At 34.0% G+C, this 72,089-nt stretch overlaps 3 protein-coding genes and 1 long non-coding RNA gene across 4 annotated transcripts; 1 reads left to right on the forward strand and 3 right to left on the reverse strand.

The window, feature by feature from the left end:
• Positions 1–14,507: 14,507 nt before the first annotated feature.
• Positions 14,508–20,543, reverse strand: LOC114265505 (MIF4G domain-containing protein / MA3 domain-containing protein). The gene is made up of 7 exons (XM_028206317.2): positions 19,119–20,543; positions 18,786–18,975; positions 17,706–17,809; positions 17,491–17,596; positions 17,119–17,417; positions 16,225–16,530; positions 14,508–15,211 (listed from the first exon to the last, which is right to left on the reverse strand). Exons 1-7 carry the CDS (start codon positions 20,232–20,234, stop codon positions 14,846–14,848), a joined length of 2,487 nt encoding a protein of 828 aa, XP_028062118.1. The 5' UTR covers positions 20,235–20,543; the 3' UTR covers positions 14,508–14,845.
• A 4,436-nt stretch (positions 20,544–24,979) lies between these two features.
• Positions 24,980–26,480, reverse strand: LOC114265584 (serine/threonine-protein kinase UCNL). The gene has a single exon (XM_028206408.2). The coding sequence runs from the start codon at positions 26,354–26,356 to the stop codon at positions 25,151–25,153; it is 1,206 nt and encodes a 401-aa protein (XP_028062209.2). The 5' UTR covers positions 26,357–26,480; the 3' UTR covers positions 24,980–25,150.
• Positions 26,481–41,577: 15,097 nt separating this feature from the next.
• On the forward strand, positions 41,578–42,672 carry LOC145804078 (uncharacterized). Its single transcript, XR_014345671.1, has 3 exons — positions 41,578–41,822; positions 42,024–42,106; positions 42,537–42,672. It is a non-coding gene; the product is annotated as an uncharacterized LOC145804078 (long non-coding RNA).
• Positions 42,673–66,886: 24,214 nt separating this feature from the next.
• Positions 66,887–67,919, reverse strand: LOC114265506 (uncharacterized). Its single transcript, XM_028206319.2, has one exon. It carries the CDS (start codon positions 67,866–67,868, stop codon positions 67,167–67,169), a length of 702 nt encoding a protein of 233 aa, XP_028062120.2. The 5' UTR covers positions 67,869–67,919; the 3' UTR covers positions 66,887–67,166.
• Positions 67,920–72,089: the final 4,170 nt, after the last annotated feature.

A 72,089-nucleotide genomic window follows, 5' to 3' on the forward strand; every position in this document is an offset into this window, starting at 1 on the left:
TAATTTGTTTTAAATACATGTGTTCAAATTATTAATCGCTACTAATTTTTATTTTATTTTTAATTTTATAAAAAAAATTATATCCTTCTAAACTATAAGGACTTGAATAATAATATTTTTTTAATATATATATATTTTTAACAAAAGAACAAAACATGACTTTTTTTTAATTCTTACCAAACATGGTGGATTTTGTTAGATTTTTTTTTTATCTCAATTGTCAATTAAAAAATTAAAATAAAGAATAAAGATATCATTGGTTCAAATTGTTAAAAAGTTACTTTAACTAAAATAAATTAGAAAGAAACGTTATTTTTTTTATTTAAAAAAAAAAGAATTATAGATGATAATTTATTGTTCATCCAGAATTATTTTCAGATTAAATGAAAATACCATGTTAAATTTTCTTCTTACCTTTTTTTATTCAAATGCTTTTATTTTGTAAGAATTTTTTTTATTATATTTAATATTTTATTGTAATTTTTAAATTAAAAAGAATTTCTAAAAAATCATATTTAAATTACTTATGCTATTATAAAAAGTAAATTTTTTTAATATCAACTTAGTGGTAGTTTGGGAAATACTAAATATATATATATATATTTTTACTTTTTACGAAAATATGTATAGAAAAGTAAAAATGTAATGTGACCCAAAAAATATAATTAAGTATACTTTTTACTTTTTACGAAAAGATGTGTAGAAAAATAGTGATGTGATTTGATCCAAAAAAGTTAAAAAGATAAAAAAGTAAGCTAATATGGCATTTTCCAAATAACCTTTTATTCGATGATCCCTCTCTAAAAAGTGTATTTTTTAAATATTTTCTAGAAAAATCTATTGAAAATCTTAAGTATATTGCTTTTTTCTTTTATTCATTAATATTAAATCTTTAATTAATTTTATTTATTATTAAAAAAAATAAATTAGCAAATAATTTATATATTTATATATATAATTTTGTTTTGGTTGCTCAGGTTATTTAGTGTTTCTGCCCAAATCTACCCAAATTTAATTTGAAATTTTGAATTTCTACATAGGTGCTCACTTAATTAAAAACTATGTTATTCAATATTTAAAAAAATTTAAGCTCGATTCAAGTTGTTTGGGTTGAGCTCACCTAAGTTTGCAATTCTAATAAGGTGGGTTGAAAGTTAATTATATGATTAAATTTGTGACAAATTAAAAAAATAATCAATAAATTGTGATAGAATTATGGGACTTAAATTGTAAATTTCAATTTTCTTTGTTTTCATAATTTGCATACAAAAATTTAACTGTTTATATTATTTTATATAAAAATATATTATTAATTGTTTTACATGACATGCATAGCACGAGTTACCACTAATTTGATTTAAAGCAAAAGGAAAACACACATTTATGCAATGATATACATATTATATATATATATATATAAGATAGATAGATAGATAGATAGAGAGAGAGAGAGAGAGAGAGAGAGAGAAGCCTTAAATTTGGAGAATAGTGAATCATATTCAGCTAAAATTCAACTAAGGCCTCGTTTGGAAAGCGACCGGTTTAGCCAAAAAGTCACTAAAAAAGTCAAAAAACCAACAACCTATACCAAAAAGTCAAAGATTCTATTTTTTCTCTACTTTTTGCACATCTTTTCGTAAAAAGCCAAAAAGTCATCCCAAACATATTACTTTTTTTTACATCATATTTTAGCCAAAAAGTTACTAAAAAAACCTTTTCTCAAACGAGGCCTAAGAATTAAAAAAGGAGATTGAATTATTCAACTACAATAATGAAATTACAAGTCAGCCCTTGTGTGAATATGTATGAATATATATATATATATTTATATAGCAATCAATCGAGGAGAAATGAAAAATTCAATATATACCAAGATAAGAATTTGGATTGGTGCATGATAGATAAATAAATATATAGAAAATGATACGTAGATATACAAATGAGATATTTTTATGAATGAATATATACATATATGCAGATGTAGATATAGTTGTAGATGTACATGTAGAGAGAAAGAAAGAGTAGTCTTAAATTTAGAGAATTAGTGAATCATATTCAGCTCAAATTCAAATAAGAATTAAAAAAGGAGATTGAATCATTCAACTACAACAGTGGAATTACAAGTCAGCTCTTGTGTAGATGCATATGTATGAATATATATATATATATATATATGTAGCAATCAATTGAGGAGAAATGGAAAATTCAATATATACCAAGACAAGAATTGGGTTTGGTACATGTTAGATAAATAAATATATAGAAAATAATATGCATATATACAAATAAGATATTTTTATGAATGAATATATACATATACATATACATAGATGTAGATGTAGATGTAGAGAGAGAGAGAGAGATAGTAACCTTAAATTTGGAGAATTAGTAAATCTTATTGAGCTCAAATTCAACTAAGCACTAAAAAAGGAGATTGAATTATTCAACTGCAACAGTGGAATTACAAGTTAGCCCTTGTGTGAATGCATATGTATGAATATATATATATATATATATATCGCAATCGATCGAGGAGAAATGGAAAAATCAATATATACCAAGATAAGAATTGGGTTTGGTGCATGATAGATGAATAAATATATAGAAAATGATATGCAAATATACAAATGAGATATTTTTATGAATGAATATATACATATATATATATACAGATGTAGATGTAGATGTAGATGTAGATTGAGAGAGAGAGAGCGAGAGAGACAGAGACGAATCACGGAATTGGTGTCGTTATTTTGGGGAGGTGGGTTTGGTTGCGAGAGAGACGGTAGATGGTGTACCGACTGGTCCTGTTACTGAGAGAGAGTGTGAGTGATCTTCACTTTCCTGAAAAAGCTGAAGTTGGGGTTTTTACGGGTGTTGGGTCGGGTTTTTTTGAGTCAATTTATGATTTTTGATTTTTGAAAAGTTATTTTGGATTATTTGGTTAAATTTATTTCAAACAGTTTCTGATTCTAACAACTTATTTTAAGTCAAAAAAACTGATATGCAAATATACAATAAGATATTTTTATGAATGAATATATACATATATACTGATGTAGATATAGATGCAGAGAGAGAGAGAGAGTAGCCTTAAATTCAGAGAATTAGTGAATGATATTCAGCTCAAATTCAACTAAGAATTAACAAAACAGATAAAATTATTCAACTACAACAGTAGAATTACAAGTCAGTCCTTGTGTAAATGCATATATTTGTAGCAATCAATCGAGGAGAAACGGGAAATTCAATATATACCAAGATAAGAATTAGGTTTGGTGCATGATAAATAAATAAATACATAGAAAATGATATGCAGATATATAAATAAGGTATTTTTATGAATGAATATGCCAAATAAATGAGTCGAGCAAAGGTGGGTTTAGGCCAAGCCAAAGCTACTCTGAGTCGTTGTCTAGAATCGCACAACCAAGCTAAGAGGATGGCCAAATGTTGCTTGGGCTAAGGACCAAACTCAGTCAAATTATGGCCACGCCTCCAACCGAGCTTAGGAATTGAACGAGATTCGTCTGAAATAAACCGGGGTGAACCGAGCTAAAGAACAGTTAAGGTCGACAATCCCGACCGAGCTAGTTACATTGGCCACACACTAAGGCCAAGCGGGGTTAACTTCGGCAAGTTGATTGTAACAACCCTCATACTGATTACTGATTAATGACTGATTGATTACCGATTACTGCTAAACGGAACTGATAATGACTGATAACTGACTGATAATTGAACTGATTAAAGTACTGAACTGACTGACCGAACTTTAAACTGAATTAAATGAATACATCTGTTTGAATTGCATTCTATCTGTTTGACTGTATGATTATCTGTTCATGCTTATATGTTTAGACTGCTAATTGAAGGCCTTATCGGCGGCCGAATCCGGAATCGATTGATGTTTAATGATCCTTAGAATTAATGTGATTTTATAGTATAATTATCTGAAAACTGATTAGGTATGATTAAATTAGATTAAATTAAGCTAATTAAAGAGTTGGACTTAATTACCGTTTTGACCTTGAGTGGGCCACTACCTCTATACCTTGAGCTCATTATACTTGAGCCAAGAACATTTCATCAGCCATTTCTCATTGTGCCTAGCCGACCTTAGAGAGAGAGAGACTTGAGGAGTTGATTTCATCTCAATTTTGCTTGTAGAATTGCTTGGTAATTGAAGAAATTGTTGAAGTGATTGCATATTGAGCTCCCTTCTTGAACTACAAGACTAAAGGTAGCTCCATTGTCTTCTTGTCCATGTTTTGTGTTGATTGTTGCATGATTCATGCTTCATTGTAGAACTAAGTCATGTTTTGGTTCATTGTGGTTGAATTGAAGCTCAATCTTTGCATGCATGTACATATATTGAAGTTTTGAGGTTGTGGTTCATCATACCTCACATGCATGTCCATCTTTTGGTCATACTCCATGAGTTCATCTTGGTTTTGACGGCTTGAGCTCTTTTGAAACAGCATTAAAGCTTTGAAAATGATTTAAGATCATGCATGTCATGTTTGAAGATTGTTCTTGAAAATGATTTGAAATTGGTTTGAAATTGGGTTTGAATTAAACACCCTTGGGCTTTGATTTCTCAAATTGCGCTTTGAAACATGATATCCTATGTGTTTTTAAATGTTTTCCAGAAAATGGGCCCAAGAGGATTGGTTTTGATGCTTTTGAGCTTGGTTTTGGACCTGGAGCTCGAATCTGGGATTTCCAGATTTCAGTCGTCCGCTCGAGCGGGGGAAGTGCCGCTCGAGCGGGAAAATCGAGCTTCCAGCATCTTGCACTGTTTTACAGTCCGCTCGAGCGGAGTATTGGGCGCTCGAGCGGAGTCATGTCTCAAGCTCGAGCGGGCGTCAAGCGGGGATTTCACCCATCCAGTACTTTTACAGTACGCTCGAGCGGGAAAGTTTGCGCTCGAGCGTGTACCTTTGTTTGCCTGTACGCTCGAGCGGGGAAACCTGAGCTCGAGCGGGACTCTGTTTTTCTGAAAATCCTGAAAATGCTTTTAAATGTGCATTTTTGCATCCTCATCCCATCCTAGGCATTCTTAGGCCTAGTTTAAGGCATTTAGATGAGGATATCGTTGTAGAACACACCAAGGCAAATTAGGGATTAAGTTATGATATTGCCCAACTGTGTAGCTTAGTGTGTGTTCAACCTGTGAACTGTGTAGGGTTGGCAACTGGGGAGACACGCTCTAGCATACTGTAGCCCAGAACTCTGTGAGTAACAATTGTGTAAAGATATGTTCAACTGATTATCTTTTGAATACTGAACTGAACTGTTTACTGAACTGGTATTATTTACTGAATGAATGTATGTCCTTTATTTCTGAACTGTACTGTGGCATCCTTAGTACCTACTGTTTACTGTTACTGTTACTGCGACAGAATTCTCTGTCGGTTCCCTCGTGGAACCACTACTGTTTACTGACTGATGGCCATCATTACTGTTCGGTCTTTTAAGACCTACTGTTACTGTTATGCTAATGGATGTACCACATATGACTGTTTACTGTACTGAACAACTGAAATACTGGTTGAATTGAACTGTTTTCATTACTGTAAGGACATTCATTCTAAACCCCTTTACGCATTATGTTATTCACTGGGCTTTAGCTCACTGCTCATATATATATGTAGGTGTACAGGCACCAGATCGGAGCTAGGAGCGTCAGGGTAACTCCAGTTTTGTCAAGCCAGCCTTTGTGCCTCACTGCGAGGTTCCGAGTTGCCATGCTATGGCTTGGGGGTGTTTTGTTTGTTTTTCCCCCGCCTGTCTCCATACTGTCTGACTGTTCTGTATAGACTGACTGTTACCGTACCGTTATCAAGGGATTAGGTCCCTGTACTGTGTGATTGTAAATTTTGTATAGACCGTACTGTTTTGTACAGACGGAATGCTTTCTGTACTGTTTATGTATGAATGCATGAAAAATCTTTTTGGCATACAGACTGTCACAGCTCATTGGACATTGTTTAATTACTGTATTGGCTTCCGCCAGGCCCTGTACTCTGTTTTACTGTATTACTGTTAAGCAGGCCTTCGGTAATCTCGGATTACTGGCCGGTTACGGTACTAAACCCATAGGGCCGGGTTTGGGTCGTGACATTGATCTGGCCTAACTGAATTAGAAGTAACTAGCTGAACGCCTCAGATCTAGACTGGCTGGGAACAATGCGGGGCAGATCAATAGGAATTGCTACGTTGCCCAATTAGGATGCAAAAAAGAGAACCCGTTGTCCATACGCGTCATGTAAAAACCTAAATTTTTAGACAACTAATTAATTTGTTAATAATAATATTAAGTCAATTAATAATGATTATTAAATTATAATGTTAATAGCATCATGATTAATACTAATATCAAACTCCTTTAAATAAATTTATTTATCTATCTATGATTAAGTTTATGTATCAAGTTTGGCATCTTCTAAAAAATCCAAAAAGTCAAAAAGTCACTATCTTATTTAAGTCACATCATCTCATTTAAGTCACATCACCTCTCTAATACATCACTTCAAATCCAATCCAAATCTAACCCATATTTCATAAAAAGTCAAAAAGTACACTTATTTAGTCTTCCCAAACTTAACCCTAGTTGTGGAAACTAAATGAGTTAAACAGATAATAACTAAGTTCGTCAGAGAATAGTAGAGAGCAAACATCTAGTAAATAAGTTATATATACATTGATTTTATTTTTGTACGCATAAAAGAAAAATGAAATCAGATTTTTTTGGGCAAAGGATTTGGCCACCTTTCTTCTCAGGGAGGCTGCAGGAGGCATGCTAAGGCATACATACAAACACACTCAAGGCCTATACCTTGTAGGTAATGTTTCCCAAGTCAAGAAGAAGAAAATAAATTATAAAAAATAAAAATAAAAAATGGGTCTACCTCCAAACTCCTACAAATATAACACTATTTCAACCATTCTATTGCTACACACACGGCTGAACAAGGGAAAACAAAAGAAGAGAAAATAAAGAAAAGAGAAAGAGGGGAGTGGGTGCTTGGTGGTCACTATTTTGAAACTAATCTTGAAAATAGTTTGCAAAAACTCTTGAAATAAGAATACATTACCTCTATCCTCCCTTAGATATTCTTAACTGAATTTATATATTAAATATATGCAAATGTATGCATTGTTAATATACACATAGCAAGAATAACTCAACGCATGTTTACATTTTGATAAAATGAGAATTTCATGATTATATGATTTCTATTCCTTCTTGGCAGCATAAATTAGATGGTTTAGCTACTGATTTTATCTTCTTATGTGTTCAAATATTTTCCATTGTTTGAAATAATCTTGCATGAGGGTAAAATGAGGTAAGGTTAGTTCACTTTTACTTGAAACTTATATTTTCTTCACTGTTTCAGATTTTATCGGATGAAAAATGCTCTAATAAATTGAAAAGAACTTGTGTATGTTTGTATTGGGAGTATATATAGGTGTTCTATACACGTGTAGATTTTTTTAAAAATCATTGGACACCATTTCCTTACCGAAGTAAATATTTGTCCTAAGTGTTGCTTACAATAAAGTAGAAACAGTGACTTCAAACAAGTCCCATTTTTTCTGCAAATGGTATTTTTATGCACGACCATTTGGGATAGTTAGATATAAGAGTTATCTTTCATTTTCCGCCAATTTCACAAAAAATGGATAAGTCTAAGAGGAGAAATTGCAGTTTTACTAAAATGCAACATGATCTGTCCAATTTTCTTAGCAAATTTATTTGACCATCTTCCATTGGTTTTCAGTCTTCAAGCTCCTCTGTAAATATGTTCTAAACTCAAATATCTAGCAATCCATTCTGACTATACCTCTTTTTCATATCGTTTGAGGCCCCTTTTTATTTTTCAAACACAGATCACCTGTGTTGGAAGTTGCTGTAGCTCACTGTCCCAGAAACCAATTATTTTCCAAATTTTATTTCTCTATTTTAAAATCTTTTTAGCCCTGGTATTCTTCTCAAAATATTTTCCTAACACAATGAACTAGCACCAGTTAAAATATTGTAATAATGAACTTCGTTTGGTATGGGTTTCATTATTTTTAGTCCAATAATTCAGTGCTAAAAATAAGAAGTGTGGAGAAGTCTAAGAAATTTTGTGATGACTCCTAAGACATTTCTATAATATTCTTTTTGGTTGCTATACATGGTGGTGTCATGCTATAAAAATTTTATGTCCCTGTGGTTTTCAAACTAAAATTTGCACATGTATCAAAATGTGAATTTGACGAAGTAAAGAAACGAACTTGAACCGATGCATTACAAGTTAAAAGTGATGGGGTGAGCTTGGTTTAGAGTGTTGCGCGAATGAGTTACGAACCCTAACATGGCACTGGAAAGTATTTTGGCTCTTATCAGTATAGGCGATATAAGGTTGGTAGTGCAAGCATCACAACATAGACCGTTCTCTTGGAACAGACCGTGATGTCACGACTTAGGTACGTAACCCTGGTACGTGGACATAATTGATAGTAATAGCAAATAACATTTGAATATTTGACCAAAGGGAGTCGGAATTGCTCGTGACTATTGCTTAACAGTTGAGTAGAAATGCTGCTTCGTGGGAAGTTACTTAAACTTACCTGATAAACTAAAGCTATGAGAATTTAAAAGAAAAGTTGGCATTTTCCTTATAATGAATTATTGCTTCCACTTGCCATTGTTCTTATTATCTATTGTTATTATTTCAACTGATATCATTCATGTTATGCTTATTAAACACTGCTTGTTACTCTGTTACTACATAGTATTCATTATTTGTGAGTATTATTATTGGAGTGAGTATTTTCGGGTTGTAATATCTTATTGAGCTCGTCGCTCATTGGTATTCCCGTTGCCTTGGCATTTTATGTCAGGTACCGAAGAAATGAAAGGAAACACCGAGGTCTTGGAAGGCGACGTTCCGCCTTGGTTAGTTTGAAGTGTGCCCAAGTCCCATGAACCCTTTTTCTTGAGTTATCTAGTTTTTCTCTAATTTTCTTTTTATATTTGTCTTTTTCTTTCATGAATGTACTAAGACTAAGCTTTAAGTTTGATCGGAGTTGTAATTTAAGAACTTTTAATTTATGTTTTGTTAATTAATGGATGATGGCAAACTTGGTAGCAACAATAATTAGAACTTTTTAATTAAGAAAATTAATTTTAAGTTTTAAATCTTATTATGATGTCTTCAAATTTTGGGGCGTCACACGTCAATATTGTTTGGCTGTTTTGTTAATGCTGTTTGGCAGTATTAATCCACACACGTGTCAGGTAAAGAGAAGATAGTACATCCACGCATCCAAGAAAGGACGAGTAAAGTAGTGCGCGCACAAACTATATAAACCCTATGGCGCCTCCATGCAACATGTTTGAAACTTTCCTCACACAAAATGACATTTGCTTTTGTCTTTCTTCTCTCTCTAAGGGTGCTAACTTGACTGTCAGGGGGATTTTTTGGCAACACACCTGCCGAGTAGCTCACAGTCGTCGTGTTTTTAGGTTAAACGACATCACTCGGAGTAACGCGAGGCTTGGATAAGAGAAGAATGAAATGGAGAAATATTTGAGTCCCATACAATTGGCGCCGTCTGTGGGAATTCTGACATATGAAAACCTTGTCTTCCAAGCTTTTTTGATCACTTTCCATGGCGAACAATGACGACATTTCGAAGTCCGTTGTCGACGACATTACGCCAGAGTCAGTCCGGCAGCGTGTTGACTTGTCTGCCGTTCCAACGATAGCTGGTTTGGAGACCTTCACGTAAGGGCCCCTTAGAGACACGCAAGACAAACGCATAAAGAGTTCTGGGAACTTATTGAGCCCAGAAGGGCGCCGTCGACGGCGAGAGTCACACACTCAGCACCTAGAGAGCAAGCTGAGGGACCAAGACGCCATCATTAGAAAGATAACAATGGAAACGAAGGCCATAAAGTGCCAGTTAAAGGGAACGTGTGTTGCTGGAGTGGGAAACCACAGTGAGCGCGCCTAGGGGTGTAATTTTGGCCCGTGGCCCGCGGGCGGCCCGAGGTGGGCCCGACCCGTTAAGACCTGAGCCCAAGCCCAACCCGATGCCTTGGGCTAGGGCTTGGGCCATCGTTTTGAAGCCCGACCCGGCTCGTGGCCAGGTCCATTGGCTTGCTCAAGGCCCGTCCAAAAGCCCGACCCGAGGCCCGGCCCACTCGATGCCCATTTTTTTTTAATGAAAAATAATAAAATTTTGGTGGGAAAAATTTTAAAAAATTGTTTAGGCCCGCTCAAAGCTCGAGACCAAGTCTAAGCCCATGGGCTCGGCCTGAGGCCAAGCCCATTAGCCCTCTCAAAGCCCGAATATCCCTGGGCCTGGGCTAGGGCCTGGCTTTCTGGCCCCTGGGCGGCGCGGCGCGGCCCAGTCCGATTATTTGGCCAGAGCCCGCAAGGCCCGACATGGGCCGGGCTGGGCCACAATTACACCCATGCGCCCAATCCCACCATTTTGGTAGTCGAATTAGGCGGTCAACTCCTTCACTTGATGACTCAGTTGTGCCGGTGGATGTTTTGTTGGTTTGTTTTACCAAGGTTGTCTATAAAACTAGTGCACATAGTCATGGTTTTGTGTGTACAACAAAAGGAGTGTTTCTTATGAAAGTGTTTCATTAATCTCACCAAAATTACACATAATAGGGAGAGGATTTGGTGTCAATGTTGTGTGTGATACACAACGATGACTATTGTGCAATTCGTAAGACTTATTCTAAGTCCTATTTTAATAATATATATTGTTCAAATTTTAAAAAATATCAAAAATAATATATTTATAATATATAGAGTTAATCGGATATTATTTTTTTTATCAAATCACATTATATAACATGTCTCTTTTCACAATGAATGCAAATCCATTTAAAAGGTAGTAATTTATAAGAATGTTTTGTCTCTAACTAGTTAATAAAATTTAAAATAATTATACATTCTGTACACCTTGTAAAATAATACGAAAAGTTTGTCCAATGAAAATTGAAAGGGGACACTACTGTTCAAAAGAAAAGGAAGGAAGGAAGGAAGGAGAGAGAGAGAGAGAGAGAGAGAGGCATCTGTCCAATGAAGTAGAAAGGGTGCACTCAACTATACACCTGGAGAGAGAAATAGAAGCATCTTATCATGTAATGTCTACGATGAATTGGTTAGTTTCTTGAGGTCTCTTCTTGAGGTCTCTTTTGGAAAAATAGTTTTAATAAAAATAAAATAAAATTAATCTATATTAAATTATATTATTACTCTATTTTTATATATATATATATTTTTTAAAATTAAAAAATTAAATTTTAACAAATTTTCCAAAAGCAACCTAGTCTTCAAAACTCCCACACTTGCTGTCTTTTTTGGAATTTTGGGAAAGTAGCTTCTTATCCACCTTTTAGTTTTTTATTCATTTTGTGTTACATCATCTCTCACATTTTTTATTCATAAAAAAATAAAATAGACTAAAAAAATTAAAAAATCAACTTTTTATCAATTTTTCAAAACACTCCTTTATATGAGCATGGCTAACATGACAGGGCTGTGATCATCACAGCATGATCATGGCCATCAATCTAAAATCTTGTGGTGGGCTTGATGATCAAGGTTTTTACCACGTTGAACTCCAAATTTTAACCATGGTGGTTATTTTAGTTTTTAGTAATAATAGGGACTTCACAAAACATAATATTCACAATTTCCACAATGATATGAATTATTCATATCACTGTCAAACATAATTTTTTAAAAAAATTTAAACAAATTAATAATTAATACATCAATAAAAATCATAAAAATCCTCCTTTATGGAGTGCCAAACATTTTCCTTTACGCTGTGTTTGGTTGGGGAATTTGGGAAGAGAAATGGAAAGGGAAATGGAAATGAAAGGAAAAGGAGAAAGAATTAATAGAATTCCAAATTCCAACTATATTTGATTGTGTTGGTTATAAAATAGAATTGATGTCCTAAAAAGTATCATATTTCTTTATTTATTTCTCACCCCTTTTCTTTTCCCATATATTTTTTATTATGACCAAACATAAATAAAATTACATTTCTCATTTCTTTTTCAAATCTCACCTCAAAAACTCCAACCACACACCGCATTAGTCTTTCACTCCTCCTCGTGCTTTCGTACTCCCAAAATATATTTTTATAAATTGATGATGGTGACAATAGTGTCGTATTGTAGTAGGTGATGGCATCAAGAATACAGCTGTTTTGTAGGCTTTTGAAATTTGTAACCAAGTTCTCCAACCTTTTTCTATAGTAGTTGGGATGTTACGTCTTGTGAGTACGTGTATATATATAACAACAATGATTCATCCCACTAAAAACATCATCATTAATAGTATTAATGTATTAAAAAAGTTAAAAAAAATAAAATAAAATACAACTTCAAGACCAAAACATCACATCATTAATGGCAGGACCCACTGCCACCTAATTAGTAAGAGCACTAATTAGTGCTCCCAAACATTTTTCTATATATAATGGGGGCAGCATGTCTCCAATTCTTAATCAAATTGAACGGTACTATTTAGTGTTATGAATCTCGTTTTAATAATTAAATTGTTTAATATATAAAATTTATTGAATATTATATGTTTGTAAAAAATTATATTAATCGAATATTGATAGTTATCTTATTTTATCAATTTTTTATTAATCGTTAATTTGTTCACCGTCTATTTTTTTATACAAAACTAATTTGATCACATAGCTATCAATATCAAATCAATATATTTTTTACAGACATATAATACTCGACTAGTTCTACACATTGAACGATTTAAATTATCAAAACAAGATTCATGATGGGCTCCTATAAGCCGAATAACTTTGTCCAGTCCAATTAAAAACCGGAGGCAAGGTGCTTCCATATATGATTTGTTTGTATTTAGAGTGCGCTTAAATTAAGAATTTGAAAAGGAATTTGTCAAAGGTAGAGATGGGAAGAGAATAATATATATATATATATATATATATATAAAAGGATTCATGTAGTTACGTGTGGAGAAGAAGGACTCAGGTAATCGATCTCATTTGATGGAACTTAAGACTTGATTTGATTATATAAATATATATATATATATATATCATGAAACTACATTTTCACCATCTATGCTCACTCCTTTTTTATTTATTTTTTCAAAAATAAAAACGTTACCAAGCAAGTCCGAAATTTTGAAAGCCAAAAATAGTTACCAAATGCATTGTCATATTTAATTTTCAAAAATAATAAATAAATAAATAAATATGTTGCCCTTTTAAGAAGTAGTGGATTACAATCCCCTTTTTCCAAGGTTGCAATAACTGTAATTAGTGGTGGCTAAAGGACAAACTTGTTGAAAGAGATTGAGAGGTAAAGACTATATCAAAGGTCCATCCCCACCATCCAAATCATATCCTTAATGAGGCCAGGGAAGGTAAATGAATGAACCCTAAACCATTCCTTGCATTAAAAGCATTTATGTTTTACGTTTATGCAGTTTTCAGGCAAGCTCATTTTGAACTGTGTAGGACTGCAATTGGAGGCTCAATTACAAGTGAACCAAATATATGAGCTAATCAAATAGTATCATCATCATCATCAATCTTTCCAGATAGCCCGCCTAAAACAACCAGATTCAAAGACGTCCATTTAATAACCAAGCAAGGTTAAATTGGGCATAGACTGGACAATTCAACTCGACCAACTAAGATTAAATTGGGTATAGTTTGAACAAATGAATCCGATCAACTCGTTTACATTATTCAACAATTTTTTTCCAATGGGATGGTGGTGGTGGGAAGGCAGTGGCAACATCGGTGGGGTGGCAATGATGGTGGTAAAGCATAGGCAATCTCTCTCTCTCTCTCTCTCTCTCCATATTTGGTTCTTGTAGCTTTCACATTAATGCCATGGCATCTTTAACACTTTTGTCTGGTAATTTTGATGATGCATCATCGTACATTTGGCAATAGGAAAAGGATGCGTGCTGTTTGGATGATGATGTATGACTCTACAAATGGAACAATGAACATTAAATGGAATAGGATGAGTTTAGTTGGACAATGAAGCGAACTTCAAACAATAATATGGAGGAAGATTGCAAGAATTAACGTAAGCCTTGTGCATTCATTCGATGTAGAAGAATACAAATATGTCCTCATCTCAACCACCTATCTTGTATAACCAACCATTTCAAAAGCACAAGATATGTAGATCACTAAAATGGGCAGTTTGAAAACACAGGATAATTCATACAATACAAAGATGAGTAGACAGATACTCATGTTCATTGCACAGGATTCTGTTATTCCAAACCTCTTTTCTACCGCATGATAAATCTCTCGGGTTCTAACTAAATCTCACGGGTTCTGATAGCGTGTCAGAAAGGGCAACAGAAAATCTGAATAGAGGATCCAATCTCCATATTTGTCTTCATTCACGTTAGTTGTTAATAAAAGAAGAATGACATTCTTTCTAACTAACCTCATGTGGCTTGACAAGCAAATAGGCATTCAATTTTTACCATCTCTAATCAACAATAACCCCCAACCTCCACCTTTTCCGGCGATAGAAGAGTTTACACTTGAATCTAAAATAAATCTGAAGACACTACTAACAAAAGACAAACCAAAACTGCAAAGCATGGTACACGAATTTCAAAATATACAAAAGATTGAGGTAACAAAGCATTACAGTAAAACTAGACTATAGAGTTTCGCCCAATCTGATTGACACAATATTCTACAAAGTAAGAACCAAACACCACAAACACCAGCTTCATCTGAGTGAAGGCATGAACTTTTCAATTGGCCTTTGTATTGGAGATGTTCCTCAGCCTCGCCTCCTCCGCTTCCTGTGTCTGTCATCACTTTCACTTTCACTTTCACTTCCACTTTCATCGTCCGAGATTGAGGACCCTGAATCTGCCTCAGAACTTGAAGCATCAGAATCATCAGAACCAGAATTCTCAGATTCAGACACGGGTTTCTGTTGTTGCATAATAAGACGCGGCATGTTCTTCAAGTACTCTCGCAAGTTCTCGGTAATGCCACCAAGCCCGATAGATGTGAAGAAATTGATGGCAAACCGTGTGTTCTTGGGATTATCCTTTGGGAAAATAGATTCAAAGGAGTCCTGCATAGTGGGATCAGAAAGCCGCTCATTCAACAAGCGAATTCCAAGGTGCTCCGACAATTCCTGCAACACAAACACACAAAGGTAAAATTAGCAGTCGGCTTCTGGAGACAAAATTCAAAGGAAATCTCCCTCTGGGATTTGCACCAAAGCCTACACTACAGGAATGGATTACATGGAGGTGGAAACATCCAGGAAAGAAAAGAAAAAGGGCAAACCATACAACTAACAATTTTAAGGGTAAATTACACTGACTGTCCTGAGGTTTGGAGAAAAAACAGTGAGCCCCACAAATTTGGCATAATTATATTGGAATCCCTTGAAGTTTTAATTCACACAACACTTTACCCATTTTTCATCAGTAATTCATTAGCCATACCATTAAAAAAAGGTAAACTACAAACACACCTCCTGAAATTTACTTAAATTACAAATTACCCCTGCGATTTTAGAAATTACATTATGCCCTCTAAGATTTCTAATTTCATAACAAATAGGTCATCTTACTAATAAATCAAGTTAATTAACAGTTTTTAATAATATTAAAATTTTATTTCAATTAATAATTCAGATAATTTTATTATTGTATAGGTGAACAGTTAGAAATTTCATTTTTTCAATTAATTCTGTTAAACAAAAAATTCTGACAGGGAGTTATTTGTCATTTTTCAAATTACAGGGGACAATTCGAATTTTAAGCAAACCTCAGATGGTGTATTTGTAATTTACCTTTAAAAAAATAATGTTTTCATATCTTTTACACTGAAATGTTATATTTTACCTTATTTATCTTTATATCTTCACACCATATGTATTAATTCTAGTCCCTTTAGCCATAAGAAAAGGGAGGTCAATGTAATTATGCTAAAATTGAGGGGTTGTTGTATTTTCTCCAAACCTCAAGTGAGGTCTGTGTAGTTTACCCTAATTTTCAAGAAAAAATCTCACGTATAAAATCACATCCATAGGGAGGGTCAGCAGCATTATCATTTATTACCTTACTAAAATAACTGTAGGTAAACAATTTTTAGGCCCAAAGGAAACAAAATAATCTTGAAGGTGTACTATTTAGTTACCTGAAAGAGAATCTTAATGAAAATACGGGAAGATGAGGTAGTGTCCTCTTCAGTTAATCGTATATAAGCTAAAACGTGCCAAGGAAGAGCAAATGTGCCAAGTAAATGGGCAAAAAACTTGGCGACATTACGCAGCTTATTTGTCTCAAGGCGATGGATCATAGAGTACTGTTGCACAAAGCATTTCTCAAAATTTTCCTGGTGGATCTTGTTGATCATGCAGAACCGCTGACCCAAAAGGCCATAATACCGCAGATAAGTTCTCTCTTGACTGCAGCATTCCAACAGCATGATGCACAGTTCCATCTGCATAAGCCAGATTAAGACCTCAGTAAGTGTCCATACCGTTAAAACTTGTTGTAGGTTAACAAAATGATCAGCTAATTATGCAAGATTGTGTCATCTTAATTAGTTCTTCATGTTGCTTATTTCCATGTACATAAACAAAATGTATGGTCATATACAAAGGACAACAAAGAGGATAAAGAAAGAAATAGAAGAGAATGCGAATAGTGAGATGACTATCTTCCTAGTATGCATTTTGTATGTAACAAGAAGAAGCACATTATTTACCTCAAAACAACTACACATATTCAAAAACCCCCCATGTCAATGCGTAAATATCACACGAGTAACTAGTTTAGTGCATTTAAAAAAAACAAACATTTTAGTCCAGCCCACCCATCAAAAGGAAATATTTACCACCATACAATTGACTTAAATCATGTAAGAGATTATATCATGTGGTCATCAATGCACACCTAGGCAACCAACAAGAATATCAACTAGGTATTTTCAGCACCGGGAACACGCATGAATCGATGCTTAAAATATGAATCTAGCATTGCTTTAATTATATGATAAAAACTTTGAGGGATCACTTATATTACTTACCTCCTGACCTGGCTCTAGTTTAATTTTCAATAGTTTGTGGCCAGCTTCCTCAAAATCAACACTAGACATAATTGTTAGATAAATTGTCCTCCGAAGGTTTACAAGATTCGTCTCTGTCTCATCTTTTATTTCCATCTTCTCTTCATCCTCTTCATCAGATTCTTCATCATCCTCATCATCTGAGCCTGCATCTGAATCTGCATCTGCATCATCCTCGGACTCCTCACCGAGTATAGTCTTTTTCACTTCTTCATAGCGCTTCTCATTCTCCAAGAACTGTGGATCCGGCTTGAAAATATCTGGATGTGGGCAATAACAAGCATTAGAATGATATATAACCAAAGTTAAAACGGATAAAGGATATACATATACCTAAAGCAATCTCTGAGTCTATTTCCTCTTCCTGAAGAGAGATTTCATGAGTTAGCTGATCTTCTTGCTCAACAAGATCCAACTCTGGACGAACAGCTGGATATCCCTACATATGTACATAGACATGAAGCAGTTTAGGTTAAGACCATTCTTCACTGCTAAATACTCACAGAAACTAATCTACTAATAATCTACAAAAACAAATAAGACCGCACCTGAAACTTGGCTTTTCTTATTGCAAATAAACCTTCAATCAGAAATTGAACTCTTTTGTCAATTTCTCCTTCATGGAGAATCCCACGAAAACGCTCAAATATACCTGTACACATTAGAAAAAATTAAGACAATAATAACCACAAGAGACACCATAAGGAATAGGAATGTATATGAGTCTGCCAGCATGACAGTATGTGTACGGTTACTAGTGGAAGCATATGTTCAAGGGGAAAAAGTGAAAAGACAAGACATCCTTTCCTATGAAACAATACAGCAGATGGAATCTAACTAGAAGAACCGCCCAAAGAGAGGAAATGCTCATAAAGGATAGATGAGACTTCAAAACTCTCCAATATATCATCCTGTACTTTGAACTATACTGTAGTCTCCTTTCATGATAAAATTCAAATATCTAAAACCCTAATAGGAGAGTTAGCCTAACAACCAAAACGTAAAAATCCCCATTAGATTCTTTATAAACAAGAATCCTAAAATGAATCTCAAAATAGCAAAAAAAAATGACTCACGTGGTCCACCCCATCTAAATGGAACACTTGGGCTTGATTTAGTTGGAGATCACATTAAGATTTTGGTTTGATTGAGAAACAACCAACCACATTGACTGGAGCACTAAGAATGTGTTAAATCTTTATTTTAACCATGAATCCATGATTATGAGATTAATTTGGGTGTGTAGAGTTTAATTTAAGGTAAAGCAAAATTTAGAAACCAGAACCTAAATGGCCAGAGTAAAGTTTACATACAGATAGTAATAACAATAATGGGGTGTATGGTGGTGGGAAGATATGATTTCACAAATGTCTTTACAGCAAACATTAACACTCTAAGTGACTTAATATATGTTTTCGTGCCACCGAATAATCTCATTGCTTTTGAATGTAAAACAAAGCTACGCCTTTACACCAAAAGGAAGGGAAAAAGCTTTTTTACATGAGTCTAACAATGGAAAACAAGTAAAACGAAATAATTAACAGTTGATAACAACATAATGCAAAACAAAGAATCCGTAATTTAAACCAGACTGCACTATCAACATCTAATGCTAAGCAAAAGCTCACCGTGCAAGCCTCGGGGACAAAGGTCTTGAAGTATTGACCCACATTCTGTCACGAAACCCACTGCCACCTCCACACTGTCATCAGTAGGTTTGTCCAACAAGAGCGTTAGTAGCTCCAAAGCCACAAGCTCATGAACCACTTGCTGGTTCACAAGATGTGCTATGAATTTAACAGCTGCTAATAATTGGGGCTGTCAACAGGAAAACACCAACAAAGCATAAAAATGAGATGCAAAACAAAGTTAAACAATTTGTTAAACTAATAGAAAGAACAGCAATACAAAAAAAAATAAAAATAAAATAAAATAAAATAAAATTAGAGTGTTTCCGCAACCTTGTCATTGCGTTTGTAAGCTCGTTTGAGCTGCAAAATTATCCTCCTCAACAAAAGCTCACCCACTTCTGGGAACTTAGTATTCACCACAGCAACCAATGCAGCAAACACGTCTGTGAAACCTGGAGATGCCATTTGAGACTTCATACATGACCGACAAAAGAGACCCCTCCCGCGGATCAAATTCTCAGCGAAAAGCTCGGGAATTATGTTCTTAATGTTGATTGCATTCACTTTATTGACCAGTCCATTTATACTCTTCCTCAGAGCATCCCATGTTAACCGCTGGTACTCAACACTGCTCTTATCCTCCACCTCTTTCATCATCCTAGCTAGCTTGAATGGTGGGATGTATACTCCCCCACTCCTCCCCAAATTCGCCCCGTCTCCATTCAAGTTTCCTCCTTGCAATGCTGCCGGTGGCACATCTCCCTCCTTCTTCTTCTCCCTCAAACTCCAATTATCTTCTCGACCCCCATTGCCATCCTTCTCTCTCCTGTGTTTTCTATTGCCATCATCACCATCCCTTTCATCGCTCCGTCCTTGTTCCAATCTCTTGCGCTGGCCTTCCTTATCATCCTCATTCAAATCCCGACGCGAATGCTGGGACTTACCTTTGTAATCCTCCTCAGCTTTCCTCCTCCTTCTATGCCCATTTTCATCACCACTATCATCACGCCCACTCCTCCTCCGCCTCCTCTCCCTCTCCGAATGCCGGTCCTTTCCTCTATACTCCTCATCTCTCTCTCTATCCCGCTTACCCCTTTCTCTCTCTACCTTCCCATCCTCTTCTTCGTCTGAGCCCTTTTCGTACCTATCGTTTCTCTCTCTATCGTAACCGTTCTGATACCTATCATTTATCTCTATAACTCGGTTACCTCTTTCTCTCTCTACTCTCCCCTCGTTTCCACTCGATTCCCTTCGATCTCGTCGTTTGCCATCTCTAACCCTAATTTGCCCCTCCTCCTCATCCGAATCCGATGATTTGTTATCGTCTTCTTTGGTTCGATGCTCGCGACGACGACTGTTCGATTGCGAATTCTTCCTGTCACTGTAACGACGACGATCATCTTCTTCGGCTTCATCACTCGATTCGGTTCTGCCTTTGCGAGTCATGCTTGTGTAAAACCCTAATTGACTCTCGAACCCACTATGTAAAGATCAGAAACTGCCAATTCTCTTCTGCTATACTCGAAGTTTACAAACCCTAACACAGAGAGAGAGAGAGAGATGAGGGGGAGGGGGGGTTCTCACCGCACCGAAAAATAACTCCAATATAACGCACCAACCATTGGGCTAGGTTCATATAGCCTACAACAATGAATTGGACTGGTATCACCTGAGAAAAGCCCAATATTGGCCCAGAATGAAGACAGCTAAGGCAGCTTCTTGAGCCTCAAAATTTTGAAACAAAAACAGGGCCCAATTAATTTAAGCCCTTATACTATACATAGGCCGAAAGAGGGTCCAATCATAAGTAGATTTATGTAAGTTTAATTACGCTCCGTTTGTTATTTTCTAATAGTAAACATTTTTTACAAAAAAAAAAAGACTTTTTCAGAATTTTTTCTTCTAATGTTTGGTGGTGGTGGTGGTGGTGGAACAAAGGAAGTGGTATAGTGGTGGGTGACGGCAACAGTGATAGCCACAGTGGTCGTGGTGATGGTGGTTTAGTGGTGAAGATGGGAGTGGTAATGGTAGTGTGGTGATATTTATAAAATTTTAGTTTAGAAAACGTTTTCTTCCTTTTAGAAATAGAAAACATTTTTTGCCTAAACAGACTTATTTTTCATTGACCAAGTAAAATGTTTTCATTGACTTTTGTTTTCCATAACACCAAATACCAGAAAATATGAAAAATATTTTTCAAAAAATATTTTATGCTTAAACAAATGGAACATTAATGACTAGCGATTGGCACACTTGATATTCAAACAAGTAAAAATAAAATTAAATACTTATTATATATCGTATATCACTTAAATGGTAAAAACTTTCTTTTATTAACTTAAGATCCAAGGTTTAAGTCTTATTTATTTTATCTATCTAGTTTTTTTAAAACAAAAAAATAATGACATGTGATATAAAGAGAAACAAACAAAGATTTTGACACTAGATTTTTCATTCATTTAATATAATGGTTATATGTTTTTCAATTAAAGATGTGAGAAAAATATTACTCGAGTAATACTTTATAACAGTTTGTTTACTTTTTATTTGATATTTTAATTTTAAATTTTGTTTGGTTTTTTTCTCTTATGAGTTTGTGCTACGTTTCGCTTTATTCTTCACAAATTATAATTCAGTTTGTTTATTTTCATTCTTCAAAACATATTTTTCAGAAAAATTTTACTTTCTTATTTTTCGTATTTTTTTGTTTTTATTGAATTTTTTTAATATTTTAAGCAATTTTTTACTTTTTAGACACACTTAACATAAATACATTTAAAAAGTGAAAAAATGTAAAAAAAATCTTTTAAAAATTCACTAAATACCAAAAATACAAAAAAAATACAAGAACTCAGTACATTTTTTATATTTTTATGTATTTATTAATTTTTAAAATATTTTTTCATAAATTTTTTACTTTTTAGATACATCTAAGTAAGGTGCATCTCAAAAAGTAAAAAAAAATGTTTAAAATTTTAAAAATATTCATTAAAAACAAAAAAATACGAAAATCAAAACACTCAGTTTTCAAAAAACTTAATTCAGAAAATTCAATCCAAATACACTGATTACTGTTTGGATTACACATTTAAATAAAAAATAGAAATAATATATATATTTTTTATTTCCCTCACTTTTTCTTTTTCAAAAGGTACGTGCCAGTACAGTCTCTAAAAAACCAAGCTAGTTAAACTTTTTTAGATCTACATTCTCTTAAAAAACCAAAGCTAGTTAGCTTTTCTAGATCTATGCAACTCCAAAGCTAGTAAATTTTTTCTCTGTTAACATACAATCATGTAGTTGTTGAAGCCCAGTCAATTTAATTTTTCGTAAGATTGAGGCATAGTTTGGGAAGTTGGTTTTGGTGGGTTAGGGGTTAAAATAGTCAAAAAAAAATAAAATAGGCTATTTTAGTTACAAAAAATAAAACATCAAATCTAACCCATAATTATTAAATTCCTCTCTCACAAAAAAAATTAAAAAAGTCAAAAAGTCCTTCCCAAATCAGGCTTTTTAGCCCCAGGCTAAAATAGCCAAAAATTCAAAAAACCAACCCACTTCCCAAACGGAGGCTGAGCAACTTGACAAGTTCTCCAATTTGTATGGTTTAAATAATCAAAATAGATTCATGATAGATCTAAAACAATGTAAATTAGACCTTATAAGAGCAACTCTAATGTTAATCTTTATTTTTCATTAGCTAAAGTATAAAATAGGTAAATTTTTAATTTTACCTAATTAATTTTTATCTATCTGTTCAAACGCTACTCTTTATTTGACATATGTATCCACACAAATTAGGGGTGAGCATGATCCGGATTGGACCGGATTGGGATAAAACCAGGACCAATCCGTTATTTACGGTTCCTAAAAAATTGGAACCAATCCAATCCGTTTAAATCATGGAACCAATCCGAACCAATCCATTTAAATACGGATTGGATCGGTTTAGGACCACGGATTCACATAATTAAATAACAAAAATATATATATAACACTTGAATTTCATAAAAATATAAACATAGCGCTATATTAGTTCCATAATAGAATATGTTTTTCTATAATAACGACATACTGTTCTAGAATTTAAACAACCATAAGATGGTTTCACCATAAGTATTTAGACCATTGCAAATTAAAACTTAAAACTAACAAACAAAAGTAATAAAAGAAGATATTATACGATTTTAGGTTTGAGTTTAGATTTTACATAGAATAAGAAAAGATACTATGGGGGAGGATGTATAATAAAAATATAGACTATTTGTATACGGTTCGGATCGGTTCCAATCCGGAACGGTGGGATTCAATCCGGAACCAATCCGTGAACTACGGATTTTTAATTATTCAATCCGGAACCGAACCACGGATTCAAAAAACCAATCCAAACCTATCGGATTGGACTGGACTGGATCGGATTACGGATTTCACGGATTCCTTGCTCAGCCCTAACACAAATTAGTATAAAAAATCTTCAAATACTCTCCAAATATAGCTAGTCTACAAAAAACTTGTTAAAAGAACTATAGTACTAATTAGCCTGTTGAAATAAGTAAAATAATATAAAACTAACTACAATAATTAATAAATCTCTTTTAAAAATGCTCTAATTCAAAATTTAGACTAAGGCCAAGTTTGGCCACAAATGAAAAAGTGCACTTATTTCATCTTTTTATCTTTTTTAGGTCACATCAATCAACATCTCCTCTCTACTTTTTTTACACATAATACAAAAAAAAAATCAAAAAATACACTTATTTAGTCTTTCCAAACTAGGCCTAAAAGGAACCCTAAACTTTATAGTAACCCTATCAAAATAGATTATTTTCTTTCCCCCTTTTCCAACTCTACCTATATTCTCTTCACTTTGTAAACAAAATGTTTATAAGGAAACGACCTTAGCTAAAGTTAAAAGTTAGGCAACAAGTAGAAAACTATACTTAGCCCCCGCAATTTGAGAACAATTTGTCTAGTAATCATGGAAGGCACAGCTTTTAATTTATTAAAAAATACAAATAAAAAATATGATTGAGAATTTGAGATGAGTGGACCCATCTTTGTTCTCAAAACCAGGAGACTAGTGGGACCATTTTGGGTAATTTAACATTGTTTAGCCACACCCACACGTGAAGACATCTATGGCCTGTTTGTCTCAACTTTAATCAATTTTTTTTTAATTTATTTTTATCTAATAAATTATAAATAACAATTATACCAAATAATCTAACATTAAATTTTCAAAATTAAAAAGATTATTAGTATTTCAAATAAATTATACTAAACAGTCCCGTAATGCAGTGTCTTAAATTTAAAACTGCAGATGTTGGGGTCCATTTGGTTTGATGCATTATTACTAGTGATAATTAAATAATTAATTAATATTATTATTTTGTGATTGAACTGAAATTTTTTCTAGTACAATCCAGTCAGGTCTATAGTGTCCATAATTTATTTTGTCTATTTTTTAAAGTTTGTGGGAAGATTATTAAAAAAAAAAAATTAAATCAATTTAATAATCGAATCATAGAATTTGATCAAATTTATTTATAAAAAAAAAATTAATGTCAAGTATGATATTAAAAGTAAGTCCTACACTTCTTTGAACACTATAATAATAAAATTATATAATTATAGTTTCAAATCATTTTTTTTTTTTCTCTAATGAATAAACATGCCCACTAACCCCTAAAAAAATAAGTAGAGTTGATGATTGAAACCCGCCGTACAGGCCGGACTGGATCATCCCTCCCACCCAAGATATTTGTTTTTATTTTAAAATATTTGCCAAATACTTGGTGCAAATTGTTGTTTATGTACCAAAATAATTAAATAAATTTTATAAAAAAAAAAAATTAAATAGCCAAACAACAATGATAGAGATCTTCAATTTTGGAGCTCCCATAACTCCAAAAATGATCTATACCACTAATGATATAAGCCTCACATATATACATGAATGACGTGAATTACTTTGAGAGTTGTGAAGATCCAAAGTATTGGCAAATCCGCCATAAACAGTTAACAAAAATGATTTGAACTCCCACAGGAGAGGCACTCCCATGACCTCCTCTGGCTATGACTGATTAGTTTTAGTTGTTTTTTTTTTTTTTTTCTCCTCCTCCTCCAATCACCAGCCGCACGTGTGTGGGGGTGGTGATTGGAGGAGTATCAATCACTTCTCAACGGTAAAATAGCAACAAATTTATTGATATTATTAAACTTATTTAAAAAAAATACTAATGGAAATTTTTTCACAATTACATCTCTAACAAACTATTTTGAACTAAACCCCATTTTTAACCTTCGGCCATTAATTTATGTACACCGATTTAAATGTGTAAAAATAAAATATTACATGGCCATTAGAACTCCGTAAATGAAATATTACTTAGACGCTCTTCTAATGATAGTGGAGATGACGGAAATGAGGTCAATACTGCTAATCTTTCAAAATATTCTCTCACATTAAATCCATTGGCCGTTAACTTTGCCGTTAGATAATCTTCTCCGTCTTCTTCTCGTGATGGCAAGAACGGTGTCCGTACAACCTCCGTTAATAAGTCCCACTTTACTCCACGAAAGAATTCGTGATGTTTGATCTCGGACGCGCCGTTAGAGAAGCCCATTCGCTTGATAGGATCCTTCTGTAACAGCCGTCCGATCAAATCCGTCAATGCTGACCTTTTCCCAGTGAACTCCGGTGATTTCATAACGACGTTGTGAAACGTTTCTTTTCGATTCTTTCCCTTAAACGGCGTCTTCCCATACATCATTTCGTACGCTAGTATTCCTAGGGCCCACCAATCGACGGCGAACTCGTGCCCCTCGCCGGAAACCATCTCCGGCGACACGTACTCGTCCGTACCCACAAACGAATTCGACCTCTCCCCTCTCTCAAAACTCATTTTCCGGCGACTCACCGGCGAAACACGAGCACTTTTTGCTTTCTTCAACGCCGAACCAGCCGGAAACTTCACCGGAACGAACCGGGCCAGATTCCGGCGGTGTTTACGGCGAGGTTTCTCATCCGGGTCGACCATAATTGGATTCGCAATTCTGGGTCCGAGGCTACGAGAGAGATCAAAGTCGGTTAGAGTTATATGACCCGACTGTTGAATCAAGACGTTCTCGGGTTTGAGGTCTCGGTAGACGATCCCCATGCTATGGAGGTGGTCGAGAGCGCAGATGATCTCAGCCAGGTAGAACCGGATGACCGCCGGAGAGAACACGTGGTCGGTCTGACGGTATCGGAGAACATTGAGATCGCCACCGTGGCAGTACGGTACTGCCCAACCCAGAAATTCCGGAGTCTCGAAAGATCCGAGTAAATTGGGGAGAAATGGGTGGGTGGGTTTGCTTAAACGGGTCAGGACGGAGAGCTCCCAGCGGGCACGGCGGTCAGCGGCGTGGAGAGAGCATTTCTCGACGACTTTGAGAGCGAACGGGCAGCGGGCAGACGGGTCGAGTGACTGGTCGTGGACAAGAAAGACCGTGCCCATGGCTCCTTTTCCGAGGACTTTGATGGCTCTGAGATTGTCCAGGTCTAATTCCGGCGAAAATGGCTCCATTTTAGAGAGAGAGAGAGAGAGAGAGTATGGGAAAGAAAGAGTGGTGGTGTTGAGGTTTTTTAGTTTGGATTATATACTTTTAAGCTATTTTTGTTTGTTTCCCAGGAAAATAGTGTTTTGTGTACAGATGATAGATACAGGTGCATGTATGTCTATATCATGTAGTATCATTACTGGAGGAGGTGGGACCTTTTCTTTTATTATTATTATTATTATTATTAGAAGTAGAATAGAAGTGATTTGTAATGAGAAAATTAATAATGAAATAATTGTTAGTAAAAAAATTAAATAAAAGTGTATTTATTTTGATAATAATTGTTTGTGTAGGGATTTTTAAATTATTTTTATATAAAATAATAAAATAAATAAAAAAAATACAAAAATATTAAACATTAATGTTCATAAAAAAAATGTTCAACATATAAAAAAATTTAAAAATATATATATAGAAAAAATAAAAATAAAAATAAATAAAACAAATAAAATTATCATTTTTATTTAACAAAAAATACAGTTCAAAAAAAATGTCTAGCATATAAAAAAAATTAAAAAAAAATCCGACAAACTATTTTTCTAATAACAAATCCCAAGCCTCCATCTTAAAATCCGCCCAAAGGCCTATATTATATTAGGAGTCATCTTTTCATCTCTCAAAACAAACATAACATACAATGGGTCTCGCCTCCATTTCAATCTGAATCCCAACTCTAACTCCCTAAACAAACAGGGCCATAAGGTATTAATTATTTATGTTTGGTTATTGAAGAATATGAGACATATAATAAATAGTAATTGATAAATAAATACAATCACGTAATACTTCGGGAGTATCTAAAATTTTTTCTGTCTTTTCGGGAATTTTGTTAGTGTACAATTCAATTATTAAATGGGGGGAATTATGAGTGAAAATATAAAATTATTTTAAAATATATATATAATAATTTTAATTATTATTATTTGTAATGTTTATCACTTTTTTATAAATATTTTTTTTATGTGTTTCCACTTGAATGTAATTGTCCCTTATTAAACTAGTAAAAATTATTAATTTATATTTATTACGATTAAATTTTATGTTTACATACTTATGTGATAAAATATGATCATATACTTGCATTTGTTAGAGAACCTTCAATGTAGAATCAAATATTTCATTAAATTTGAGTACAAAATTAATAATAAAAATTGATTTTATACTGTTCACTCTAATACTAAAATTAAAATTTTATCAAATTTTTTCACATCTCTGGTTGTTTAGGAGGATATCTGGGTGAATGTCTTGAAAGTCATCTAGACATGAACAAAAAAAACTGTCAAATAGCCTTAGGTGGACATCTGGCCCAACAGTAACAATTTAAATTTGATGAAGGATCAAACATCTCTACATTTGATGAAATATCTGCTTCTCTCTCCGTTTGATATCACTTTGGTGAAAACGTTGGAACTCATTTTTTAAAATTGTTTGATCAAATTTGAATTTGATGACATATTTGAGTAAATGTTGGAGATGATCTTACTTATCATAATTAATAGGGAGAGTTACGAGCCGATTCTATGGACCGGTCTTATTACCCAGCAGGTCCTACTTAAAAAAATTAAACAGTGTTTTTCATTTTTACCCCTAGACTCAACATTGCAAATTTATCACCGGTTTAAATAAATTTATCACTGGTTTAAATAGATTTATCACTGACTTGAATCCATTTGAACTGAAGAGAAGCCCATATGCCGATCAAGAAGTTAGCCTTGGCGCAGACGAAAGCGGAGAGGAGAGCGAGAGGAAGGGAATTGAAGGTGGAGATGAGAAAGAAGGTGGAGCTGAATAAGGCGATCTGAGCGGAGATGGGGAATAACCAGACGACGAAGAAAGAATCGGGCTTGAAGTCGAGGGAATCAAGGATGTAAGCAACCATGAGTCCCAATGTCAAGGCAACGACGACAGGCGTGCTGCTAAGGTCGAGGAGGAAGGCAGCGCAGGGTACTAGGGCGACAGCGATCCTAGCGTTGTGGGCAAACGAAGAAGTCTCTCCCAAACTCGCTTTTACATCACTGCCGATGCCGACACCGAACTACCATCACCGAGCGGTGACAACGATTCTTGATTCTCTTTCCGATGCAGTGACAACGATTTGCAACTGTGGAACAAATCTATATTCAAATGTGAATCGAAGGTCAATTAGAGATCAATTGAAGCTCAACCCAATCAGTTCAGAGCTTAATCGATGCTCAACCAATTCAAAGATGGGTTCAATGATATGGGTTTCCATGTTCATGGTTCAATGATTTGGGTTTTCATCTCCAGATCTGAGTATAAAAACATGAGGGTAAAAACGGAATAAAAAAAATGTTCAGGACCTATAGGTGAAAGTGTCTCCATTAAAAGACCTGTTGGGTAATAATCCTTGAAAATAGGGCTGGCCTGTAAAAATTACTAATTAATATTGGTAGTTGGTTGGTCCATAAGGGCCCGTTTGTTTTTAGACTTAGGTTTGATAGGATTGCCAGGGTAAGAATTGTTAGTAAGGAAATTGTTGGTGATGAGACTAAGAAAAATTGTATTTATTTGATGACCACCAAACTAACAATTATGATAGAATTAATTATATGAAATTCTATAAATACTCTTAAGACTCGTTTATTTTCAGATGTAAAATAAAGGGGATTGTTAGTGAGGGAATTAAGAAAAAAATGTGTTTATTTGATAACCAATAGATTAGTAATAGTTCATGTTTATTTTGAGAGATAGGAGTGAGATTAACCATGTAAAATTTCACAAATATTCTTTGCATTATTATCAAATTTAGGCTTATACCAACTAAAGAATAAATAAATTTTTACTCAATGTTATTCTTTTTCTTTTTACTTTTTTTTAAATATTAAAAAATCCAACTATCAAAACTTTTTTACTCAATGTTTTTTTTTTTTTTTAATTTTAATATTAATGAATCCAACTATCAATAAATTTTTACTCAATGTTATTCTCTCTTTTTATTTATTTATTTGCAAATATTAAAGAATCCAACTATCAATCAAATTTTACTCAATTATTTGTGTTTAATATTGCATGAGTCATATTATGAGTCTCATTCCAAGTATTATAACAAATTTAACAATAAACACAAGAGCAAAATAGTCAATTAACTCATAGTCCCAAGGAATTCATTTTTGAATACCACCTCCCTTAGGCCCTAGTCCACTATCCGAGGCCTTTCATAGTCCTGAGAGACTATGAATCTCGAGGTCCATTTTGAAAACAAACATGATAATTGTTATCCCCGCTTCATTATTAGTCCAACCTTGACACCTACCTCTCAAAACAAACAGGCTCTTAGTATTTTTTATATATTTTAATATTAAAAATTATATTTCATATATATATATATTGGATACTATATATTTTTTATATAATTTTTTTTGTTATAATTTTTTTATTATATTTTAATATTAAAAATTATTATGCTAGGAATTTAAACCGGGGTAATATCATCATTTAACATGTAATGCCTAGGCTTTATTTCCTATTACTATCTCCCCGACCTCACTTATAAACCCACAGGCCCCGTTTGTTTTCAGAGGTAAAATTGAGGAGATTCATAGTGAGAGGATTAATAGGGGATTAATAGTGAGAGGATTGTTAGTGAGGGGATTGATAGTGAGGGGATTAAGTAAAATTGCGTTTGTTTTGATGATAGTTGTTAGTGTAGGAATTGTTAAATTATTTTTATATAAAATAATAAAATAAATAAACAAATATAAAAAATTAAACATTAATGTTTAAAAAAAAATTCCCAACATGTAAAAAAGAAAAAAAATTATAATCCCCTCGCTATTTTTCCAATACCACCTCCACCTCCACCTCTACCTCCTCCATCTCAATCCCCCTTTCAACCTCCATCTTAATCTCCCTTTCAACCTCCATCTTAATCCCCTCTTTCATCTTAATCCCTTCCCCAACTCTATAAACAAACATAATACTAAATAACCTCATTTCCATCCTAATCTCCTCCCATCTATTACACTCCAAAACAAACGGGGCCATAGTAGAGAGTCTTATCGTATTGTGTGGGGACTATTGTCATGTTTGTTTCGTGATTTAAGTGGTCAGATTAGACTATCATGGCTATAGGTCTCACCCACAGTATATTTGATAGTGAAATAGGAGGGCAGATTGATAATCCAAGGAGCTTAGTAATCCTCCTCAGTATGAGGATTAGCTTGGCTGAGTTTTGGACGAGATTTGAAAAATAGTGAGAAGATTACGTCTATTTTATATAAATATTTTATTTTATTTTATTTTACCAATTGCACTTATTTGTTTTAATATTTATTTTAATTTTTTCAATATAAAAATAATTTATTTATTTATTTTATATAAAAAATAATTTAATAATCCCATCACTAACCATCTTCCATATTGTCATCAAAACAAACATATTTTTTCTTAATTTCCTCACTAATAATCCCCACATTAACAATATCTTCACTAACCATCATCTCGCTAATAATCACATCCAATCTAATCAGCCAAACAAACGTAGCCTATGAGTCCAATGCTATAATTTGAAAACAAATATGATATCAGCAAACTCAACACACCAGTAGTTACTAGGTCCATCTTCGAAAACAAATCACTCTGTTTGGTTTCAGTTTTTAAAATTCACTTTTTAGAAAATTTTACTTTTTCGTTTTTTGTATTTTATATTTTTACCAAATTTTTTTAATATTTTAAGCAAATTTTTTAATTTTTAGACACGCCTAATATAAATACAATAAAAAAGGTATAATATTTGTGAAAAAAATATTAAAAAAAATCACTTAATACCAAAAATACAAAAAAAGAAAAAAGAAAATTCAATAGATTTTTCATATTTTTGTGTATTTATTAGTTTTTTAAAATATTTTTTCACAAATATTTTACTATTTAGATATATCTAAATGAGGTGTATCTAAATAAGTAAAACAATTGCTTAAAATTTTAAAAAAATTCACTAAAAACAAAAAAAATATGAAAAATAAAAAATTTAATTTTCAAAAAACTGAAACCAAACACACTGAATAAGACCCCAGGGTTGTTTGGAAATAAAAATAATAAAAATAATCATAAACCTTTAACGTGATATATAATATTTAATGATATTGAATGCGAGCTCATATTCTCACCTTCAAATACACTTCTTTCTTTATTCTTATTATACCAAATTACATTAATATTTTTTTTTTATAAAATTTTGCACATATATCTCAATTGTCCTTTATTAAAAAAGATTAATGTAAACTATATATAATAAAAATAAAAAATAGAGTGTAGAATAAAGTGAAGTGGGAATAAATAAGAATTGTCATTTTAATCTTATTCGTGGGAACCGTCTTGAATGTGACAGATTTTTCCCACCCTGACACTTTTGTGAGGACGAGAGTGGATTATGTTTTGGTCATCACAACGAGATTAGGGTGGGGACGAGTATCGCATTTTTTGATTCAATCTCGACCTAATATAATTAATAATATATAAATAAATTATATATGTATATATGTATAATAATTAGATATAAGAAAAAAAATATTAAAAATCTATAGTTCTGTTTAAATATAAATAAATAATAATTTTAAAAATCTCACTATTTATATAGATAAAAATAAAAAAAAATATTTAATGCGCTAAAAATTTAAATTATTTTTATTTGTTTAATTATTTAAAATATAATTGGATATCGAAAGATATTGAGTATCCACAAATATCTACGAGAGCAGAAATATGAGACGGGGGTAGAAGCAATCGACAAGAACAAAACAAGGAATGACGAACCCGTCTTCAACCCGCCCAAAGTGGAAATAATGGTTCCCTACTGAATATGTGCGTGTGTATATTTTATATAGAGAGCCACACGTTGAGTTTGGTGTGGTTAAGGTACGGTGCGTGCGGTTATGAAAGGGAAACACTTGTGTGGAGGGTTAATAATTAGGAAAAATTGTATTTGTGCATGAATGATTTAAAATAGTAAGAAAAATGATTTACAAATTTAGTGTTGTGTAAAAAAAATAATTAATTAATAATTAAAAAATATATAAAAGAGATAATTGCTTTAAATATTTTAATTAATTATACTATCATTAAATTTAAAAAATGAGTCTAATTTTTAAACTTAAATAACAATGCTATATCTCATATCATAATTTTTATTTGCACTAGATACAAACTAACTTACATTTTAACGAAATTTATAATAATAGTACTATACAAATAGAAAAATATTAAAAATAACTCTTAGGATTATTGTTAGTATTAAAAAAAATATGTAAAATGTGTATTAAAAATTATCTTAAAAGTGTTTTAATTTATGTAAAATATGTATTGAGATTATAAATATTTTGTCATTTTATATTTCTTATTGACAGTCATTAATAGGACCCAAATGATATTGTCACATTATTTTGATATTAAAGTGATGTTTGGGAAGACTTAAATAAATGCACTTTTTGTCTTTTTACGAAAAGATGTGTAAAAAAGTAGAAAAGTGATGTAATAGAAAAAAGATAAAAAGATGAATTATATTTGAAGTGGGTAAAAATTGATCAAGTCTTGGTGCTAGGCCCAATGCGATACTCACTCCAAGGTGGAGCTAGGTCAGACCTCAGCCCTATTGCCAACACTTGCTCCGATGCAAGACAATCATAGGAGCTCGGCCCAATGTACGAATGTCACTCCAAAATGGGCCGAGCAGCACGTTGAACCTCCTGGACGGACAGACAACCACTCCGAAGTGGGATGAGCAACATGTTGGACCTCTTGGACGGACAGCCAACCACTCTGAAGTGGGTTGAGCAACATGTTGGACCTCCTGGTTGGACAACCGTCCTAGAGCAGACCAACTTAGAGAAGACCAATTCACTGAAGATCTTTCTTGGGCTCACAAGAGACAAACAACTCTGCTCCTCTCCCTCTGTATGAATAGAACGTGGAGACATGGAGGTGCAGAGGGACAAGGTGCATATATGACAAACCTGTGTCTGAATGGCAGGCGGAGTGGTCGTCCTCTTCCAATGAGAGATGTCCGCTAATGAGACAAACAAAACAAACCTGCACCCGAGTATCAGGCGGAGTGGTCGTCCTCCTCCAATAGGAGACGACTACGAATAAGACACGTTGGACAGATGGCGGAGAGAGAAGGACTTGAACGACAAACAACCTTCTCCTATAAAAGGTGAATACTATTCACTCTGAAGGGATCCGAAATCCACACACTTAACACATATACACTCTTTGTATTCTCTCTTCTCTCTTCTTCCTCTCCCTGAGTCCCTGACTTTACCATCGGAGGGGTTTCTGACCAAACCCCGGTCGGGCAGCCTCACTGTTTGTTACTCTGTGCAGATCTTTAATTCCCAAAGCACATTGTTCATCCACGAAGTTCAACCATTCTTCATAGTGCGAAAATCACCCCCGCACAATATTGAAGTTGCCAAACTTGGCCTAAGGTTTGATTTGGCATCTTCAAAAAAAATGAAAAAGTTAAAAAGTCACTATCCTATTTAAGTCACGTCATCCTATTTAAGTCACAACACCTCTCTATCACATCACTTCAAATCTAACCCATATTTCATAAAAAGTAAAAAGTGTACTTATTTAGGACATTTTAAAATTTATAAAAAATTTTTTTGTAAGAATATTATCATTATTTAATTGTAATTATTTAAAATTATTTCCATAAAATCCAATTTTTATTTATAAAAGGCATGAGAGAGTGCTTGCAGAAGAGACAAAAGATGGGTTGTATACAAAGTTATCACATGGCCCTTCCATAATCAAATGGAGTTGTGGGCAGCGGTGGGTATGTGAACGGGTTATGATTCTTCTATTTCTATGAAAATAGTGTGTTTTGTTTAAGTTTTTTGAATTAAATTTTTTAAAATTTAAGTTTTTTTATTTTTGTATTTTTTTTAGTGATTATTTTTAAAATTTCAATATTTTTTTTTATTTTTTTAGATGTACCTTATTTGTATGTATCTAAAAAGTAAAAAATTTGTGAAAAAATATTTTAAAAAATTAATAAATACATAAAAATATAAAAAATGTATTGAATTCTTGTATTTTTTTTATAGTTTTGGTATTTAGTGAATTTTTAAAAGATTTTTTTTACAATTTTTTTTTTTTACTTTTTAGGTGTATTTATGTTAAGTGTGTCTAAAAAGTAAAAAAATTGTTTAAAATATTAAAAAAAAATTCAGTAAAAAAAAATATGAAAAATAAAAAAGTAAATTTTTCTGAAAAGTATTTTTGAAAACATGAAACCAAGCAAGCACATTTGTTAAAAAATTTTAAAAATATATATTATTTTATACATAGAATGGCCCATACAACATATATATATATATATATATATATTCTTCTTCTTCTATCTTGAATTGTCTTTCTATTTTATACCAAAAAAAACTTCATTATCTTATTAGAAATTACTTCTATGGTATTTTATTTTATTATATATATATATATATATAATTAATATATATCATATTATACGTACATGTATATTTTGTGTATATGATAAAAAAATGATTAATTACCAAAAAGTCCTATCTACATATTTGGTGGTAGTTTAGGTCCTGTCAAAAAAATTTTGAACCATTAAGTCCCATTTATAGGTAAAAAGACGTTTTGCCATTTAATTCCAAAATTGAGAATGTTCTCAATTTTTAAAACTGAGAATGTTCTCAATTTATAATTATCAAAACTAAGAAATTTCTCAATTTTTTTATGATTAAAATTCAGAATATTATAAACTGAGAATGTTCTCAATTTCAAATTAGAATTCAGAAGAAAAATGTAGTCGAGTACATAGGGTTACAATTTCAGATCTGGTGAACTTTGACTTGGAAGGTTGCAATTTGGGGTTCGATTCGAGACCCCTCCTTAACAACCACTGCATTAGGCTTCACATTCTTTGTCTGAAGCAATCTCCTGTTTCCATCGCTGACCCATGATGGGAACCCATCTTCGGATAACAACCTCTAACACCAATCGAATCACTGCTGCCTTTAACAATGGCAATCTCTACATTCGCCAACCTAAGCTCATCACTTCCTCCTCTGAACACCAATCTCAAACCACTCCCACTCTTCCACCTCCTCATCCGCCTCTGCTACAACCTTGAGAGAGCGGCGTGAAAACTCCAAAGAAGTCGGTGAAGTCACCGCCGTCACAGCCTCAGAAGAGCGATATTCGAGGCAGCGATAAGTCAAAGCAGATGGAAGGAAATGAGAAGTGCTTTGAATCAAAGTAGATGGATGCGAGAAATGAGATTTCAGAGAGATGAAGGCAGTGGCGGAGGAGAAAGGCGCTAATGTGGTGGCCAGAGATGGAAAGAGAAGAAGTGATGAACATGTAAATGAAGATTCTGAAGGACCCCAACTTATCGAAGGAGTTATGGAGATTAAAAATTAATGAGACTTGAAGGAGCAATTAATTTTATTTAGGATTTAATGGATTATAAGTTCACAAAATGGGACTTGTATGTAAATGTCCCATAATTTTTTTTTTTTTAACCCTCCGATAATGAAATTTTGATACCGTCTCGGGCATGCCTGTTGGGATGAAGTCATAGGCTTGTTAGAATGTCATTACCTTCCCATTCCATATACAATTTTTATTTTTATTTTCAATCTCTCTCTCCTTTTATTTAATTATTAAACATTAATATTATTAAATTTTTTAAAGCTATTGGGTTTTGTCTTTGGTTTATATATATAATATTATTTCAATATTTAAAGTAAGAATGTGTATTGCACCATATGGTTGAGAGTTAGTGATCTGATCAAGGTGTTTGTTGGCAAATCTAAGAACTCCATCAAATGAATATAGACCTTTGTTTTGTATATATAATTAGTGGCTATGCATATTGAGAGGGAGATTTATAATCTGGCTTTGGGCCGTGGTAGAAATCGGACAAGATAGGGCCGAGCATGTTTGGGCCGAGCTAACTTGGGCCTGTTTAGAGTGGGTTTTGCCCAATCGAGGCTCGGGTCCCCTGTTCAGGCCGAGCTAACTTAGACTTCCCCGGAGTTGGTCTTGCTCGGTCGAGGCCTAGACTCGAGGTTTAAGTCCCATGTTTGGACCGAGCTAATTTGGCCGGGATGATCGTTGGCTACCCCGGGTTCCATGGTTCGCACTTTCAGCTCGGTGGGAAAGGCCTTCTGTTTACTGGCTCGACCGATCTTGAACTCAGCTCTGCCAGAATGCTACTGAGCTCGGTTGTTATGGAGCTCGGCAAGTGAAACACTCGGACTCGTTACGCAGTATGGTCGTGTAAGGCCGAGGTGATGCCACCGGGCTGCCGAGTTCCCACTAATGTTGTCTGACGGTTTGGTTAGGTGGTGTTCGCCGGATTTGTACTGACAGATGGGAGTGCAGCTCCACGTGTCAAGAGACTAATGGGTGTAGAGTTGAGCGCAGAAAGTATATAAGCATAACTGCACCCCCCATGCTGGGGATGAGAGATCATTTGGTGAGAAACCCTCATTGTGCTATATCTCTCTCTTCCTCTCTCTTCCAGAGTGTGTGCTAACTTGACCGTCAGATGGGTTTTCCGGCAACACACCGCTGGGCAGCTCACCGCCGTTGTGCTCGCAGGTCGATCGGATAGACAAGGAGCTTGGATGAAAGGAGTACGGACAGCGACGAACATTTCCTCCCCGTACAATTGGTGCCGTCTGTGGGAAGGTTTAACAGACAAAACCTTGTCTTCCAAGCTCATCCAATCACTTTCAATGACGAACAACGATGAAATATCGTTGGCTGCCATTGACGGTGTTACCTCGGAATCAGCTAGACGAAGAGATGAACTCCCCGCCGTTCAAAACATGGCGGACCTGGAGACTTCCCTAGGAGGACATTCAAGAGATGCGCGAGATAAGCGCGCTAGAAATTTCGGTCATTCACGGAGCCCAAACGGACACCGGCGGCGAAGAGAATCGCACGCTAGACGTTTGAAGCACAAGTTAAGGGACCAAGACACTGTCATCCAGAGAATAGCGGCAGAAATGGAAGCTCTCAAACGCTAAGTCAAAGGGAAGGGTGTTGATGGAGTGGGAGACCACAGTGAGCGCACCCAACCCCACCATTCAGGCAGCCAAAGCCAGCAGCGCACTCCCTCTCTTTCTATCAGCAGAAGCTATAGGGGTGGAGACCTAGACACGCTTGCAGAGAAGTCTAGCACGTAAAATAATACCTACCATCCCTCACGCCCGGCGACCACTACGAGATATTCTAACTCCATCCGTTCAAAGGACTTGAGGGATGTCCTGAAGGAGCGAGCTCGCCGACGGGAGGCCGAAAGGGTGCCGGCACTCCAGCAGCTATCTTACGGGGGTCACGCTAGTGAAGAGGTCATAATACTGCCACCCCGCCCAGCCGTGCCTGTCCCTCTAGACATAGATTTGGCAAGGCTAAACGCCACCCCCTTTTCCCTTGAGATAGAAACCACATCGCTCCCGGTGGGCTTTCACCAGCCCAAGTTTACGCTTTATGATAGAAAGACTGATCCGTACATACATGTAAGCCACTTCCGGCAGGTTATGGCCAGACATAGGCGCAATGACGCTCTTATGTACCTTATTTTTCCGTCAAGTTTGGGCAAATTGGGCTTGAAATGGTTTGAAAGGCTGCTGGAGGAAAGCATCGAAAGGTGGCAGCAGTTGGTGGAAGCATTCGTGACTTGTTTCAAACTACTACCAAAACACCAAAGGAAATGGACCACCTTCTCAGTGTCAAGATGGAGTCGAGTGACACTCTCAAGGCATACAACTCCAGGTACTGGGAAACCTTCAACGAGATTCTAGATTGCCCTATCAACCTGGAAATCACCCAATATAAGCGCAATCTCCCAGTCGGACATAGGCTACAAGACTCGTTTACCATGAACCAGCAGACATCCATAAGGCAACTAATGCAGGGCATCAATGAGCACATCCGAATAGAGAATGATGTGGCGGCATCCACCACGAAGACAACTCTGGTGGTAACAGACAAGAGGTCGGTTGACAAAGTATATGCGGTCGGACAAGAGCCTAACCGTCCAAATGATCGCGCCGGGGAATCTAACCGTGGACCAAATCATCGAAACCGGGGTAGGGGTCATCGAAATGATCGAGCAGAATACCTCCATGATGACGCAACTAATGTTAACAGAAGGTTGAACGCTTGGACGGGCATCACCACGGTCTTTAAGATTCCAATCTATCGCATACTTAGTGAAATCCGTAACGAGGATTACGTCCAGTTTCCTGCTAAGTTAGGTGATGCGTAAAAGAGCTTCAATCCGCGGTACCGCTGCACATATCATAGGGAGCGAGGACACCGAACAGAGGACTGTTTGCCTTTGAAGCAACACTTGGAAAAGTTAGTCGCCGCCGATCACTTAGACCTTCACATTGATGGGGGCGTCAAAGCCGCGCATCCTACCCCGGCTGATCCGAATGGTTTGGATGACTTAGAAGCGCCCCCTCAAGGAGTGGTCAATGTGATCCACGGCATAGTGGAGCCGATGCGTGTGTGCGAGCTCCGAGGAATGATCAAAAAGGCGGAACTTATGAAGGAAGTTTTGTTAGTCTAGCCCGCGGTCAAAAAGGGCAAGACCGAGGAGAAAGACGTGATTAGTTTCTCCACAAGGGACCTAGAACGCATTCAAACGCCACACAACGACGCCCTAGTGGTCACCCTTCGCGTCAGAGAGTTCGATGTCAAGCATATCTTGATTGACCAGGGAAGCTCGGTTGAGATTATGTACTACGATGCGTTCAAGCAACTCAAACTCCGGGTTACAGACTTGGCTCCGGCAACTTCGCCAATAGTTGGTTTCAATTAGCAACCGGAGTGGCCTATGGGAAAGATAATTTTACCGATCAAAGCTGGATCCGTGGTCAAGCAGGTGGAGTTTTGGGTATTGAAGGTGCCGTCTACGTATAATCTGATCCTCGGTAGGGGATGGCTTCACACTATGCAGGCTGTAGTGTCGACCTACCACCAGGTTATGAGATTCCCTTCGGCTATGGTGGAAATTGAGGAAATTTGGGACGATCAAGTCATGTCGAAGCAATGCTTCGTGGCAGTGAACGGGAGCCAGGCTACCAAAGGCTTCGTCCAAATGATTGAAGGATCGGAAGGCTAGGGAGTCCTTGAAGATGTGGGCGCCAAGGCTGAGGATAAGGCTGTTGAAGTGTTGGTGGAAGTGCGGATCGACACCGAAAGTCCAAACAAATTCTTTTTGCTAGGGTCAATCCTTACCGCCCAAGAAAGAACTGAGATGGTAGATTTCTTGATGGCGAATATCGAAGTCTTCGTCTGGACGCCGTACGACATGGATGGCGTTGACCCAAGCTTTATTTGCCACCAACTCAATGTCTTCCCGAATGTACGCCCTGTCATTCAAAGAACAAGGAGATCGGCTCTTCATCATGCTGAGGTAGTCGCGGAGAAGGTAAGGAACTTGCTTGAAGCACGGGCTATTCAGGAAGTGCACTACCTTCGGTGGATTTCAAACATGGTCGCAGTACCCAAGAAGAATGGGAAGTGTTGAGTTTACGTTGACTACAAGACCGTCAACCGAGCTTGCCCTAAAGACAACTTTCTTCTGCCCAGAATAGACCAGCTGGTAGATCTAACGATTGCACATAACAGGCTCAGTTTCTTGGATGCCTACCGTAGTTATCATCAGATTGCCATGCATGGCCCCGACCGTGTGATAACCTCTTTCACCACTCCAAGGGGACTCTTCTACTATCGAGTCATACCTTTTGGTTTGAAGAACGCCGGGGCAACTTTTCAAAGGATGGTGACCAAAATGTTCGTTCCTCTGCTAGGCCAGACGATAGAGGCTTATATCGATGACATGGTTATCAAAAGCAGGCATCAGGTAGACCACTTGTCCGACCTAGCTGAGATGTTCGCCATTCTCAAACAGCACAAGCTATGCCTGAATGCGTCTAAGTGTGCCTTCGGCGTGGGATTCGGGAAATTCCTAGGCTTCCTAGTCACAAACTGAGGCATCGAGGCAGACCCCACACAAATCAAAGCTATACAAGAATTAAAGCAGCCCAACTCGACGAAGGACGTGCAGCATCTGGCCGGAATGGCCGCCGCACTTAACCAATTCATAAGTCGGTCATCAGATCGCTGCTGCCCTTTCTTTCGAGCCCCTGAAATCCAAGTTTTCATGGGACGAGGAATGTGATAGGGCTTTGGTCGAGCTCAAGGCGTATCTGTCTTCTGCTCCATTATTGGTGACACCCAAGCCCAGCAAAAAACTCTTCCTTTATCTGACCGTTTCTCAGCATGCAGTTAGCGCAGTGCTTATCCGCTCAGAAGGTATCCAGCATTTCCCCATCTTCTATGTGAGCAAAACCTTGCTACTAGCAGAGTCGAGGTATTTGTCGCTGGAAAAACTTGCTTTGGCGTTGATGATGGCCTCTAGGAAATTGGACCACTATTTTCATGCTCATACAATCGTCGTGTTGACCGAGTTCCCCCTCAAAGCCCTGTTTGAGCAGGCGGATTTCTTCGGTCGAATCCTCAAGTGGGCGGTCGAATTGGGACAATTCGACGTCAAGTTCTAACCCCGAACTGCCATAAAAGCGCAGATATTGGCCGATTTTGTCGTTGAATTCTCGCTTGAAATTCATCCAGTATGCCCAGTGGATCTTGCCACGGTAGCCGAGGAGGCGAACGCAAGCTCAACAGAAATTGCACAGCAAGGCGATGTTGAAGACGCGAAATTTGCGCACCCCGCCACAGAACCTCCAACCGGCATAGTACTGCAGCCCAGCGATGCGACGCCAGACTTGGGCATAACAGACCAAACTGTTAGGTCCGGTGTCGCATCGCTAAAGGGGGATGAAATGGAACCGAATAGCAGCCAACCAGAAATCGAACAGCCGAGCGACCGTGATCCCATCTAGGGCTGGGCATAGGGTTATCCGACCCGCCCAACCCGCCCAACCCTACCCTACCCGCAGACTTTTGGGCGGTTTCGCAAACATGTTAGGGTAGGGTGCGGTTTGGATTATGGCTGAATTTCGGGTTGCGGGCGGGTTGCGGGTTTGAACCGCACCCGCCCAACCCGCCCGCTTACACAGATTTTTTTTTTTTTTTTTTTTTAAATGTGTGAATTCTGAACCGTTGATTTTCATCTTTATTCTACAAACAAAGGTAAAAAAAAAAACCCTAACAATTCATTGTCATCTCATCTCACACATTTGCGCAGCTGGAGCTTGGAGGAGAGAGTTGAGCTCCTTCTCTCATCTCATATCAGTCTCTCTCTCGTTTTTCATCGTCGATCGACCTCTGGTCTGTCTGCTCATCCTTAACTTTGCTTCCTCATCGCCGATCGATCTCTGCTTTCTCATCGCAACTCTGTGCGTGCGCAGCTTCACTTCGAATCTCACTCTCTTCGTGTTTCGCAAGATCGACTCTGCTCAGGTAAGACTCGGTCTCTGTTTTTTTTTTTTTTTTCTTCTTTGAATTTGTTGATGTTGAATCTGTTTTTTTGAATCTGTTTTTTTGATTCACAGGTAAGCTTCACTTCGACTCAGCTTCACTTCGAATCTGTTTTTTTTTTTTTTTTTTTTGAATTCGTTGATGTTGAATCTGTTTTCTTGAATCTATTTTTTTGATTCATAGGTAAGCTTCACTTGGACTCTGCTTCACTTCGAAGGCACACTATGATCACTGCTCTTCTCACTTCACATACTCAACTTAAATAGGTAAATCAATGAGAAAACATTTGCATGTTAGAAGGTGCTAAAAATAGTGGAACAGGGTAATAATGTAGTTAGTAAGAAGAGATGTAAATGCTCATGTTTCATCTGAAAGAAGAAAAAAAAAAAAAAAAAGAGAAAAAGAGAAAAAATTATTGTTAGGATGAAGTGGCAGAGGAAACTACTTTAGTTTAAATTTCAAAAAATCAGTGCTGTATTTAATGGTCTTGGACTCTGCAATTAGATTGATTATAAATTCCCAAATTAATTTACTTTGTTTTTTTAGCTACAGAAGCTGGCTTATGTGTTCTTGCAGTGAATTTAACTTTATTTTTTTAGCTACTGATCTGCTGGTTTATTTATATATGTGATTCTGCATCACTTCATTGTTGATCATTCTGTAAGCTCTTTTAAATGTGTTTCATTGTTTTGTTAGGAGGGTCTTAGTAATGGAATATATTGATGGAATCCCAATTCTAAAGCTTGGAGATGAAATAGCTAAAAGAGGCATAAATCCTGGCGGTAAGATCGCAGCTGCGGCAAAGAGGTAAGCCCATTGATTACCTCAGAGAGTATGAAGTCCTTTTCTGCCAATTTTTTTCTTATCATAATCCCCATTTTTATGCAAAAAGTTCATATCATCTACTTTAAATCCATAACTTACTAGCTTATATCTTAATTTCTTCTTTTAAGCTGTAAGACATTTTGGGCAGTTTTAATATGTTATTGTAGACGTGTGAGAGAGGTATTCAAACATTGGTTGTTGAAACTTCACATGACAGCCAATCTAATAACTGGTTGGCAGTCCAATGTAGTATAAAAATGATAACATAGTAATCAAAATGATGATATATTTAAAAAAGTTTGAGAATCCCACCATGTTTAGTTTCTTGTGATTCCAGCATTTTGCTCTTAAAAAGTATTTTAATGTAATTAACAAAACAAATGCATGGAATTAGAATTGGAATTAAAAAAAAAAAAGGTTTAAAAATAAATTTTTGAAAAAAAAGTTCAATCCGCAAACCGCCCGCAACCGCCCGCATATCCGCGAACCCTATCCGCACAAACCGCAAACCGCATTGCGGGCGGTTGCGGGTTGACTTTTCCCCAAACCGCATACATGCGGGCGGGTCCAAACCGAACCGCAAACCGTCCCAAACCGAACCGCGGACACCCCTAATCCCATCAACCTTCAAGCTGCCCAGGACCCATCAGAGTGTTGGAAGCTCTTTGTCGGTGAAATGTGGAAACTTTTTGTAGATGGAGCCTCAAATCGTCACGGTGTCAGGCTCGGTATAGTTTTGATCTCGCCAGATGGTTTGACCATCGAGCACTCTATCACCCTCAGATTTCCTGCGTCAAATAACGCGGTTGAGTAGGAGGTGCTATTGGCCGGGCTCAAGAGCACGCTTTAGTTGCGCGCCTCCGAGCTGATAGTTTACAGTGACTCCCAACTTGTTGTCAACCAAGTGTTCGGGGTCTACGAAGCCAAAGACAACAGAATGGCTAAGTACCAAGCTCTCGTAAGAGAACACATCAAGTGATTCCAAGCCATAAGGGTCCAACAAATTGGTCGTGAAGAAAACGGCCGTGCGGATGAATTAGCCGACCTAGCTTCTATGGTCGACATAATATCTCCCAACCCTCTCCTAATTGAGTTTTTTCCAAGGCCTAGTATTGAGGAACCCAAGCAGACAGAAGTACTCTGCACCGAGCTTGGCCCTTCTTGGATGGACCCTATTATCCTCTTCCTAAAAAAACGGACCATTCCGACCGATAAAAAGGAAGCGCATAAAGTCTGGGTGAAGTCAGAGTGGTTTTAGCTCTCTCTATCTGGTGCTTTATACAAGAAGTCATTCACCGGTCCTTACTTCAAGTGTGTGCACCCAAACAACGTGAATGCATTCCTGTACGAGATTCATGAAGGCATATGCGGAAGTCACATTGGGAGAAGATCTTTGGCTTATCGAACTATCTCGCAAGGATATTGGTGGCCGTGCATGCAAGCGGACGCTCAAAAATATGTGAGAAAATGTGAGAAGTGCCAGAAGTTTGCCCACCAAATTCACCAGCCGGTCAGAGAACTTCTCCTTCTCACAAGCCCTTGGTCTTTTGCGATGTGGGGTCTAGACATAGTGAGACCACTCTCAACGGCACTAGGCAACCGGAAGTTCTTCATTGCGGCTACGGATTACTTCACCAAATGGGTAGGAGCTGAGCCCTTAGCTGCTATCAAGGAGAAAGATGTCAAACGGTTTGTCTGGCAGAATGTGATAACGCGATTTGGCATCTCCAAGATTCTGATTTCTAAAATGGCACCCAATTTGATGGGCGCTTATTTAGAGAATTTTGTGAGGAATTGAAGATCAAATTCTACAACTCCACTCCGGCTTACCCGCAGTCCAACGGCCAAGCCGAAGCATCAAACAAGACCATTCTTGTTGGGTTGAAGAAAAGACTTGAGAAACCCAAAGGAAAATGGGCCGAGGAACTCCCAATTGTCCTTTGGGCATATCGGACGACCCCGAGGCGATCTACCGAGAAAACTCCTTTTGCCTTGGCATACAGCATTGAGGCGGTCATCCCATTGGAAATCGACATGTCCACCATCCACAGTGAAAATTTTGAGCCCGAGATGAACTCTGAGGCAGTCGCCCTGGAATTGAACCTAGCTGAAGAGCGCCGAGAAAAAGCTTTGATCCACGTGGCCGCATACCAACAAGAATTGTCCAGGAAATACAACAAAACCCTGCACCCCAGACCGTTTAAAGTGGGTGACTGAGTTTTAAGAAAGGTCATGGGCAACACACTGGTGTCGGGCGAAGGCAAGCTAGGGGCAAACTGGAAAGGGCCTTACAAGATAACCGGTCTGGCGGGCAAGGGGGCATACCACTTGGAAGATTTTGAAGGAAAAAACATACCCCGGCCATGAAATGCGGCCAACCTCAAACCGTACTATTTTTAGTATTTGACGTTCTTATGTAATTTTTTGTAGAAGGACTTGCTCTCCCTGTACTTCTGAATGTAATACTCTTTTTGTCAATATAATAAAAGTGACTTATGTTTACTGAAGCATTTTGTTATTTTCGATGCCTACTTTGAGATTTTACCGGAGATGTTTTACTCCGGTTGAATGAGTTGATGATTTACTCAACTCTGTGGTTTCAACCCAGATGTTTTATTCCGGTTAAATGAGTTGATGATTTACTAAACTCTGTGGTTTCAACCGAGATGTTTTACTCCGGTTGAATGAGTTGATGATTCATTCAACTCTGTGGTTTCAACTAAGACGTTTTACTCTGGTTGAATGAGTTGATGATTCACTTAACTCTGTGGTTTCAACTGAGACGTTTTACTCTGGTTGAATGAGTTGATGATTCACTTAACTCTGTAGTTTCAACCGAGAAGTTTTACTCCGGTTAAATGAGTTGATGATTTACTCAATTCTGTGGTTTCAACCGTGATGTCTTACTCCGGTTGAATGAGTTAATGATTTACTCAAGGTTTTAGTGTCACGACCCAAACCCGTCCCTATAGATTTAGCATCGTAACCGGCCAGTAATCGATGGATTACCGAAGGCCTCTGAACAGATAAGCATATAATAAGGGGCTAGTGGAAGCAAATACATAAATATAGTTGTCCAATGAGCTGTGCTGACTTATATGAAACAGAATATTTAAAACTTTATATACAGAGTCAAAAGTCAATCATACATTATACCCCCACACATTAAAGTATCTGAAGTACAGCCAACAGAATTAAAACAATTTATACATATACATAGAACCAACAAAACTTGAACTCAGGACACCTCGGGAACCTCCACGTGAGGCATAATGGTTGGCTGACAACAGGACACAGATCCAGACAAAAGCCTTCAGACTTGAACTCCAGAATTCTCACCTATACATATATATATACAAATAGTGAGCTACAACCCACTGAATAACATTAAGGTAAAGGGGTTAGTGAACGAAATCCGAGCATATCATATGCGAAAAACAGATCATAGCATAATCATCCTCATATCAAAACATAATAATGCATCCCATAGAACACATCACAGAACGTCTTCCGACTAGAGTAATCGGTTCCGAATACCGATTAAACACATATCACCACAATGAAGTGGCTAACGAGATCTCGTAATTACTTGTATGTCATGGACCCGCATTTTCATGCCGTCCTCTATGACTTGGGACTATCTATGGATGCCATAATAGATTTCAAACTTGGGATGTTTGTTCACGTAAAATAGATATCATATCAGAAATCATAGTTTATCACATTTCATTTGGAACATAATTCATATGAACGTATCTTTACGATAATATTACTCACAGTGGTTCCAGTAAGCGGTTAATCAATCTTCAGACGTTGACCTACAAACACAAAGGGACATAACACAAGCATGTCTTATCATTACATATTCAAGTGGCCATTAAGGCTTAGCTTACTTTACATTGGTTCTTATTCTTTCTTATCACATTGCCTAAAACACACACACTTACAGTCTCGGAACTTAGTACATTCTTTACTTAAGGGTGGTTTGGCATCCCCTAAATAATCCATCTTTTTATCTTTTTTTCATCACATCACCTCTCTACTTTTCTGCACATCTTTTCGTAAAAAAACAAAAAGTACACTTATTTAGGTCATCCCAAACAACCTCTTAGTATGTTTCTAATCCATAACCTCATTATCAAAGCTTAATTAGGTCTTAGGAATGCCTAAGATGCAATGAGGGTGCCAAAGTTGGAACACTTAGGCGAATTTTCTGAAAATAAGGTCTACGCTCGAACGTGGATTACCCCGCTCGAGCGAATATGCAAACAAAGAAGCTTCGCTCGAGCGTGGACTTCCCCGCTCGAGCGGACTGCAAACTTATGAAAAAGTGTTGGATGCATGAAATTCACGCTCGACAGGCGCTTGATCCCCACTCGAGCGTGTGACACAGACCCTCGCTCGAGCGGACTGTAAAACGTATGAAAGTGTTGGAAACACGCATTTCACGCTTGAGCGTCACTCCCCTTGCTCGAGCGTGAGTCCAAAATCTGGAAATTCCAAATTGAACCTTCAAGCTAAAAATCAACTTTAAATGTACCAAATTCGATTCTTATGGGCTAATTTTTTGGAAAACACTTGTAAACTCATAGTATGATATGTTTCAAAGATCAATTTGAGAAATCAAAGCCCAAAGGTAGTTCAATTGAACACAATTTTCAAATAAACTTCAAGAACATGAAGAACAATGCAAATTCAACACATGCATGGGTTCCTTGGAATTCCAATGTTCTAAAACAAGATCAAATGCAAGATTTAACTTCAAAACATGGTGAGTTCATGGACTATAACAAAAATGTGGACATGCATGCAAGAATTTCTATGAAAACAACCTCAAATTTCATGATATACACATGCATGCAATCTTTAAGCTTCAATTCAACAATCTAAACCAAAACTTGACATCAATCTCAAAACTTCCAAGAACCATGCAAGAACTAACTTGATTTCACAATTAGAAGGATGAAATCCTTACCTAGGTTCCTCAATTACAAGAATGGAAGCTTAATCATGCAAATTTCCTCCAACTCTCTTAATCTCCAAGCCAAAATAAGATGAAATCACTCTATCTCCTTTCTCTCTCTCTCTAGTCGGTTAGGCTCAAGAAATGGGCTGATGAAATAATATAAAATCAAGTCTCAAAGTGTTGTAGAGATAGGCCACTAAGTGGCAAAAGGGTAAATAAGTCTAACTCATGTGATTTAACACTATTTAATCTAATTTAATCATACCAAATCACATTTCAATTAAATATACCATAAAATCACATAAATTCTAATTAGCATAAAACATTAATCAATTTCAGATTCGGCCGCCGATAAGGCCTTCAATTTTCAGTTCGAAACTTAAAACACGAACAGATAATTCAATAACGAACAGATAGAAGGTCAAATATCATGCAATTTACATACTAACCCCATAATTCATTTGATCCACTCAATTAGCATCATTAAATACGGATTAGTGGCTAATTACAGATAGGGGTCGTTACATTTAGCCAAGATGCTTTGTCCCGGTTAAAGGGTTGGTGATTTGCCCAACTCAAAAGATTTAACCGATGTGCTTTACCCCGGCTAAAGTAGTTGACGTTTTGCTTAAGGGTTCCTGCCGAGATGATGAAACACAGTCCAACAAGCAGTGCAATAGTTAACGAAATCAAAACTTTTCATTGATATGAAACTGAATTACATAAGGTGGGCAGGCAGCCCAGTTACATTCTTAAAAGAAAAAAAAAGAAAACTAAACTAAGAGGGAAAGGTCAGCGAAGTCAGCCCTTGTTGCAACTGCCTTCAGGTCTACCATAGTTGTGGTTTCTTGGACGCCGGTCTCCACCTGGCCGGCTTGCTTTGGGCGGTTTTCTCCCTCGGCTTCGTCCTTGCTTTCCTCCTCGGCCTCAGCCTGCAATGCACTGAAGACGTCGTTGGCGTATGGCACCATGTACGTCGGCAAAAAGACAGCTGGGGGAGAGGCAAACATGTCGGTTCTAGATCCTTGGCCGAGCTATTCGCAAGCAGCCTTCCAATCGGACTTGAAGAATATGTCCTTGGTGGCCTTGACTTGCTTGGTGTAGCTTTCTTCGGCCTCTTTGAAACCTGCGTTGTTGGCCTCGTCCACTTGATCCTTCCTTGATTGTTTCAACGCTTCCAGCTCGGCCCGGAGAGCGTCCCTTTCTTTCTCGGCGGCTCCAAGTTGGCCGAGCAATTTGGAGTTGTCTGTGTTTGCAATCTGCAAAGAAGCTTTTGACTGTCCTAGCTCGGTCTGCAGATGCTCGACCTGGCTGGCAGCGCCGATCGCCTTTTGCCGGAGTTTGTGAATCCGTTCCATTACAAGGTGTTGTTTTTGGATGGCCTGCAAGAAGAGAGTTTGATTAGAGAAAGGGAACCGAGCAAACACTTGGAAAAATTCAAATAAAACATGCAAAATTCTTACCCGAGTCATAGTCTTGACCAAGGACTTCACGAGCCGGGTGTCGGGCACGTGGTTGCTGCCGGTCATATCGCTCGGCAGGAGCAGGGCTTTTGTTAGGTCAAAGGCGAGGAGATGCTCTTTATCTTCTTTGACCAAAGCACTGGCTAGGATCTCTTTTTCCCGGTGTTTCAATTGAGGCTTCCAGAGACGTGTTGGCTCAGTTGTGGCCGCGGGTTGCTCGGTGCTCAGCTCCGCAACAAGCTCGGCTGAGGGATTGATGGTCTGGGCTGCACCACGGCAGTTGACGCCAACGCAACCACGGCCTCGCTTGTTTGACCGGCAGCAGCTGCGCGAGACGGGATGCTCGACAGCTCGGTGGATGTGGCGATGATGAGGTTCTTGATGCGGCTTCGCTTGGCTATTTCCTCTTCCTCGGTTAGCCAGATTAGTGGCACGTCCGGTAGTATTGGATCAGGAGGTAGAGACGGCGCTCGGAGGAAGTTTGTTACTCTACTTCGGCGAGGAGCGGAGTACCTGTAGGTTGGTACGTAGCCGAGAAGTTTGTGGCAATCCTGGTTACGGTACCGCAATACGGTTCTGATGGCTGCTTCGTTAGGATTATGGTAGTTGGCTTGCAAAGCTTCGATGGCTGCAATGAGGAAAAGAAGAAAAGGCATTAGTACAGAACAGTGAAGGAAAATAATTTAACCGAGCAGTGAGCACAGCTTACATGTCAAACCGAAGTTCTTGCTGATGTACCAGCCGGGCACATCGGCTGTTTCATAGTTTCCAGACACCTAGAAAAAGTCGTCGTCGTGCATATCTTTATCTGGGGTGCCGGTTACTATCTTCTCCTTGCTTGGTCTGATCTTTAGGTAGTAGTTAAGTCCATTGCCTGTATGCCCGAGGGTGTACTGGCGGAGTATCTCAGCTAATCCTAGGTTGATTCCTAGCCGGTTGTTTAGCTCAGCTATCCCATTAATTATTCTATAGGTGTTGGTTAAGACTTGTGTTGGTGCTAGCCCGGTGCGCCTCAGGAACTCGCACAATAGAGGATTGACCGGGAAGTGAAGGCCGCTTTCGATAATGGACAGCACGGTGAAAGGGCACTGGTCCAGTCTGCCCAAGTGTCCTTGGCACCGAGCTCGAGATGCACGTTAGCGGGGACGCTGTATTCTTCTCGGAATACGGCTAATGCGACCGGCATGTCGACCAGGAAGCGATAGCGCCCCATGTGTAGTCGGCTGGTTTTAGTACGGCTGTGTTGGTTTGGCAAAAACTCTCGTTTGATGGCTGCTCGGTCTTTGAGAACCTCAGTGTTGGTGCGTGGTCCCTTTGGACTCTGCAGTAAAAGGAGTGCAAGTGTAAGTGGGAGTACGGTCGGGCAAAACGTGTTTGACTTTAGCTCGGTCACATGGTGTGCCATTTTATTTCAGTCACAGAGGTAAACCAGAAGCTCGGCCACTTAAGCAGACCATATTTTAGCCCGGTCGAGCGGTCCAACACTCCGTTACCTCGGTTTCTACATGATTTTTGTAAACTCGCAACTTGCTCGATTTCGGTGCTTTTTGGGATCAAAAGAAGACCTAGAGCCCGGTCTGTCCCAGATCCTCGCGTATTCATCACTGAGGTTGAAGAACAGTAAAGAGAGCGGGGGCAAAGGAGGTTTTTGGGGAGCTCTATCCTAAAACCTATGGCTTTATGCCCTAAAATGTAAAATACCAAATGAAAAAGCAATAAAGAGATTCGAAGAACTTACCAGAATGAGGGCGACAGTCGAATCTTTGAGCTCGAAGTCAGTCCAAGGCTAGAAAGGTGTTTGATAGAGAGGAGGGCACTGCAGCGTCAAGTCGTCTGGAGCGAAGTAGAGACAGTAGGAAGAAAATGCAGGGGGAAGTGGCGTGTTTATAGGAGAAAAAAACCGCCTAAATTTGAATATGAAGAGACGGTTGGGTTGGCTGCTCGAGGCCAATAAATGATCGACGCGTGTCCCTATTGACGGCGGCGTCAGTATTGAAGAGACAAGAAGGCGAGTTGAGGCGTTGACCAAGCAAATCAAGAAACCGAGCATAGGGATTAGCACGGTTAACGTCTTGCGAACTAAGAATCGAGGGAGAATCTACCCCGGTCGGATCATGTAATCCCAGTCACGCTTGCGCGGACAGAATTAAGGGGCAATTGAGAGGGAGATTTATAATCTGGCTTTGGGCCGTGGTAGAAACTAGACAGGATAGGGCTGAGCATGTTTGGGCCGAGCTAACTTGGGCCTGTTCAGAGTGGGTTTTGCCTGGTCGAGGCTCGGGTCCCCTGTTCAGGCTGATCTAACTTGGACTTCCCCGGAGTTGGTCTTGCTCGGTCGAGGCCCAGGCTCGAGGTCCAGGTCCCATGTTTGGACCGAGCTAATTTGGCCGAGATGATCGTTGGCTACCCTGGGTTCCATGGTTCGCACGTTTAGCTCGGCGGGAAAGGCTTTCTGTTTACCGGCTCGATTGATCTTAAACTCGGCTCTGCCAGAATGCTACTGAGCTCGATTGTTATGGAGCTCGGTAGGTGGAGCACTCGGACTGGTTATGCAGCACGGTCGTGTGAGGCCGAGGTGATGTCACCGGGCTGCCGAGTTCCCGCTAATGTTGTCTAACGGTTTGGTTAGGTGGTGTTCGCTGGATTTGTGCTGACAGATGGGAGAGCAGCTCCACGTGTCAAGAGACTGATGGGTGCAGAGTTGAGCGCAGAAAGTATATAAGCATGACTGCACCCCTCATGCTGGGGATGAGAGATCATTTGGTGAGAAACCCTCATTGTGCTATATCTCTCTTTTCTTCTCTCTCCCTGAGTGTGTGCTAACTTGGCCGTCGGATGGGTTTTCCGGCAACACACCACCGGGCAGCTCACCGCCGTTGTACTTGCAGGTTGATCGGATAGACAAGGAGCTTGGACGAAAGGAGTACGGACAGCGACGAACATTTCCTCCCCGTACACATATGATTGAAAAATGAGAAGGTGAATAATTAAAATTTTAAAGATTTGAATAATTTTTTTATAGTGACAGATTTTAAACTATCATAGATATTTCTGGAATAGAAAATTTGCAATACCTACACACCATCTCTAGGGTTTCACTTTATATTTAACTTCTATTTGGGAACTTGGTTAAAAGTTAAAAATTAACTTAGGCCATATTATCTCTCTATTTTTTACATATTTTTTTATAAAATACCAAAAAAAATGAAAAAAACTAACTTTTGACTAACTTTCCAAAACAACTATTAGTATAAATGTGTGAAAGCATTCTTTTTCTTGGCACTTTTTTTATATACTTAAAATCTATATTTATAATTTTATTTAAAAGTTAATAGATAATCCAGATTTGTTCTAAATGTAAATTCAAATTTAACCATACATGATTCTTTGACACTTGACGTTATTGATTTATAAAGGCTACATAGTACTCCAATAATAATGGTTTCAAAATAAACCATGTGAATCTTGTCATGTTGTAGGCTAAATGAGTACATATCGCTTCTCCTTCTTTTTATATATATATATATATATATATGTAATAAACCTTACAAAATAAAATTATGTCAATATAGTAGTATGCTGCAAAATAGTTGGTTAAGGAAGTTTAAATGTGGTTAGTTCCATGTTAATTTAGTTTAGTTGGAATTAAGTGTGATTAGGTACATAGTGCGAGTAGATCAAGCACTTAATGATATTACTTACTAAACGGCATAAAAGAAAAAGAAAGAGCTATTCGTACATAAAATTTACACAGAATTTGAACTAGAATGAAGTGATATATGACATTTTTGTAATTAATGTTCATTTTGATAGCTGTCATGTTAAACAAATTTTTTGAATATTTTTTTATTATTCGTATAATATTATTCAAAAAAGAATAGAGTGATGCTTGAACTCATTTTTGCATCTATTCCTCTTCCTTGTGAATTTTATGATAGATATTTGATTCCCATATTGGCTCTCCATTAATCCTTTATATATTTCTTTAGAAAGGTCATTTGATTTTTATCTATCTTTAGAGATTTTCCTAAATATATTTGTTCTATCTCATTATGAAATGTTACAAAACAAATGACCAAAAGGTAAGGGTATTATAACTATTTTTTATTACAACACCACCTTAACAATCTTATTTTTGATTGCAAATTTCTCATGGATGCTGGGGATTCAAGCAATTAATCATATTTATCAAGAAGCTAATCAAAGTGTGGATATTATAGCTAAGTTGGGTTCTTCTACAGTATGGAGTTTACAATTTTTCCATTTTGCTCCCTCGATTGTTGTAAACTAGTTGCATGATGATGCTAATGGGGGCGTTGTACCCTTGTACCCTAGACTCGTGTACTCGTAATTTTATTTATATATGCTCCTTTCCACCCAAAAAAAAAAGAAAAGAGTAGGGGTATAAAACTCCCCAAAGCACCAGATGATGGTTTCTACACTAAACAACTATTTAGCTTGTGAGTTGTCCATTTCAATCGTTTGGTCTCTTCCAATTGTAATTTCTCTCAACCTATCGATGTATCAGCAAATTTGGAAACAATTTCTGTCATTTTCTCTAATATATTATAAACAGTTTGATTTGGTCGGCCCAGTAGAAAAAGAGAAACTCTATTGCAATGTTTTGAAATTTAGATTTGTGGAGGAAAAAAAATCTTAAAGGGGAAAAGTAAGGTTTTTTTATTTTTTATTTTTGATAAATTATTCTATTTGGCCCATCTAGTTTGAGAAAAGATTTATTTTGACTCTGTTTTCTCAATTCCTTAATTTAAATTTTACACTTTCAATTTTGTTCTAATGTAGTCATTCCGTTAGTTGATGTTAACATTTTGGATAGAAAACAATATGAGCAAAACTAGATGAACTAAAATGGAATTCAAAAAAACTTATAGGGACCATTGGTATAATTTATTCAATTTTCTTTCTTTTGGGGTATTTGCTAAAATTCTCTGGTGAATTGCACATGATTTTTTTTATTCAAAATTTTAGGAGCAACTGATGGAGGGACATAATTGAAACTATGAGATTTAATATAGCTTTGAAACTTGTTGACTCTCAAGTTGGATCATACAGCTTTGTTCTATGGCCCTATTTGGTAGAACTGTAGGTAAGTGATTATAGATTATGACTTAATATATTGGCGCTATTTGAGAAACAAGGTTCAGGTTAATATAGACCCAAATTAAAAATAAGTCAAAAAGCCCCACTGTTCAACCCTTTTTATTAAAAAAAAAAAATAGGTTCAGCTGCCAGACAGTGTAGGCACAGCCTACACTGTCACATTGACAAATTGTTACATCACTTGGTAAATTATGATTTTGCCCCTTTACATCAATTTAAAAAATTGTAATTTTAGGGACAAATTTGTCATTTTAACTTCAAATATCATTTCAACACATTTTTTAATACAACAACTCAAATAAAAATCCATCTCATCTTTCCAAACACAAAAACTAAAATAATTTACTAAAATAGTCAAAAAGCCAAAAGGCCTCTAAAATAGTCACTTCTCAAACGAGGTCATTATAGATTATAGCTTTAAATATAAGTTGTTAACTTGTTTGGTGTAACTGTGGAATTATGAATTTAATCAACAGTTGAATAAGCTATAAAATAGCTTTTTGCTGTGTAATGTCCTTTTTTCCATTTTTTTTTCTTTATTTTATTTTATTTTCTCCTTATTTTATTTTCTCTTCTTTCTTTTTTATTTTTTCTTCTCTTAATTGTTTTTTATTCTCTTCTTTCCTTATTTCTTTTTTTTTCTTTTCTTTTCTTTTCTTCTCTTATTTTTTTTTCATTTTATTTTATTTTCTTTAGTTTATAGTTTATTTTTTTCAAATTAGAAGTGGTGCATGCATGGTGAGATTACAATTTTGAAAAATGCTGAAATACCAATTAAAATTTTCAAATTATATTCATTTTAATTTATAAATATATGAATATTAATTGATATTTTTTTAATTTATTAAAAATTGTTACAAATACCAATTAATATTTTTTAATTTATTATTACAAAATTGTTACAAAATATACCAATTTATTAATATTTTAAAATTTAATTTATTATAAATTAATGGCTTAATTAGTATCAATTAATATAAAATTTATTTCATTAATGGCTTAAAATGCTTTTCTTCTTCTTCTTCTTCTTATTATTATTTTATTAAAAAAACACTGAAAACCCTAGTCGTCGTTCCATCAGTAATCCAGCAAAGGCAAATGCTCTGGCAGTCCCTTCTTTTCCTCTCATTCCTCGCCACCGTTCCATCGCAGACACGGAACAACGTCAAAGAGAGAGAGAGCTCTGGTTCACCGGATAGGTAGCTTTACAGAGATCACTTCTCCATCGATCGCGATGGGGGACGACGATCTGCCGCGATTTGCTGCGAAGAGAGAGAGAGAGAGAGAGAGAGAGAGAGAAAGAGTTAGCTCTAGTTCACTTGCAAAACCCTAGCTGACAACCCCCGAGAGAGAGAGAGAGAGAGAGAGAGCTAGTTCAAGAAATCACCGTCGGAAATCGCCTCCCAAGCTTTCTCTCTTTGAAGAAGTGAACAGTGTTTGGTTGTAGGTTTATATATTGGTTTTTGTGGTAATAGTTGAAGTTAATGAGGGGCATTTAAGTAATTTTGCCCCTCCCTTCCCAGCTTGCCACTTAAGTTGAATCGGTTAAGCACTCCCACGGCCACTTCAAGAAAAAGCTAATTTTTGACTTACTGAAAGTTATAATTTGTATTATTAAGTTACACCAAACACAATAAAACAGTTTAAATTAAGGTAAAAGCTGAAATAAGTTGGAAAAAAACTCTACCAAACAGACACTATATGTTGTAAGATGCATCTGATAGGGACATCAAGAACCCTAATTGCTCAATCACATGTTGCATTCAAGTTTGATTTGAACAATTCACAAACATGGAGCAAATTGCAGGTCCCTACTCTGTTGCAATATTATTTCAATATATTGAAATTCCACATAATTTATTTGATTTAATAAAATAAAAAATACTCCCAATTTATTATTGTGTATGGACATAACACTTGAGGTTTGAATCCACAATTTTAAAATTAATAAACTGAGTTTTAACCACTGAATCAATAGTGACTAATGTAGTTTATTTGATTTAATTTAATGTTTCAAAAAATATCTGATTGTTAATGTGCTATGTTACTTTTTTTTTAGTAAAAAAAAATTGTGTTTGTATTTTAAATTTGTAGAGAAATTTGTGAATTTGCAAATCAATTATAAATATATATATTTTTTCTACAAATCTCTTCACTTTAATTCTCTCTATAAATTTAAAATTCAAGCGAACATTAATAATACTCTCGATAGCATTTAAACCTCAGTTTGTATATAAGGATATGAGGGGGCTTTGCCTTTACAACCCCAACCAACTCACCAGGAACTTGGATTCATGGTTGAGTGCGAAATAATTTTGAAAAAATTAAAAAAATAAAATAAAAAATGAAATACAAAACCAAGCCCATTAAAGTGAAAAATAACTTATAGTTTGGCTTTGTAGAAAGGCATTTGAGCAACCAAGAATTATGTGGGTTGTTGTAGGCCATGTTCTTGTGTCTTGGGTTAGGGGTATTGTGGTGGTCACTTCTCATAATTACTTGAGATTAATCAATGTTATCAAGAAAATTTGATATGAAAGAGAGAGAGAGAGAGAGAGAGAGAGAGAGAGCACCACAAGGTCTTAGAGGTATATGCTTCTCCTATACAAAAAATCAACTCTTTGGAAAAGGATCCTTCTATTTAAAATCCCATTATATCCCAACTTTAGGTAACATAATAAGATCTTTCACTATTGTCTTTCTAACTATCTTTTGAGCCTAAGTGGAACATAATTACCCTACCAAGAATCTTTGAAACCATAAGGTAGTGTTTGGTTACAATAAAATGAAATGATTATTTTGATGATTTTGTTTGTAATATATTCTTAATCATTTTCAATGAATCAAACATAAAGAAGTAATTTTTTTTTATATATTTTGATAAAATAATCATTTTATTTCACTTTTTTTTTATTTAAATTTTATTTCACTTTCATTTCAATGAATCAAACACTACTTACAAAGTACTTTTTCAAATTTCATAGCCATCATTTGATGGGAGAAAATGTAAATCTTCCAACAAAGTTCACAGGTAAGAAAAAATTGCTAACTGTGTTGCTCCACCATCTTGCCAAAGTTGGGAACATTATGTACTTCATAAAGAAAAAGCTATGTATACTTTGATGATGACCTCTGGTCGGCCATGATTCCACCAATAAAATAAACTCCTTTTTTATGAATTTGAAAATGCACAATAGTTTTACTTTTTTTAATTTCTTAATAATTATTTTTTACTTTTACTTATTAAAGTTATTTTTAAGAACTTGATATACTATAAACAGAAATTACACAAAATATCGAGACATAAATTTACAAAAATGAAAAAAATCATATAAATAGTCTTCTAAACTGCATCACGCAATGGCGATATCATCATATTTTATATTAGGAATCACAATAATATTAAATTAATGAGAGATAATACTTTTCACTTAATCCATTTGTAATTTTTTATTAGTTGATATAATATCACTCTTACACTAATATTTTTTTATATATAACTTTTGTGTTAATGTTCAACTTTTTCCTAATGCTTGAATCCACTTTCATATCTTTGCATTTCATGATGGTAAGTGTTTGTGCATATTGCTGACACCACTTAAGGCTGGCAAAAGTGTAGAATTTTGCTTTTGCTTTTTAATTTTTTGAAAAAGATAGGATTTGTTTTTTTAAATTTTATACATGTAATTATTGACCTTTTTATTGTCAACATATTGATGATGGATGAATTATGCCATAAAATCATTGAGAACAAATTACAAGTAATCTCTATTGTTTGGGAATAATGTATAGGCATATTTATCAGCTTATTACGAATGCTATTCAGCATGTTTGGTTAGAGTTTTTCAAAAACTCTTTTTAGAAAATTTTACTTTCTTATTTTTTAAATTTTTTTATTTTTACTGATTTTTTCAATATTTTAAGTAATTTTTTTTTTTACTTTTTAGACACACTTAACATAAATATACCTAAAAAATAAAAAAAAATGTGAAAAAAACCTTTTAAAAATTCACTAAATACCAAAAATATAAAAAAAATACGAGAATTCCGTACATATTTTGTATTTTTATGTATTTATTAATTTTTTAAAATATTTTTTCACAATTTTTTTACTCTTTAGATACATCTAAGTAAGATGCATCTAAAAAAGTAAAAAAATATTTAAAATTTTAAAAATATTCACTAAAAACAAAAAAACACGAAAACTAAAAACTCAATTTTTAAAAAATTTAATCCAAAAAATTCAAACCAAACACACTGATTAATTAGTATACTCAATGAGAACAAATTACAAGCAATCTCTATTTTTATTTTTTGTGACACGATAAGATATTAATAAATTAATTTAATTAGATTATTATAAAAAACTCGACGCTACTCTATTGAGTGAGTGATTGATCAATTAGTTATTTTTGTATATGATTATTTCTCCTTTCTTTTAAAAATTCTGTGTTGTACTGAATTATTTATTTATTTCTCCTCTTTTATTTATTTTTTTAATTCTAAGGATATGTCTTTTAAATTTATTTTATTTTATTTTTTTTGGACCGATATGGGTATGTCTTTTAAAAGCTTGAAACACATAAAAAGAATAAGAAAAAAAGAAAAAGTAATGCCATATATAATTCATTTTCAAAATAAGATAAGAAATAATATTATAGGTAGCATTTTCAAAATTAAAAAAGAAAAGAATGTCATACATGTGAAGTGGGCTGAATCACTCTCTCAATGGGCTTAAAAAGCCCATGCCTCTTTCATTAAAGTCCATTGGACTTATGTTCTAGTACTGCCCTACTTGTTATGAACCATGAAATAAAAGTGGCCTAGCCCAGTGTGAAAAAGAACAGGCTTTGAGGTCATCATCAAACTGAAAGTATACTGCATCTGCATTACGTGTGGATCCTTCCTGTCATAAATTTAACTTATTTTTCAAATTTGATGTGAGAGTCTATTAAAATATTTAAAATAATTTAATTTTTTATTTTTTTAATTATCAATTAATTATCATTTTTACATATCTCTAGAGATTTTTACATATTATCATTTTTCTTTAAATTTCGTTTGTTCAGAAAGAAACGGACGATAAAAAATGAAAATAATAGAAAGTTAAATAAAACAATGAAAAAATAAATAAAAATTTCATTTTTTTTGCATGCATTTGAATAGATGAAAAATGTTGTAAGAAAATGATGACAAAAAATACAATTACTACATAACAAAGAGTTGGGAAGAGAAATATGTGCAGAAAAGAAAACGAAATAAATATCAAAATTTGTGAAAAAAAATAAATTTTCCTTATAAGAAATTGTTAACCTAACACAAACTAATTTGAGTTGTACATAAAATTTTAGTTCCTATTATTTTTGATACTCTCCAAAAAAAAACATAAAAAATTATTTTTTTCCCCTTTTTCCTTCACTTTCCCATTTAACTAGGCCTCTTTTGAGAATATGAAAACAAATTAATTTATTGACTTATTTCAGTCACATTATCTCTCTAACTTTTTTATACATTTAAAAAAAAATCAATAAAATTTATCTTTTTTTTTTTCTTGCTCCCCGAAACAAACTTAAATTCAACCTTAAAGCTATGTTTGTTTCACAGTTTGGGTGTGTTTGATTGGACGGACTGGAAAAGGGGGGATTAGAATCCATCGGACTTGAATCCTGGGACTGTGAATCCCCCGGACTATTTGGTCGGATTGGATATGTATCCTGTGTTTGTTTTTTCATGGGATTAGATGTCTGGATAGGACTATTTTCAGTGAATCCAACGTTTTGTTGGACGGACTGGATAGGATAAATGAACAAAAGACTATTTTACCCTTTTTCAATTGTTTACTATGTAATAGCAATATTAAACATATCTTTAATATTTTAATTATTTTTAGTAAACATTAAACATACTAATGGTTAAATTTTGTTTAAAGATATTTAAACATACTAATATTGATAAAAAAAATTTGACTGGTATAGATTATTTTTATTTAAACAAATAAAAATTTATTGTTGAAATTAAACATACTAATGGTTAAATGTTTAAATTTTTATTTAAACAATTAACATTGAAATTATTTTGATGTACAGATTATGTTTAAACAATTAACAATTAAATAAATATTCATGTATAGATTATGTTTAAACAATTAACAAATGTTGATGTAATTAACAATTAACAAACGTAGATGTAATCAAATGTTGACGTATTAAAACATAATTTAATAGATGTTAAATAAATATACATGTTGATGTACAGATGTTGAAATAATTTAATAAACATGTTGATGTACAAATGTTTAAATGTTTAAATAAAATATAATTTAAATAAATGAAATTATTTATTGTTGAAATTAAACATTTAATTGTTTAAATAAAACATCTATTAAAACATCTATTAAATTTAAACAATGAAATTAAATAAAACATAAACAAAATTTTAAAATAAAACATCAATAAAATATCTATAAAAAATTATTTTAAAAAATTAAATAAATAAAACATTAATAAAAAGTTAAATAAAATTATTTTATTTTTAAATTGAGACATTTAAATTTTATTGAATTTTATTAAATATAATACATAATTAAATAGTAGAGGGTCAAAATGGTCATTTTCGCATATAATCCAAACAGTGATTAGTCCCCCAATTTCTGTCCCACCCCCCCGGACAGGATAGTCCCCCATATGGGGGACATGGAGTCCGGCCGGACATGGAGTCCGCCGGACTAAAAAAAAATCAAACGACGGATAAGGTGCACTATTTGGATTACAATCCAAATAGTGGATAGTCCCCCCTCCTAATCCCCCCAATCAAACACACTACCATAGACGTGGATCCCACCCACAGCATGTTTGATAGTGAAATTAGAGGGCGGATTGGTAGTTCAAGGGGCTTAGTAATCCCTCTCAATTGGGAGATTAACCTGGTTAAGTTTTGGGTGGGATTAAGAAAATAGTGAAGGGATTGAACCTATTTTATATAAATATTTTATTTTTTTTACCAAGTGCATCTATTTATTTTAATTTTTTTAATATAAAAATAATTTAATAATTTCATCATTAACCATTTCTCATATTATCATCAAAATAAACACACTTTTACTTAATTCTTTTACTAGCCTATCACCCGTGCTATGTACGGAATAATTATAGATATTTATATTTATTTTAGATTTTTTTTAATATATAAATTATGTTTTTTAAGATTTTTTATAAAAATAATTTAACAATCTTATCACTAACCATAGTGTATGGGAGAAGTTGAAAATGGTGTTGTAGTAACTATACACAATTTGTATCTATACTTATTTGTTTGAGAGGATTTTAAATGTTGATCAAGGAATTTTGCCCAAATCAATAAATGCAGGCATGTGGAAAGACATGTAGATTGAAAAAAGTTAATAAATGTTGATCAAGGAATTTTGACAAAATCAATAAATGCTGTGTTTTTTTTTAATAAAAAATTTAAAAAATTCAGATTGGGATTATTTAGAGCCATTGAACAAATTACAATCACATTTTTTTTTTTGTGAGTTAACTTCAATCATATTAAAAAATCAAATTATAAACAAAATGAGATAACTTCAATCATATAAATCACAATTTTTTTAATGCTATCTAACTACAATGACATTTTTCTTATTATAAAAAAAATAATTGAAAAAAATAACCATTAAAATAGTAAATAAAAAAGATTATTTAGAATTATTGAACAAACTACAATCACATTTTTCTTTTTGTGAGTTTATATTTATCTAACTTCAATCATATTAAAAAATAAAATTATAAACAAAAAGAGATAATTTCAATCATACAAATCACATTTTTTTTAATGCTATCTAATCAACATTAATAATTAAAAAACACAATAATTTATTTTTCAAAAAATATAGTGAGTTAAAAAGATCAATTACAATTTTTTTTGGGTCAAAATACAATCTAATTATCATCAATAATTGGTACATTATGTGACCCTAATGAGTACAATCCATTTTGTTTTTCAAAAAACACAGTGAGTTAAAAATCAAATCACAAATTAAGTGAATTGATAGTTAAAAAAACATAATATTTTTTTTCAAAAAACACGGTGAGTTAAAAATATCAATTACAATTTTTTTTTTTCAAAATACAATATAATCATTATCAATAATTGGTATTTTAAAAATCAAATCAGAAAAAAATCAAATCAAATCACAAATATTTCTATGCTATCTAACTACAATCATATTTTTTTCATAAATAATTGTAAATAAAAACCATTAAAACAGTAAATAAAAGATTAAATCACATTTAAAAAAAAAAACCATTGAACAAACTACAATTACATCACATTTTTCCCATAATAAAAAAAATAAATAAACGAAAAAAAGAACCATTGACTAACTACAATCACATTAAAAAAAAAAAACATTGAACTAACTACAATCATATTTTTTTCTTTGTGAGTGTTTATGTTTATCTAACTTCAATCATATTAAAAATAAAATTAAAATAGTAAATAAAAAGATTAAATAACATTAAAAAAAATACCATTGAACTAAGTACAATAATCATATTAAAAAAAAGAGTCATTGAACAAACTACAATCACATCACATTACAATGACATTTTTTTCTTTGTGAGTGTTTATGTTTATTTAACTTCAATCATATTAAAAATAAAATTAAAATAGTAAATAAAAAGATTAAATAACATTAAAAAAAATCATTGAACTAACTACAACAATCATATTAAAAAAAAAGAGCCATTAAACAAACTACAATCACATCACATTTTTCCATAATAAAATAAATAAATGAAAAAAAAAGAACTATTAAACTAACTACAATCACATTAAAAAAAAAATCATTTAACTAATTATAATCACATTTTTCTCTTTGTAAGAGTTTATATTTATCTAACTTCAATCATATTAAAAAATCAAATTATAATTACTTCAGCAAACATTTGTTGGCACGAGGCGGGGTACCCTAGAGGTCATATCAATCGATTTGTCTCGATTTTATACTTAGCAAAATGGATTGAGACAAATTAGTAATTAGTCAATTAATTACGAAATAATAAAAATTTTATAATTTTAATTATTAATATTTATAATATTTTTTAAGCAGTGACTTTGATCTAGTCTAAGATCAGATTAGACTGTGTTGTTGGGCACGTGATGGTCCTGTTTTGATAATTCGAACCGTTCAATGTGTAAAACTCGTCGAGTACTATATGCCTGTAAAAAATCACGTTGATCGGATATTGATAGCTATGTGAACAAAATAGTTTTTTATCAACCGTTAATTGTTTCACCGTCTATTTTTTTATACAAAACTGATTTGATCACATAGTTATTTATATCCGATCAACGTGATTTTTTACAAGCATATAATACTTGACGAGTTCTACACATTGAACGGTTCGGATTATCAAAACGGGCCCAAAAAATGGAGCCCACAGGCCGAACTGGACGGGTCCAGTCTTAATCTCAACTTAAGACAAGATGGACCCTATTTTTTATACTGTATAATTAATTTTTTCTGATAGCACTGTCAAGATATTCCCGAAATGAATTTTGCTAAACCAATGTTTTTAGAATTAAAATTTTATAGGAAAAATTTTGATGTTATGAGTTGGGTGGAAAAATGGAAAAACATTTGGTTGATCATGTTCACTTTTCCAAACTCATAAATTGGTTCTTCTTCTTCCTTACGCAACCCAACAAATGGACGGAGTTTGCATACAAGTTGTCTTCTATACACATATAAGCCTATTTTAGAAAATAGATTAAAAGTTAATTTTTTATTTTTATTTTTTAAAAAAATATACAAGAAAAATAAAGATGTGATTTGATTTAAAAATTTTAAAAGTTAAAAAACTGAATTTTCACTTAATTGTCAGAATAGATCATATATACTTACATATTCAAAAAAAAGAGAAAAAAAGAAGAGAGAGTAGAGTTTGGTTTAGTTTTTGAATGGTAATTCCAATAAAAAAAAATCAAAACTCATAAGTGCTCGTTTGGCTAAGATTTTGGGACTAAAAATGTACAAAACGACAAAATAAATTATATAAGTCAATAAGACAAAATATCACTTTTTGTCTATAATTGTTATAATTTTTCTCTCACAAAAGTAAAAAAAGTCCCAAAATAAAAATCAAACGAGGCTAAAAAAGCCAAGCTAAAAAAGTCTCAGGCTAAAAAAGTTGGCTATATTAGCCAATGCCAAACGACCCCTAAACACATAATTCAAAACTCTTTTTTCAAAATTTATAACTAAATACACAATTCAAAATTTAATTCAAAATTTATTTTCAAAACTCATAATCAAACACATAACTCAAAATTCAATTCAAAAATTCTTTTTTCAAAATTCTATTTCAAAATATTTTTTTATTCTATTCTTTAATTTTTTTTTTATTTTCTATATTTTTTAAAAATTTCATAAAATATTTTATTTATTTTTATTTTTGAAGAAAAATATTTTTTATTTTTTAAATATTGGCTAAATAATTTGTTATGATTTAGATATATATGTGCGATTCAAAATTTTTAATATTTTACAAAAGTAAAAAAATTTAAAAAGAATTTTAAACAAATATTAAAAATATTTTCAAAATAAATATTTGAAATACAAAATATTTTAAAAAATACAACGCACACATGTAATAAATAAAACTCACATTAAAAAAATATTTAAAATAAAAATTATATATTTAAAAATATATAGCACACATGTAGTAAATGCAATACACATTAAAAATAAATAAATAAATATTTACAATAAAAAATATTTATTCAAAAAAATAAAAATAAAATATTTTAAAAAATAAATCTAAAAAATTTAAAAATATTTATGTGCACATGTTACAATGTGATTTTTGGAAATTTGGTGGGAAATAGATTCTTTGATTTTTTTGATCAATTTTATCTTTTTATAAGTGAAAAATGTATGAAGTGACGTGACTTAAAATAAGTAAAAAATCAAAAAATTGATTTTTTTTTTTTTCCCTTCAAATGACCCCAATATCATGAACGACATTCATCATCTATTTGTACGGATGTCAGGTCGGATCCATTGAAAATGAAAAATGCTTGGGAGCACTAATTAGTGCTCCCACTAATTAGATGGCAGTGAGTCCCGCCATTAATGATGTGATGTTTTGGTCTTGGAGTTGTATTTTTTTTTTTTTTTACTTTTTTAATGCATTAGTGCTATTAGTGGTGATGTTTTTAGTGGGATGAATCATTGTTGATTGAAAAATTAATATTACATTTTGAGGTGGTTTAGGTACAAAGTAAAAACTCAGTTTTTTAGTTTTAAAATTTTTTGTCAAAAAAATCACAAAAAGTTACAAAAAAAATAAAAAATAAAAAGAATAAAAAAACAACTTTTTAGCACAAAAAACCCAAAAAAATCATTAAAAAAAATCAAAAAATCAACTTTTTACTAACTTTTTAAAACACTAATATATCACAAATTCTTTTTTAAATTTTAAAGAATAATTTTATATGCACTAATTAGGCTTGGTTTGAGAAGTGAGTTGACTTTTTAGCATTTTGATTTTTTTGGCTATTTTAGCCTGGGCTAAAAAGTTTGGTTTGGAAAGAGCTTTTTAGTTTTTTGATTTTTTTTGTGAGAGAAGAGTGTAATGATTATGAGTTGGATGTGATGTTTTGTTTTTTGTGGCTAAAATAGCCCATTTTGTCTTTTGTGACTAAAATAGTGAAAAAAGACTAGAAACCAACTTGCCAACCGGTGCTGAATGTATCAATTGATGATGTGACATAATTTAAATTTTTTTTAATATTTGTAATTTGATTAATGAGTGGAGTCAATAATAATTCATAACTAATGTTAGTACATTAATTAATATGCTAATTGGTGTATATAATACCACCAAATTTAAAAATATAATTATTAAAATAATGTTATATGTACCAATTAATATACTAACTAGTGTACCAATTGATGATGTGACATAATTTAAATTTTTTTTTATATTTATAATTTGTATAATGAGTGAGGTCAATAATAATGTCATAATTAGTATTGATACACTAGTTTGTATACAAATTATAAATGCTAAAAACATCTTCAATTATGTTACATCATCAATTGATATACTAGTTAGTGCACTACATATCTTAAATTATGTTACATCATCAACTAGTATACCAATTGATAATATAACATAATTTAAGATGTTTTTAGTATTTATAATTTGTATAATCAATGAGATCAATAATAGTATCATAACTAATAGTATTGTGCACTATTTAGTACACTAATTAGTGCACATACACCACTCATAAAAAAAAATTATTAATTCATCTAATATTTAAACAAAATATCATTTCAGTATAATTTGGAAAAAATAATTACATATCAGTGAAAAAAATTACAATATATTAAAAAATAAATATATTATTTTATGAAATTTCCATATTTTCCCTAATATTTATACATGAATTTTTTTTAAAAAAAAATGCAAAATGCCACGTCCTCACGAGAGACGAAGTCTGACGGACTACCACATGTGGCAGCACACATTCCTTAAAAAAAAATTTATCCATTTCTTCTTCTTCTTATTATTATATATACTTATATTTAAATATAAATTTTTTTTTTTTGCGGGTGTATGGAAATCAGAAATGAAGAGATTAAAAATAAATACATAAAAATATAAAGTGAAAATAGACATGAAAATTCACTACCACGATGACAAATTTTAAAATGACAATAACACCCTCCATCGACCATCGAATTTACATCAACATACCCTCCTCCTCCTCTTCCGACTCTGACACCCCAACCATACAATAATCAACAGCGAATAATCATATGGAAAAATATGAGAAATCAACCAGAACCAGACGCATCTCTCTTTCTTTCTCTCTCTCTCTCTCTAGGTTGGGATTGAGAATTCGATCTTTGATCTCTTCCTCTCTCAATCTTTCATTTCTTCAAACCTTGAGAATTTTGGCTGCCCTAACCACCGGATTTTCTCGCGCAATCGCTTCTCTTCCAGCAGCCTTGTAATCGAAGCTACAATCATGGCGATCCGAGTACCGATGCTCCGAACAGAACAGATCTCCGCATCGACATCGGAAACCGGTCAGCCCGACCTTTCTCTTACAACCGGAGCACCGGTTCACCTCCCGTCTCTTCACCTCCGTCGCCGCCGCCGCCACCACCAGCGGCTGCTGAAGCCGAGCACGACGAAGATGAGGAGGAGGAGGTGGAGAAGTCAGATCTGTTGATCTCTCAGGCGATCTCACCGAACACGATCTCGAATCGTCGTCGTTTTTGTGGATCATGTTATTGTCTGGAGGCGGATCTGATCTGGATGAGTTGGAAGAAGTTGAGTCGTCGGAGCTAGAGAGTTTTGGAGGTGAGGGGATCGGGGTGGTGCGTATGAGGGTTTCAGGGACCTTGAGCTCGGTCTCTTCTTTCTCTCTCTTCTGAGCCATGTGGTTTGATGTTGTTGTGGTGGTGGTGATGATGGTGAGGAGAGAGAAACTATAAGGGAATAAAGCGAGTTTGGTTTGGTTTGGCCCTTTCGGGTTTTTAGAAAGAGAAAGTGGAGAGAGCGAGAGAGAGAGAGAGAGAGTCTGGAAAGGTCGGTAATGGTGGTGATGGAATATGGGCCTCATTAGGACGCGCATCAAACGTTTTGGTGCTTTCTTATGACGATAATACCCTTATGACTTTTATTTATTACCTCTGGTGTCCTTCCTGTTACTTTCATTTGACAAGACATAAAATATAATTTGATTTTTTTTATATATTTTTTTTTGTAAAAAAGTATATAAAAAGTGTAAAATTATGAAATGTGAATAAAATTTTTGTAAGTACAATTAACAGGAAATTAAAATATTTTTATTTAATTTTTTTATGAAAAAACATGTATTATAATAACGAAATGATATTACAGTAACTTAAATAAAATAAAAATATAATAAATATATATATTTTTAAGTGGTGGTCAAATAATCCCAATACATATTTGGTGTCGTTTGGGAAGTGAATTAATTTTTTAATTTTTTGACTTTTTTAGTTATTTTAATTTGAGCTAAAAAATTTAGTTTGAGAAATTTTTTTTGACATTTTAGTTTTTTTAATTTTTTTTTAAGAGAAGAATGTAATAATTATGAATTGAATATGATATTTTATTTTTTATAATTAAACTAACTTATTTTATATTTTGTGATTAAAATAATCAAAAAAAATTCCAAATAGCTCTTCTCAAACTGGAGTATTATTCTTCCCAACTGAACGTTTTTTTTTTTAATCAAACAACTGAACGTCTTGGGAAATGTGATTTTCGAATCTACATGACAATTATGTAGTGCTTCTCATCTTTTCTATCCAGTCGCTACAATCGGGTAATGGGGAATCCACATTCTGTGCGTTTTGAAAAGCGGATAAAAAGTCAGCCTCTAGCTTTTTATCAATTTTGTATTATATCACATTTCACATAATTTATTTATAAAAAGACAAAATAAATTAAAAAATCTAAAAAATCTATTTTTTACTAACTTTTCAAAACACATAGTGTGAGTTTGTATATGATTTATGGGCAAATTACATATACATCCCTCCAGGTTTGGTTAAATTACAGATACCCCCTGAGGTTTCGGAAATTACATCCCGCCTCCTGAGGTTTGTATTTTCATAACAATTTACCCCTTGAGGTTTATATTTCATAACAAATTACCCCCTAATTTCTTATGCAAATATAGCATTCAGGGGGGAATTCGTAATTTCTCAAACCTCAGGGGGTATCTGTAATTTTGTCAAACCTGGAGGGGTGTATATGTAATTTGCCCATGATTTATTTATTTTTTTGATTTTTAATTTTTTATAAAAATATTTGTAAAAAAATAAAAATAATAGTATAATAAAAATAAACTAATAAATCAATAAATAACTTATTTGTCATTGATTATTAAAGAAAATATATATATATATATATATATAAAGTATATATTTTCAAAAACAAAATAATTTTTATGACCTACTATTTGCTACTAAATCTCATATATTTTATTTATTATTGAAATTTATTTCCATATCACGCCATGTCATCAAATAATATTGATTCCACTTACTAGATGAGATCAATCTTAACAATTTTTTAAAATATGTTGCGTGTGAAAATCATTGTTTATATACTATATAGGAAGCATTTTAATTTTGATTGTGTCAATCGTTACATTTCAGGCTTTATTTGAGAAGTAGATTGATTTTTAAAATTTTAAATTATTTTAGATTGTAATTAAAAAGTATCGCTTGAGTTATTTTTTTTGCTTTTTTATATTGTTATGAAAAAAAAAATTATAATTTGAATGTGATATTTTTATATTATTAACTTTTTAATCTATATTATCTTTTTTATGACTATTTTAATCTGATAATCTCATATTTATTTTATATTTTTGTGATTATTTTAACTTAATAACTCCATGTCAAACGAGGGTTAATACATTCTATACCTATGATTGACCAATGTGATTTTGTTATACGCATTCAAAGTAACAAATATTCAAAACAAAAAATAAAATAATAAGATAAGCAATGATCACATTTAGTGCATCGTTACGTAAAGGATTTAATCTTTGGTTTGTTTTCTAATTTGATGGCTGGTTTGATTCGTTCTTTAATTGGCTGATTGGCTTCGAATGTTTTTTCTTTGAATAATTTTATACATATTAATAATCCAATTAAAAATCAGAGGCGGAGAGATAAAGAGGGTCTAGGGGTCACATGCCCCCTAAGTTTTGTTTTTTTATTTTTTTATTTTATTTTAAATATAAAGAAAATATTTTAAATAAAAAAATTTATAAAAATCTTATTTAGAGTGAAATGTCAATAACATTTTTAAAATTATGAGAACAATAATGGATGTTTTAATTAAAAATAAAGAGATTATGATAAGTCATAGTATTATTATTTATGAAAATTTCAGTACAATGGTGATATCTAACATTATCGACATACAAACATAATTAATTTCAATGAAAGTATGAAATTTATTAGATTGTTAGTTATATCTGATATATAAGATTCATCCTCCATATATTTCTTTACTATTGGTTGATAATATTACATGTTAATGATGACGTGATATTACCATTAGTATTATATTGAATTTTTACTCATGTTTTGTATAAAAAATTACTTTATCATTATATAATTTAGGATAAATTACATTGACACTCAATGAGATTTATGTTTATTATAGTTTTTCCCTCACCTTTTAAAAATTTACCTTCCCCTTCCTGAGGTTAAAAGTTTTATTACAGATTGTCCCATGAGGTTTAAAGTATCATAACAGTTCCCCCCTCACCGTAATGATCATCATACATAAAATTAAATTAACAGGGGAGTCAGTGTAATTTTCCAAATGTGAGGGGGTGAACTGTAATAAATATAAACCTTAGGAGGTGTCAGTATAATTTATCCATTTTAATTTGACACAATACTCAAGAAGAAAAAAAGAAGAAGTTGTTTTCCTATACAATAATAAATTATCAAAATTGTTTATTGAAAAATATTTCTTATATCATTAAAAATCGTTAATTGACTTATTAATTTATTTATTAACAAAATAGTTAACTGAAAAATACTTTTCATATCATTAAAAATTGTTAATTTACTTAATGATTTACTTATTAATAAAATTGGTCATTTGTTATGTTAGTATGGTTTATGTATTAATAAAATTAGTTATATATATATATATATATATGCGTGTGTGTGTATTTTCTTCTATTTCTTTATTAGTTTAGTGAATTATCTTAGTAGTTTTTATTTTTATTTTTATTTAATGAGATAATTATCTTAGTATTTGTTTAAAATTTATCTATTGAGAAAAGCTTACCCATTATAATTTTTTTTTATAATAAATTCGGAAGGAATACATCATTAGGTGTATAATAAATAAAAAAATAATACATATCATACTACATAATTCTATCATATATCTAATGATTTATTCTATTCAATTTCATATAATAACATTTCAATTTTAAAAAAATTATCAAAATATAAAACTCAAACGTACTATAATAATAATAACCCGTTTCAAATTCGGATATTTGATTGAAAGGTACAGTTAAGATTTATTATGATTCCTATTTTAATAATTTAAATAGTTTATTTTTGTAAAGTTTTTCACATGTATAATTCATACCAAAAAAAAAAAAAATGATAATTGTAATTTGTCTAATTTATTCGATTTGTCATTAATTTTTTTTTTTTAAAGATAGGCAATTCGTCAATTTTTGTTTACCACAAATGCGATAAATTGAACCGACCATGAGTATGATATATACAAAACAAAAAAAAAAATTATTCTAATTAGCAAAATTAAATATTTAATGGGCCTTACGGACTTGAACTGCACTTTTCAATTCAATCTAGTATATATATCTATCTATATTACTATATATGTGAGTATATGACTTGGTATCTAATAGTGTGGTGGCTTTTCTTCTATTACGTGACAAATTTTTTTATCTTAAAATAAAAAAATATTATTTAAAGGCGTGAGCAAGATTTGAATCCTAGATTTTGAGTTTTATTAGGGTTCGTTTGGGAAGTGAGTTGGTATTTTGGCTTTGTTGGCTATTATAATTTGGGGTTAAAAAGTCTCGTTTGGAAAGAGTTTTTGGTTTTTTTGGCCTTTTTGATTTTTTTGTGAGAGAAAGAATGTAATAATTATAGATTGGATGTGATATTTTATCTTATTGAACTTAAAGGCCTATTTTGTTTTTTGTGGCTAAAATAGCCAAAAAAGCCCCAAACATAGCTTCCCAAACGAAACCTAAGAACACTCTTACCATTTAGACAACATACATATTATAATATTAATTTCTTTATTA

This window comes from Camellia sinensis, chromosome 12 (genome assembly GCF_055761805.1).
Source record: "Camellia sinensis isolate YWXY chromosome 12, ASM5576180v1, whole genome shotgun sequence".
NCBI lineage: Eukaryota > Viridiplantae > Streptophyta > Magnoliopsida > Ericales > Theaceae > Camellia > Camellia sinensis.

Excerpts from the sequence above, each read along its gene's own strand:
- LOC114265584 (XM_028206408.2), bottom strand. The coding sequence starts at position 26,356 with ATGGAGCCATTTTCGCCGGAATTAGACCTGGACAATCTCAGAGCCATC.
- LOC114265505 (XM_028206317.2), bottom strand. The coding sequence starts at position 20,234 with ATGACTCGCAAAGGCAGAACCGAATCGAGTGATGAAGCCGAAGAAGAT. Across the intron at positions 18,976-19,118 it reads CTTACAAACGCAATGACAAG|CCCCAATTATTAGCAGCTGT; the intron begins GTTGCGGAAACA and ends TCCTGTTGACAG. Across the intron at positions 17,418-17,490 it reads AGACTCAGAGATTGCTTTAG|ATATTTTCAAGCCGGATCCA; the intron begins GTATATGTATAT and ends GCCCACATCCAG.
- LOC114265506 (XM_028206319.2), bottom strand. The coding sequence starts at position 67,868 with ATGCGCGTCCTAATGAGGCCCATATTCCATCACCACCATTACCGACCT.